General features: G+C 47.6%; 1 protein-coding gene across 1 annotated transcript; it reads left to right on the forward strand.

Moving 5' to 3' along the window:
- Positions 1-2178: 2178 nt before the first annotated feature.
- nphp4 (nephronophthisis 4) lies at positions 2179-54023 on the forward strand. The gene is made up of 17 exons (XM_060060040.1): positions 2179-2187; positions 2303-2446; positions 4604-4805; positions 17741-17878; positions 21003-21214; positions 24046-24272; positions 29472-29661; positions 32243-32326; positions 39444-39603; positions 40330-40406; positions 40598-40683; positions 41241-41412; positions 44856-45038; positions 47283-47426; positions 50275-50497; positions 50532-51287; positions 51335-54023. Exons 1-15 carry the CDS (start codon positions 2179-2181, stop codon positions 50413-50415), a joined length of 2169 nt encoding a protein of 722 aa, XP_059916023.1. The 3' UTR covers positions 50416-50497; positions 50532-51287; positions 51335-54023.
- The last annotated feature ends 18066 nt before the right edge of the window (positions 54024-72089 follow it).

Here is a 72089-nt window from a genome sequence, read left to right on the forward strand (position 1 = left end):
AAATAGCAGAGCAATTTTTGTTAACTGCGGTGAGAGAAATGTTCACAGGAGAGAGCGCTGCATAACCAAATGAAAACGTTGCAGATTTTTCTCATCACGGTGAGATATTAATTGTGTCTGTATCGACCAAAGGACTTAATAACATTTATTAAGATTGCATCTCAAAGGAGGGGGCTCACAAGGGAAATGATACAGCAAAGATGCATTTCTGAATTGTATTTGTAACGCTTTATATTACAGTTCAGTCAGATGATCGATACATGCTCACTCTACCAGCCTATCCGTTGGGCCGTACTGCGGTTAGGCTGATCCATCCATCCTACCTCTGGGTGGGCGCTCGCTTGTGATGGCACTAGAGGGACGATTTTGACATTACTTGTAACGGCTAATGTCTTGTAAAGGCTGATGACTAACAGCTGGTGGTAGAAAAGGGTTCCTTTAACATAGCACTTAGTAATCATCTACCAATATATATTCATCTTTTGTTATTTAGTGGAACATTAATGAAAGGCTTTTAAATAAATGTTCAGTTAATGATGCTGAATGCTTATAAATGAATACTAAGTTAATGATTAATTCATAATTAACTAAAGGCTTATAAATGAATGTTTAGTTATTGATTAATTCATCATGAACTAAGGCTGAATAAATGAATGTTTAGTTCTGCATTGGTCCGTCATTATCTAAAGCTTTATAAGTGCCTTATGACTGAATGTGAATGAAGTGTACCTAAGCCTTTTATTTTGGATTGAGCCAGTCAGCTAGGAGGAGACTGTTATATGACTGGAGCCAGAGGGGAGGGTCAGGTATGGGGTGGGGGGGCTTGTGTCTGCTACCTCGGGTCCTTTTCTTCCGAAACACAATCCACATGTGAGAACGCATCAAGGAGACGCCGCCGGAGTGTGTCTCTCTGTGGGTGTCTCTCTGTGTGTGTCTGTGTGCGTGTCAGTGTGCGTGTATCTGTGTGTGTCTCTCTGTGTGTGATGGAGAGAGTCAAAGGGAGAGCGGTGAACAAAAGAATGATAAAGTTTGACTGTACTTCTGTGTGTGTGTGTGTGTGTGTGCGTGTGAAAGAGACACTCCACCAGGCGTATGTGTGAACATGCAGGCTCCTCTCCTTGGCCTCAGTGGTCTCTTTAACACAGCGGGGACGTCGCAGACAGTCCCCATTAGTCCACTTCTATCTGTCTGCCTCCACGCACGCACACGCACATTCACACTCACACACCCTTCTGGGAACAAAAATCCCTTTGTGGGGACTTTGATGATATGAGAGCCGAGTGGAAGCACCACACACACACATACTCACGCACACACACACACGGAAAATGAATATGTTTGTGCATGTGCATGTGCACGTACAGTGATAGCGACGGCTGTAGAAGCTGTAGACAGACATACACAGACACACGCACAGAGACACATACACACACACACACATACACACACACACACACACACACACTTTGGCTCAGAGCTGCCGGATAGGGTCAATTATATTGAACTTGTTCAAGACTGAGTGTGAGTTACGATTGAGTCAGTTCCTGTACAAAGCCCCCATCAGAGGATCTCCAAGCCTCGCTTTGCATTCTCAAATTGAATCTCGGCTCTGGCTTAACAATGACTTCATAGGAATTTAATTTACCTTGTGTTACGCGTGCTTGCAACAGTGTGTCTCTGGGTGTGCACGTTTGAGTGCATGTGTGTATTTAGCGTACGTGGGCACGTTTGACGTCTTCCTGTTTGTTGCCATTAGTCTACAGTTGACACATAAAACAAATTTAAAATGGGTATTTTGACTCTAAACATGTTGCCTGTGACATCAACTACAGTTAAGTGCCAGGAAAAGCTTGATCATCATTTGAATAAATCAATGAATATGAATTCCGCATTTTTGATATGTTTTACCCTGATGCAGTCTTTTATTTATATAATAATACTATAGGGATTTTAGGGATGGTACATCTCAGCAAAGTGCATTCTTAATTCAGCAGTAGTAGTGCATGTCAGCAAAGTGCATTCTAAATTCAGCAGCAGTACATCCCAGCAAAGTCCATTCTAAATTCAGCAGTAGTAGTGTACATCCCAGCAAAGTGCATTCTTAATTCAACACTTGAAGTGTATTTCCCCAACAAAGTCCAACACCAGAGCTCTGAGCCAAACGACAGACAGACCGAGATGCCGTCTGTGAGACGTCGTGTATGTAATATCGTGTCAAGATGACGCTGTATCCAGATCAGAACCCATCCTATGTGATCCATAAGGTCCTGCCCCCGCCCATCCAGACGGTCCTGGGCTGCAGGTCCAGTTCCGGGTGGATGATGGCTTCCTGAAGGCTGGGGAGCGGCGCTGGTTCCTGGGCTACCTGGCCCAGCAGACCCTGCAGGTGGACGTCTGGGACAGCGCCTCCCTGCTGCTGGTGGGGTCCTGCTGTGTCCCGCTAAAGGTGCGTGCTAGTCTTGGTTTCAACCGTTTATAAATCCCATGGCATGCCACCAGGTGTGGTGTGATTAGCCGCTACAAGCCGTTTTGGAAATCTGCCCCTTATGACATCACAGGTGGGCGTGTCCACCTAGATGTGTGCTGGATAGATCAGTCTACCAGCCTACCCAGTGGACTGTAGCAAACGTTGCTCATCTATCCATCACACATCTAGGTGGACACGCCCACCTGTGATGTCATAAGGGGCAGCTAATCACAGCACACCATTAAAAGGTGTTTCGTTTTAAAGCACATTCATTAAAACTGGATTGGCAAAAGTTTTAAAGGTATTCCTTGAGCTGTCTTCCACAACAACCACACAATCAATCCACCACTTTAAAACTTTAAAATCAAACATTGTTAATGACCTAACTTGCATGCAAGTTTTGAAAACATTTTGACCCGGGATTGACTTTAGATCTTTGGTATGCACATATGTAAAGTGATTCTGATTCTTTGGAGTGAATTGATTGCAGGATAGAAATGTAAAAGGAAAAGATTCCCACAGGCTATGTTGCGACTGAGACTGAAACTGAGAAACTTTTCTGTTTATGCAGGTGTTATAGGGCATAAAAGGTTAGCAAAGGCTAAGTTGCACCATCTATCTTTGAACAGGGAAATTGTTGACACTACTGTACGAGCAAATGTCACCGCTGAGGTTTATTTTTGGTTTATAAATCAAATTTTCCCCTGCCACACAAATATTTGACGTCCACCTCTTGAACCTCAACCTTTTAGTCCGAGGTTCAAAGGTCACTCAAGTCCGATGTATTGCCTGTTCAAATGAGACGAAGGAAACAGGCACTTTGTTGTTTGCACTTGTTTTCGGATCAATGTTTGAACTCAGCCGTACGTCCCTCCGTGCTACGTCGGCCCACTGCGGTGCTTTGTCTCGTTGCCTTGGGGGACGCCAACCCCCACAGCCCAATGGATCTTTGTAATTACTATTGGAAAAAGATTCCTTGTCTCAAATTGATCTCACCGGGCTTCGTCAAAGCTACAGGGGATTTCTCTGGAAAAGGTCAACCGGGCCCTTCTCCCGCTCCTATCTCCAGGCAAACTCGTGCCATTCCTCTCTGAAGTTAAGAGGAATTTAATTAGTCTAATCGGAGAACCGTGCAAGCATCACATTTGTCTGAGGGAAATTAATCCATCACTGAGAGACGGGGACAAGTGGCATTTATTTTTCAAATGAAGAAACCCGGCAGTGGGCCTGCGATTTACCTGACATTACCAGATTTGATCGCATGGTTTGGTTGTCCATTCAATCTTTAACGATTCTGTTCGCTGTTCTTAGCGAACTAAGTTTCCACGCATAATTTTGTTACAAGTCTGAAGCTGTATTTAATTTGATGCTTTCAAAAAACTTACTGCCACCACAGTGGAGACGACGACCTTTCGATTGGTACTGTTTTCTCATCTATTCTTCATAATTATCTCCTGAATTCATGCATTAAGGGCCCGCGTCCGCATGACGCCTTGTCCTCAGCTCCCTTACCCTTTTTAAAATAGTTTCCACTAAGGACAGAGTTAGTGGATGATATGCTCTCGAGCAGTGGTTATCAACTGGCGGGCGTTGCGACCTGCAATTCTTTTTCCATTTAAAATAAACTAGATATTTCTTTTTCCTTACTACTACTTTTTAATTTTCTACTTCTTCTTTTTTTATTGCTAGAGTAATGTGCTTTGAAGGCAGGGCTTTAAAAATGTGTTTATTCATGTTAAAAAAACAAAAGGGGGCACCCTATTTTTTAACAATAAATTAGCTTGGTTTGAATTGTATAAAAAGTGGGTCGCAACTTAATTACCAGGGGAAACAGTGTGTTGGGGTTAAGCTAGGGTTAGGGCGCTCGCTTGTCTGGTTGCCATGGAAACCGTCAACAAAGTATGGAGATACGCTGCAGGTTTAAAGAAAAAAAGCACAGCACAGCACGCAAGCGCCTCTTCCCAGCACCATGCCAGCGCTCACCATTTTCCGCCCAGTGTACCCTCTGGGGTCAGGGTTCACAGCAGGGTACCGTAACGGAGCCTTCCACCATCTTTGGACCCCGGTCATGTTAACCATCAGAAATACATTCACTACATGCACCTCCTCCTCCCCCCCCCCCCTCCCCCTCCCCAGCACATGCTTCGCCAGGGTCGGTCGGCAGTGCAGGCCCTCCATGAGCTGGAGGTCCTGGCGACGGAGTACGCCAGCGAGGAGACCCCCCTCCACCTCGGGGGAGAGGGGGGTCCGAACCGGGGCAGCGGGGGCCACCACCAGAGCCTGGTCAACATCAACACGGTGCTCAGGGGTCGCCTGTACGTGCGCACGGGGAACATCGGTAAGACAACTCCGACTATGCTTTTTTTTTTACTGTTTTTTTACTGTTTACTCATTAGACGTTTTTGTCGAAAGTGACTTACAGCGAAATTCAAATGCATGACACTTGTTGTTACGTAGCAGATTAGGTGTTGGGGCATCTTGCTCAAGGATGCCTGCAGGTAGTGGTGTTGATGTTGAGGAATCGAACCCAGGACCTTCTGGCTTGGAGAAGGAACTTCCTTGTCACTTCACTGTCGTCCTATCTTGCTCTGCTCTGCAGTGTTCATGACATTTATTCATTTGCCGGCGGGTTGGTGATGTGCAGTACGTTTTGAAGCAGAGAAGGTTGGATAACACTCCATTAGTCCACATTAGGGATGTGGCTCACACTTCTTTACTCGGTACTAAAAGCCTCTAATCCAATCTGAAGATGGAGCCTTCGCTCAGATCAGCTCTTTGAAAATCAGACAAAGACATTTTCGTAATCACATTATTTCGGACAAATCGACCCATTTCGACTTGACGATATGATCGGGTTCCCCCGGCCGTCTGCCGAGTGCATGCTCTCATGGATACCTTGTATGGAGTACATTGCTCTTATGGATAACAAAGATCCTCCGTATTGATGATCTCTCACCACTCCTGGTTGTCTGAACTAAACAGATGCGTGATCAATGCCCTTCGAGAACTATGATGAAAAGGAAAATAATCCCATTAATTACCTCTTTATCAAGCAGGACGGACGATGATATAGGGAGTGGTAATGTGAGATAAATGTGACTATAATATGTATAATATTATAGAACTGTGATTGAGTAGAATCACATGGCAAATGAAAAATCGAATCAAAGGTGCATGAGAAAAAAACGCACATGGGTGCCGATGTAACGATGATATGAGCTTCATCACAACGGCAAGGGACGTCCATTACAGGCGGAAGCAGGGGCAGGGAAGGAGCTCTCCATTAGCACTAGGTAGTTTCTAGGGCTGTAACGATACGCGTATCAAACCGAAAATCGCGATACTCAAAGCCACAAACCTGTCTCGCGGTGTGAGAAGGCAGAAGCGCGATATGCCCTTTTACTCTTCGGTCAAATTGTCCGATTGAAATTTGCTAATAATTTGTCTAAATAATAGTCTGCTGACAGCGCCCCCTCCTATCGATGCCGTAAATATGTGACGAGATGCCCTCTCTGTGATCACAGCTCTCCGTGGCTACGGAGGATTGCATTTCTCCATAGCCGTCGAAGTCCTCATATGCGATATGAACGACATTTATCCAGAGTGGGCCAAGCGCGAAATTTTTTTCCTGTGTGATCCTGTCTCTATTGTTTTGTGTGATTTGACTGGCAGTTTGTCTGCTTATAGGTCGGAATGAAGCGGCCACCGATTATTGACAGGATGGGTACTTTATTCTACCGGACTCGTTCGCTTCTTCACTAGACACACGCGCTACCGCTCGCTCTCCTCGCTCGTCCACTCACTCGCTGACGTCACTCACACACGCATACGCACACTGCCATTCTCCCGCACACACATGCTACTCGTAACACTATGCCTCGTTATTGCGACGTTCATGTTTTTCCTCATCTATTGAAAGTTAGGCTATTAAACATGTTGCATTCTATACGGCCTGATTATGTCATTATTTAAGCTACATAGCCTAATAAGAAGCGCTAATAAGGATATTTGAATAAACCAACCAAACAGTTAAAGGGGCCCTATTATGCCTACCAGCAAAAAGCATCCTCCAACTGCAATCTTTGGTTATTTCTTTATTAATTTAGCTATACTTTAATAGTATTCTTTCGGTTCAAATCTGTTCAGTGTTCCAAATTATTTGTTATTAAATGTTACATTAAGATAATTGGTATTTAAGTGTTGTTTAAATAAAATGCTTTTTAAATTTAAAAGAATCGTGGGATGTATCGAACCGTGGGTCAAAAATCGTGATACAAACCGAATCGTGAATTTGTGTATCGTTACAGCCCTAGTTTCTAGAGCAGTGGTTCTCAAACTGTGATGCGGTATTTAGTCGTACCACTAAATTTGACGTCTGCGTGTTTGTTGACATTTATCATGTTAAACAGTTGACACATAAAACACATTTAAAACGGGTATTTTGATTATAAACAGGTTGTGTGAGACATCAACTGCAGTTAGGTGCCAGGAAAAGCTTAGATCGTCATTTGAATAAAATCAATGAATTATGAATTCCACATTTTAGATAACCGACCTAGCTTCTTTATAACCAAGACCCTCTTCTTTCTTTTTTCTTTCTTTTTTTTGAACACAAGTTTGAGATCTACTGTTCGAGAGCAATGTGTCCGAGTGCCAGCCCTTAATGCAGCAGTCCCAGTGAACATCCGCCCCTGCTACCATTGTTACAGTGTTCAGACCCCCCGTCCTGGGCTTTACCGGTCACATGTCCCTCCACAGTCTGTACAACGGCTGTCTCTGGCCTATATCTTACCCTAGAAACCTCACCTTAAGTGCCATTCCTTACTTTTACCTTTCTTTCTTTTCTTATTTTTGTGGTGGGTCCTTTGTGATATCTGGGCCACTTTGTCCTCTGTGTCCATCTCTTTTGGACGACTGGCTCAAACTGGTTCTCGCCTTCTCCGACCCCCCCCCCCCCCCCATGCTGTACACTCCTCAAAGCAAAGGGTCCAAACGGCTTCCTGAAACCTGCCAGCCGGCTCCACATTAAACAAGCAGCACAGATGAATGCAGAGAGAAGAAGGGCCCGATAATGGAGAGGAATGACAGAACGGGCGTAATTAATGTGGTGCAGGGCAATGCAAGCAATGTAATGAGATGTTTGCCATGGGTGGATAATTTCCTCTGTGTCTTGTACTGTAATGGGTGTTGGTAAAATGGCCCGTTAATATTAATTATTCCTAATGATAATATGTCCCTCTCCGAGTGATGAATGAGCACAATCGCCAAAACATGTAAGGAGTCACTTAAGAGGAGTTGGGAGAATGGATGCCGTCTGCCTCTATTCATTCCTTTGTTGTAAAAGCCGTGGTTTGTGAGGGCAGGGGTTGTGTGGAGGACATGGTTAGTTTGAGTCATTCGGTTCTAGCCTACCAGTATAGCCGAAACATGAGCTTTTGCTAACACCATTCCTGCGTTAACTTCCAATAAAGTTATACGAACCCTTTGTTTGAATGCTAAATCATCTCTCTCTCTCTCTCTCTCTCTCACTCTCTCTCTCACTCTCACACTCACTCACTCTCACTCTCTCTCTCTAATATCTTGGATTCATGACATCCTTTTGTGGCCAAGTTTATATCGGAAATGAAATGTTTAATAACAACAGTGATGCAGATGCGAAATGAGCAACCACGGCAATTAAGAATAACGCATAAGTTGATGTGGAGAGTGCCAGGAGGCACAACACATTGAGAAAACATTTCACAAGTTTTGGGGAAGCCCACTCGAGGCGCCCACCAAATCATCAACTGTCAAACTGCCAAATCAATCCCTCGCTCATCTCGCTCTCTCCTCTTCCTCTCCTTCTCCGTCTCTCTCCCTCCCTGTGGTTCCCCATCCCCTTTAATGTCTTTGTCCCCAGACTCTCTTTTTATAGCCAATTAATACTATCTTCCACTTACTTGCAGTGTTGTCACTTAATTTGCCTCTCCCTTTCTCCCCGCTCTCTCACCTGTACGTCTGTCTGAAACTGTCTGTCTGTGTGTCTGAATCTCTGTCTGTGTGTGTCACTCTCTCACCTGTCAGCCTCAACTATATTGTCTGTTAGTCTTTCCGTCTGTCTATCTTTGTCTCTCTCTCTCTCTGTCTGTCCGTCCTCCCACTAGGTCTGTCTGTCTGTGTCTCTCTCTCTCCCACTCTCCTCACTCTCTGTGTGTCTGTCTGTCAGTGTGCTGTCTTCATAGGTCTCTCGCCCTCTTCTCATCAAGCAGTGGGGGCTGTACTGTAATGTTAGCTGGGTGTGCAGTGATGTGTGTGGGGTGGCTATGGGCTCTGTGCAGGGTGTGCTACAGGGGGGCAGGCAGGTCATTAGTGTTTACTAAAGGAGCACTGCCAGAAGATGACATTGACTCCAGATGGATGGATAACAGACAGCACGCGTATGCAAATGCAGGCCGGCAAGCAGACACACACACACACACACACACACACACACACACACACACACACACACACACACACACACACACACACACACACACACACACACACAGACAGGCGCACACACACACACAGACAGGCGCGCACAGACAGACAGACAGACAGACAGACAGACAGACAGACAGACAGACAGACAGACAGACAGACAGACAGGCGCACACAACAACACACTCACACAGACACAAACTCACAGGCACTAGCATACTCTTATGCCGCTTTTCCACCGCACATGTAGCTCGACTCGACACGACTCGACACGACACGACTCGACACGGTAGCAGCACGGGTGCTTTTCCACCGCAAATAGTACCTCCTGGACGTGGGCGGGGTCGGCTGCGCGAAAGGGCCGTGACGTATTTGTGTACGCGACGCAAACAACACCTACGTAACCCACACATGGACAGAACCCACATAACAACAATGGAGGACATCGATCGCATTACTATTATTAGCTGGCATGTTGAAGAAGTTGGAGAAGTGGAACATGTTGGCTGCGGCGCTGCTATGGATGTTACCAGCATGGTTGCCATGTCGCTCTCGTGACTTCGTCACACTCTCTGGCCAATCAGTCGCCGGCCGTCTGCCGACGTCACCTTTTAGCATCGGCTCAGCTCGCTTGGAACCTAGAGCGAGTAGGTACTAGAAAAAGCAGCCACTTCAGGTACCAGATACCATGGTACCGCGGTGGAAACGCAAAAAATGCGAGCTGAGTCGAGTCGTGTCGAGTCGTGTCGAGCTGGTACCATGCAGTGGAAAAGCGGCATTAGTGTGCCAGCATGGGTATGCAAAGCCCACTTGCACACACACACACCCCCACACACACACACACACACACAAATACACACAGATATCCCAGAGACTGGCACACTCCTATCTGCCAGTCACACACGCCTGCTCTTTCATGCGCACACTTTCATGCACGCCATTAGAGAGGGACAGACAGCCGGCCAGACAGGTGTAGCTGAGCGTGGACAGGGATTGTGTTGACAGGCAGCCGAGAGGAGCAGAGACGGGGACGACGAGATGAGAGAGAGCAGGAGGATGGAGGCGGAGGCGTCGAATGCACCCCGGTGGAGAGGAGAGCAGAGGGGGGAGAGAGAGAGGGAGGAAGTAAACAGAGACAAGAACCGAAGTGTGAGGAGAATGACAGAGGAGGGAGAGGGACTGGGGACCGACAGGGTGAGAGCATGCCTAGCAGACACACTAACCCATGTGCTGGAGGGCATGCTACACCTCATGATATTCTAATATCAATCGAGCCTGTTGTGAGGCCAGGAAGCCGCTGGGAAGTGGGGGAGGGAGACATATGTTGCAGAGCTTGGGTCGCGCCACGTGCTCCTGGATGAGAGTGAACAGAGTGCAACGCTCTGATTTGATTTGACTCCATTTGCCCTTTTGATTTGTTCCTCTCCAAAAACACGACCCCCCCCCCCCCCCTCGCTCTGTCACACACACTCACACAAAAAACAGACACATACGCACACAGACAGACAGACTCATTAGCTCTAAAACACACAATCACCAGCTCGCTAGCGCTCAAACATACACACAGACACACACACACCCACAGACACACACACAAACACACTCACTAGCTCTCAAACACACACACAAACACACATGGCCACATACCCTACCCTCAACACAACCACACATACAAACAACCTCAAACACGCACATCCTCAAACACAACCCCAAACTGAGACACACCTAATAAACACATCGGTGAATGCTCGTCCACGGGTAACTTGACCGTCCACATGAAGCAACTCCACCACACAACTGAACCGGGCCTTCATGTCACATTGTACGGCCTTATCTCGCTGGAAAGCCATCAGCTTTCATCTGGAGCATTGACTCGCAGTCTGTCGTCCCACCTGTATGAAGAAAGAGGAGCCAAACGGCACGTGAAATACAATTTCATCATTGCAAAGGGGGCTTGACAAGTAATTAATTAAGTGGTAATGATATATATACTGTCAAGCCTGTTCAATCACGTCGCAAAGCCGCCGTTATTATTCACAGCACCAAAGGGCTTCGGAAGAATGAGCCGCTTCATTAGAATAACAATAAAAATAGTTGTAGTCATGTGTCACATTGTGCTTGAAACGATGGCAGTGGTGACTGTCTGCGCGGGATTCCTCTGTGGTTTAAGAGGATGAAAACAGCCTGGTTATTAAATTCCCCCACCACTCCGAAACCTCATAAAACTGCGGGAGCGTGTTTGGCGCAGCGTTTGACAAGCGCTAACGTCCACTAGCTGTAAAACGCAGCGAGCAGTAGTGGGAGGGGGTGAGGAGGCTCCAGGTCACAGCCGCTGTGCTGTTTTAGAGCTGCTCCTCAAATGGCTTCCTCCATGGAGCAGCGTTGTGTGACGACAAAGAGACACATTCACAAGCCTTGAAACATGTTTGTTGAAGAAAACATAGTTTGCGCCCGGTAGTAAAGAGCATGTATTTAGTAGTTGGTCAGTCGTCTTGTTGGTTGGTGAATACTTTGTGGCCTTTATAGTCAAGAAGGGTATTTGGGGAGTTTGAATCCCTTGAAAAGTTCTCTGTTCCAACCCCACTGGACTTACTGTGGCTGAAGTCCTTCAGCACTGACTTTGAGACACTTTTTCTTGTGCCAGGAACTGTACGGCAACCCTTTAGCTGCTTTGCATAATACTGGGCAGCAGGTTTGAGTGACAAGTGCAAGCTAATTTAAGTTAATTAACAGGGATGGATCGACTGTTTGGATGGGGTGTGTCACAATGTTGTGACTCCTAAAACGGTGGGAAATGGTCTTAACACAAATTTGTCTAGATTAACGTTTACAGTGAGGAAATGTACATTTTAAAAGGGTGCTGATTTCCATATAGCACATTTCTAAATGAGATATAAGTAATTATTTATCGATGAAACGCGAAATAAATATTACCTCATCGACAAGTTGGTATGTTGTGTCAAATTATCAAAATGCACGTTCAATTTATTGAAATGAATAATTCAGCTCTCAGCTCTGAGATCAGTGGGCAGGATAATGAATGACAGGAGGAATATGATAACAAGTTAATTTGCATGTCAAATATAATTTCATTTAACGAAGGCTTAACGTGCGAGATGATGATGTTGGTGTGTGTGTGTGTGTGTGTGTGTTCTAAGCATTAAGTGGAGCAGGTTTTAATGAGAGGTCCGTCCAGCGAGGGCTGCCCTGACAGCGCTAAAGCAGGGATGTCTTTTTTCGCACAAGATATGTCCGTTGCAGTTAAATATTTGTTTTTTGCAGCTGAATCCAGACACAACATCATTACGCAGGGATAAGTTATATTTACAGATTGCTTTTTCCGACTTTGTTTTGTTTATTTTATTTTCTATACCTGATTCCGGCGTTTTAGCATTCATTTAGACTTAATTTAGGGTGTTTTGTTTGAGAATTATTTCCAATCCCCTTCCTGTAGCTTGTTTTATCCCTTGAAAATAAGCAGCTTTGAACCAATTATGTAGAGCAACGAGAAAGGGGACTAATTAGTTTGTTGTGACACAGTTAATAATCCCTACATAGTTACACATAGAAGTTATATATCTACTTAGAATAATATATCAACTCAACTAAATGCTTACCAAATGCTCAAATGAAGCAGCGCCTCTTTAAGGGCTCTAAGATCGACCGGTCGACTCTGAGATCTAATCTCACTGGGTAATGCGACCAGACTCGCTGGGTTTTTTGCTTTTTAAATCAGGGATCCATTCAGCTGGGCTGTCACCATTTGTTGGAGAGCTTCCCTACCAGCTAAATGGTGGCGTGTTGGAGGGGAGAGGAGGAAGTGGACCAACATGGCCCCGTAGGGAGCTGATGGGCTTCAGGCCCTTGTTCTCTAAAAGACGTCCCCCGGTGCTGTGAATGGCGAGACCTGCCCTTGGATGGCTAAATCATCAGTATCCCCGAACCTCCTTTTTGTTGTATTTATCCAGGCTTTAATAATGATGTTTTATGTAGGACAGTGTGACCTAGGGCAGTGTCTGCTAGAATTCTACCAAGAGCCATCGTGATCGACTTAAGCATCACATTCAATGTGCTGTTTGTTGTGGGTGGTTATTTGTGTTTTACTCCACCACTTTTCTTTTACTATTTTAACAACTTTACGATCATACATTTGGTGCGCTTTATTCTTAAGGTCAAGCTGTAGTTAAACACAGGACATATTAACGAACAGGTACGGTTGAGGTGCATTTGGGATCGAACCCAGAACTATTGGGTTGGGAGATTCATTGCATTCATAGCCACTACTACTACCACACTATCCTGCCCCTGTTAGATCCTATTGTGGAATTGTTTGACGAAAACAACCGATGGCCTCTCTTTTCATTCCTGCTACATGGCTCAGAGGCTTTCAACGGATTTGAGCGTGCGTCATAATGCCTACTGTCCCACAGCCAGTGATCTAAACCTAAATGGGGGTGAAGTCTGGTGGAGCCGGTCTCCAGCCACATCCCCCCCGAGGGGAAAAGTCCCCCGGTTCAATTGTAAAACCAACCAAATTGAAGTGAGCATCTGGAGCCTAGTCTACTTGTTGTTGTTGCAGCCCCCCCCCCCCCCGACCTCACCACCAAGGAAAGGACTGAAAACGGGCCCTAATACCACGACCTGATATTCACCCACTCATTTATAGAGCGAGACAAAGAATAGCTGGTGGTTTAGCCAAAATCTGGGCCAGGGATTGGCTGAGCCCCACCTCCCCCCAAGAGACCCGTCCTCCATCAGGCCGGGCACGGCTCTCGTGAGCAAACGCATGTTTTATTTGGTAGAGCAGCGTGGGGAAGGAGTAAATAATTGCAGTTTCTCTGCTGATTGACTGTGAACTCAGTGAAATAGGCTGTAATGCACGGAGATGTATGTTCTGTACGTGCTGGTTTTGACTTGAACAATGCCATAGATTTGTAATCATATTGGCCGACCGTATATTGATGCATTCAGTGTTATGAAAAACATTGTTGAACTCCATTATAAGTTAATAGAGAAATTCCAATGATTGAATTTGTGTGAAAAGGGTGTCTGAATTTGTTTGCGTGTTTGTGTGAATTAGCCAGTTTTGCAAATGGTTAGAAAGAGTTTGGTTTCTATAGTGTTTTCAGACAGAAGACTATTAAGACTAATGCAGTAGTTTTGATCTAAATCATTAAAGGGCAGTTATACTGTATGTATAATATAAACAGCATTAAAGTCACATTGTGTCACATTTAAACATGGCTTAAGATGACCTGGACATAACTGTAGTCAATGCTAATCGATAAAGATTTCAATAATGTTATCAATAAAATCCCCTCATCTTTTCATTCGATAACTTTAACATATATACTACTATTTGTTCGAATTAGCATCACACAGTTGCACAGCCAGCGAAAGTGGAAACAACACTCTTAATGGGTGAATCTGAGAGTCTCCTGCCTACTAACTAGGAGGGACTCTTTCTTACACATTGCACCCTTAATTGGCCAATTACGTCCTTGAATCCCACGCACAACATCCTGCCACGACGGACACACGCGCAGACAGGGATCACAACCGCACACGCATTCATTACGTCAACAGAGGGCACGCGTCTTCGGCCCTCCTTGAGTCGAGAATACAGCTTAGGGATCACTCCTGGCTTCACTTACGTCCTCATCTGCCGGGGCCTGATAAGACCCCCTTCAGAATCCTCCCTGTTCCAGGAGAAGAAGATGAAGTGCAGGAAGATGAAGAGCAGGAGGAAGAGGGTCCGGCCCAAAGCCTGAAGCATAGCCACCGGACCTGTGAAACGCTGCCAGATGATTAAGTTTCGCTGGAGCGAATGAAGATTTATTTTTGTTGCGCTGTTGCCTAATGGTGTGCACCCCCCCCACCCTCCCCTTCTCCCCCCTCCCCCCTGACACAAGTAAACACACAATATGGCCGGCTTAATACAATCCACCTGGATAGCGCCAGCCAGCCCCCGCCTGAGATTCCCAGCGGTGGCCTTTCAGTGTTTGCGCGAGGCTGCTCATTCCAGAAAAGGTCGGCTTCCCCAGAGAGAGAGAGAGAGAGAGAGAGAGAGGAGGACGAGGAGGAGGTGGTGGAGGGAGAGACAGTAAACGGTGAAAGGCTATTTTGGGAAGATAAAAAGCTCAAACCCTGCGCAACCCCTCTTAGGACCTTGGCCCTATGAAGGGCAGGAGATGAGGTTTTTAATTTTCCTTTGAAAGGGGGCTGCTTAACCTGACGAGCATGCAGAGCAGAGACACCTGCCCTCAGATGCCTCTCCCGTGTGTGCGCGTGCGTAGGGGTGTGTGTGTGTTCTAATAAAATGGCGCCCTATTAGATACATCTCACTGAGTGCACATCCCTTCCAACACTTCCCTCACAATTAGCATCCTGCTCGGCCCAGAGTCCCGCCACTGCGATTAGCCTCAGCAGTTGTTTCAATCTCACTTGAAGGGGGTGAGTGTACAGTGGGGGGGGGGGGGTTACCTTCCATAGTCTCACCTCAGTGTTGGGGAGGGGGGGGGGGGGGGGGGTGTCATGAACGATGATTGACGCGGTAGGAGGGGAGCCAGCCCTCTGAGCCGGGCATGATCCGACGCCGCCCGGCGATAAGCCCACAGCCGGCAGATTAATTAACGTGATCCGACGATAGAGCGAACCTCCCGCGGGCAGGGTCCCGGGCTGGTCCGCGGGCCCGGCCGGTAGGATGACGACGAGGAGGAGGCTGGGAGCCTGGTCTTTATCAGCGCCTAGCAGGCTTATTGCAGCAATCCATCCATCATCAGAGTATTTATCTGCATGAGAGAGAGCGAGGGAGGGTGGGCCTTAATGAAGCGGCCGGGAATGAGATCCATCCTCCCGCACAGCTTCGTTATCGATCGAGCAATGTTTTTATTGCGAGCGAAAGTAATGTCTTTCACGCGCGGTAATGTTTGGGGACGGGGGGGGGCGGGGCGGCGGGGAAGGAGGAGGGCGGTATAAGTCAAATGAACGCGACGTTTATATTTTGGGTGTGTTTGGATTGGACGAGCGCCGGTGGCTGATCGATGATGAGAGTTACGCGGCGGGAGAAGGCAGGCGCCTCGTCCATTAATCTGCCGCGAGTGCCTGTCGCTCCGCCCGGCGGCTTGCATGGCAACGGTGGCTCATTAGTCACCGTGCGCCCCGCCCGCCCGCCGCCACCGCCGCCGCCCATTATCAGCGCGGTGATGAAGGAAGCTGTCGGGAGAACATTCGGTCGGGGTCTACTTTTGCCTCAACCCCTGCCGTATGATAAACCGCAACTCTTTCCGGGAGGTCGTTACATTTGGAAAGGCTTAAGTGCCAGCCCTCGCTCACTCACAAACAAATGTATTCGCATAAACTTCAAACTTAAATCGTCGATTTGTCACGGCGGTTTGGAAGTCGGTTATATTGCGATGGCTTAATGGTCTAATAAGCAATACCAGGAAGGAGCTACAGGTTATAATTGTGACGTTCGTTTCAGTGAATTCTTCGGTCATTAATCTGTTTTAATTATACATGTTCTAGTCTAATAATACCGTCAGAGAAAAAAAAATGATAATCGTTCCACGAAAGCTATCCTAATCAAAGAAAGAACAGTTTTTCTTTGTCACTTGGATTTATAAGTGCATCTAGACTCCACACACAGGTGCCGGCATCCTTCTGGTCGGGTGAGTCTGCAGCCCCTGTGCTATCACACACTGATTAATGTGGTCAGTGTCACGGGATAAACCCTGCCCAGAACAGAATTAGAATAGTGTTCAATGAATTACTGTTTTCCTCGTGTGGCAAGCAAACCTGGCTAACACCTATCTTTCACAGGGTTAGCCAAGTCTGGCATATGTTCTCACCTTGGTGTGTTTTTCTCTCACCTTCATAAGTGTGAAAAGACCAAAGTAGGGGAAATATGTTTAAATCATCCTTGATACGAATTTAAAGACTGATATGGGTAAATGAAGCAGGAGAGTCGCAAGCCCAGGAATATGTTTTCTATGCATAGCTTCAACAGAGTGAACAGTATATCTACATTAGCAGTCACAAGACCTGGCTGTGGGGATTGATCGCAAACAAAATCACATTTTACAGCTTAATTATCTACAAGGAGAGCCCTTCAGCGGTGCGGCTGCCTATGAAGATAGCACACTGACACACACACACACACAGCTAATCCCATCAGCGTAATCATCGCCTTCGCTCTCAATAAGACCTTGTCTGGCCTTTCCACAATGAGGCGGACTCCAACCGCTCCATCAGTGTTGTTTTGTTGCGCTCGCAACCCGGCAGGTGGTGCACACATCTTCAGGAGCCGCACCGGGCACCACGGCTGAGACCAACCAAACCCTGGGACTGCGCTTCCAGCTGTCCGTTGTCCAGGTCCCTCTGGCAGCGGCGGGGCCGTAATGAACTGCCCCGGGCAAGCCTCCGTACCTTGATCCAGGGAGAAGCCCCCCCAGCCAGGGGCTAACCTGGCCGCGGCTTAGTTTGGCCCACCGCTCTTGGTCTTTGGAAGGCCTTTAATGGCTGGCTTCAGAGAGCGTGGTTCTTGGTTTCGATTTGTTTTGTTTGTGTGTCGTCGTGTTATCTGAGAGTTTCGAAATATTCGGTCTGGATTGAGAGTTCAAATGGGAAATTTTTTTGTTCTGAAGAGATGAATCGTTCATTTTAAGCGACAAAATAATGATTCTTAAGATGCATGTTTGAGTTGTTTTGCATTGGCTTGTTCCTGCAACCTAAACAATACGGTTGTGAAGATCTACACACTTTTCGGACTGAAAACAGTTAAAAGAGGATTGGTTTGGTGTTTGTTTCCAGGATGTCTCGTGGATCCTGATTGGAGGAGGCCAGGCGAGGTACCGCCTCCTTGTTCCTATGTCATCACGCAGCGGGAAAGTGGTGCAGGCGGCTTCAAAGGAGGAAAACTCTCCACTGGAAACATCCTCAGACTTAATGGTAAACAGACTTTACACATACACACTAACGCACACACATATATAGACACACAAACACACTACACACACACACACACACACACATACCAACGTACACACACTAACGTACACACACAAACGCACACACACAAGCACAGACAGATACACACACGTACACTCCAATGCAATGATGATGCAACTGGATACCATGCAGTACAGCATGATCCCATTCTGATTATTATTTCTCATCGCCCATTCCAAATGGTCCACTCTGGATATTATTTTAATTGTGTTCATACGGAGTAAGCAAAAAACGCGTGGACAAAAAAATAAATATGGTCTGGAGTCTGGTCTGTTACAGTATTAAAGCAATAAGAAATAAACATTACCCTCGCTTCATAACTAAAATACAAAGAAGGCTTTGAGGGAATTCAAAGCCCCTGGGAGTCTAACTGAATCGCTTGCAAAATAGTGGATTCCTTGTTTACCAAGTATATTTGCTACACGCTACCAGACACCCCCTAGGTGACTTTGCTGGGCTTCTCCAAATACAGACACAAGACGATGGAGATCCATGATGCCATGCGTGAGAGTGCGCTGATGGCTAGATGAACCTGTTGCACATTGATTGCTCAATGTGCAACAGGTGTTCAGCCTCAATGCGTCTCAAAGCAGCCACCATCCACACACAATCCAGCACGCCTTGTTTTGTAAATCCGTCAAAAAGTTCAGGGTTTTACTAAAGCTTGAATCGGCGTCATCTCCGATGACTCGCAGGCGCTTAGCCCATCATCAGATGACGTGTAACGTGGTGCGTCGTGGCCCCAAGGAACATTCTTCTATTTTAGCTATTTTGACACGGTTTCAGGCCAGCATTGGGCGGTACATGTTAGTATTTGGGTTGTGGGCTAAGATTGGGTAAAAATATGCTGCTTATACCCCTATGGAGCGGCTTATTTGTTCTATTTAGAAACACACAACCCCATTTTACCGCTCCTGCGGCTTATAGAAAATGCGGCTTTATTTAAAAACAAAAATCGGCATACATTAAAGAAGAATGCAAAAAAATCCATTCGGTAAAATCTTAAGATCTTTCTCACCGGTGCATTTCTTCTCCCATAAGAAAAAGAAGGGTCCCTTTCATATGGGAAACATTTCAATAGTAATGTCCCTCTTAAGGGGATGTTTGGGCGAGCAAAAAGGGCAGAGATAAACGGCTAAAGGCCAACAAAATGCAAAACACCTTGGGCAGGGAATAGAATAAAAGATGAATTGCCATCGCTCGTCCACATCTGATACGTCCGCTCCTTGGTTCCTGTCACTCAAAAGGTACCAACCGGACAATGGTTCCTACCGGACAATGGTTCCTAGAGGGTTGAAAGCTTGGGGCGGACCACTAGAGTCCAAGTGTCCATCTTCTCTGAACAATGAGTGTTCCTGTGGGGGGGGGGGGGGGGGGGGGGGTCCGTGTGTGTGTGTGTGTGTGTGTGTGTGTGTGTGTGTGTGTGTGTGTCTCAACCATATCTGTTTCTGAGTTATGTCTGTTTCACTGTAAGTATTTTGGTTGAATTCCCATTTTTGAAACACACACTAAAAAAGACTCACAAACATCTATCTGTTTTGTCCTCAACTAATAATGCGTGGTATGATTAACACCTTTATCTGTGGTCTCACCTGTCAAATAAATAAGAGTCATAACAGTAGCTAACAAATCCTCACCGATAGTGACCTTTTTTACAGGAACCTAATTAATCAAAGATATAGTTATACCAAGTTAACAGTTGTTTTTAGCAAAAGGCAAACGGACAAACAAGTATGCATGCCCGTACACGCGCACATACACCCACACACATACGGATAAATACACACCCACACACACACCATGTTTCTGCCGTGCAAACAATGGTACACGGCCTGCTGGCCTGCCTCCCTGGCCCTCTGTTTGAACACACAATGTCTCTGATTACATTCACTGGCCCACTCTGACCTTCACCAGCACACTGGGACACACTCTGCATGTGAGGCTGTGTGAGTGTGTTTGTATGTATCCAACTGCTATTTAAGTGTATGTTTGTGTAAGTGTTTACACGCCAGAGTAGTGGTGATGATGACGTCGCAATGCAGCCAGCTCTGCAAAGGGGTGATTACTTCATGACTCAAACAATGAACTTGTACACCATAGTGTTGGGAAAGACTAAATGAGGACAACTTCGATGGTCTAAAAGTAGTGGTAAGTGTTGGTGATTTTCACACAATGCAGAACAACTTCTGCAACTCTCATGCGAGAGCAGTGATGATGAGTTCATCACAGATAATTCAGATACACCAAAGTAGTTATCCGGGTGTGTTATAACATTGGATTGGCGTCTTTCTTTCAACTCTCTTCTCTCTTTGTACAGCCCTCCTGTTCAGCCAACATTTCTTATTTAAAAAGTGATGGTCGTGGATGCCGAATTTGAATGAATAATTGAGCTTACATCGTCACACATTGAGCAGGCAGCGCTTCAACACACTCAAGTGTGTCTTCTTGGGTTTCCGCTATTTTCTTGGGTTGAAGAACCACTTATATTGAGAAATAACCAAGTGTGACGGCTCCCCTTTAAACGCCTGGTTCATCACGATGACAGGGGATGACTCAAAACACACATCTCCATACACAACGTTTTCCAACATGATGGGAAGACCTAACCTTGTTGGTAAAAAAATAATAATGAAATATGCGCCACATTTTTTCATCAAAGCCCCAAATGTTATTGTGATTCCCCGGCGTAATCCCAAACAGATCCAGATTACAGGATGAGTCAGTCGATGAGTCAGCCGCCTTTATCAGGTTAGCACATGGCAGACGCAAGACTATGGGGGGGGGAACGAATACGTGATGTGCTGTTGTGTGTTGGATGCGTCGTCGTCAGGGCTTAACCCCCGCTGCTCAAGTGCCAGTTGGCCGGGAGGGGGGGGAGGGGGGGGGGGGGGGGATTCTGTGGGTCTGTGTGGCTACAAGCTGTTGTCTGAGCGTCGCTATCTGTCGGCGCCATCTCTCCAACATCGAGAGTCATTTCTCTGGAGCATTTGGTCAAAAGTGGCGAATCATATTCATGACCCTGTTGTTGTTTGAATCTTTTTGTTGTTATTTGCTTTTTCCCAAGAGAGGAACGCATCACTGGCTCAGCAGGCGGCGACCGCGGCGGCGGCGGACATTACGGGCGGCGGGCCAGAGGTGATAACGGACGGCGTCGGCCCGCCCGCGCCGGGCGAGTCGGTGGAGGACCGCCGACGCAAGCTGAGCTGCTTGGCCGCCGTGCTGCAGCGGGAGGCCAGGGAGCACCCGGAGAGCCAGGTCAAAACGGCCAGGGTCATGGTGAGGTCCCAACCCCACTACACACACACACACACACACACACACACACACACACACACACACACACAGTCACACACACACAGTCACACACACACGTCTTTAGCCAATAGGAACCCTTAGAAAAGGATCCATTCGCCGAAACAAACATCCGTTTCTATCTCACTCTGTTGGTTGAATGTAATTGAACCAACTAAATAATTTAGTTTGCGTTATATTATTCGCACACTAACATTTCTGCTTCTCTGGTTGTTTAGATGTTGTATCTTTACTTTACTTTTTTGGGAGGTTTTAGTGCCTCTTTTTAAATCGACCACTTTCCTGTACTTTCTGCTTTGAAATCCAAACATCCTGTCCGGGATTATAAAGCACTATCTTATTCTATCTTAATGTGGGTCAAGTAGTTCACAGGAAAGTTGAGAAGCAGAAGAAAACAGGGTAGCTAAAGGGCTTCTTTGGTCCCCTGCCCCTATCCTCATCTCTGGGTGAAGACTGAGTAGATGCTGGTGGGGGAAGCAAACCACAAAAACACTCGAGAAGAAGCGATTCCCCTGTTTTTATCGCCGCAGCAACTCGGTAAACAACAACACCCCTATCTAATTGAGGTATAATGAGAAACGTTGCAGGGTGCTTTGGTCTCATATTGCGCCCCAATGTCCACTGGGTTGTATTAGAGAGTTTTGTAACCCACTTATATGATATGAGTTTTGTATGTGTTTTTTCAGGGTGTATTTCATCTCATTAATCCAAAACGATAAATGTGCAATAATCCACATACGTTATGATTCAGGGAGCCTCTGAGGGGTGATGACGTATGATATTACATTACCAGGACCATCTCCATAAACGTATCCATTGCCGCGGCGGGCTAAAAGCCCCTAGCTCTCTCAGGCCTCACAAAGGCCTCTTAATTGTCCCTCCCCAGCAGGGAGCCTGTATCAGGCTCTGGTACCCACGGGTGCCAGTGCTAAATGTGCTCCAGACTGGCCGTCGAGCTGCAGAGCTCTCTCTGCATGTCACACTCGCTCTGCCGGGAGTACTGATGTCACTGAAGCGCACGCAGGCGCGCGCGCACACACGCACTCACGCGCAGACGTGCACGCCGCGCACACTCGCAGACGTGCACACCCACTCACGCACGCGCATTTGTAAGTGGACACGCACACACCCACGCGCATACACGTACGTAAATGCTCACATTTGCACACACACATACACACACACACACAGACACACAAAGACACACACACAGACACACACACAGACACACAGACACACACACACAAATGAACGCACTTACACGCTGACATGAACACGCACACACACATACACACACACACACACACACACAGACACACACACACAGACACACAGACACACACACACAAATGAATGCACTCACGCGCTGACATGAACACGCACACACACATACACTCACACACGTACACAAAGACACACACACACAAATGAACGCACTTACACACTGACATGAGCACACACACACACACACAGTCTGGAAGACTGAACGGAGGCTTCAGAGGGCTTCAGCCCTGGCTGCTGCTGCTCCAGGGGGACCTGCAAAGTTGCCACGCGTGTAAATTTGAATTTCTGCTACTTAAAATCAGTTATGTTTAGACAAAATTAGGGCTCCCACACTGGATGCGAGAGATGACTGCCTCACTGCCAAATGACTCTTTTGTGTGACTTTGTCTTCTCATGGCGTCCCAGACGTGAGGAAAGCGCTTAAGAAACAACACCCTGTTAAGTCGATGCAGCGACAACCGCACGTCTAATTTTGTTAAGACAAGGTACATCTGTCTGCACCTACACGTGCAGGTGTCATGGATCCGTTTGGTTCAGGGGACACAGCCAGAGTTCTGATGGTACCCTTGTGTTTTGTTAGTTCGTTGTGGTATTAGATGGACACGTCATTTCAGGGAGAGGGTCTTTTTCACCCATACCAACGATGCCTCTGTAAAGAGCCCGCAGTTGTTTTCACCTCTAGTTTGACCATTAAATCTTTATGGGTCATTTAAATTCACCCTTTTACTATTCGTCCTAAGTGTTTTGCCTGGACCTGCTCTATAAATGGCATTCTTTCAAACAGCCATTATGCTGGTGATCTGCAGTCTTTAGTACTCTGCATGTCTGCAAAATGTCTTCGCTAATGTCCAGCTTGCCCTCTTCTTCGTCTGCACCCTCCTCTTCACCATCCTCCTATTTTTCTCTCCTCTTCATCACTCCACTTTATCCTCCTCTTCATCATTCTCCCCTTGTCCTCGAGCTCTCCATCATCATCTTCATCCCCCTCGTCGTCATTATCCTCTTCACATCCTCGTCACCATCCTCATCTTCCTCATCCTCCATTTCATCTCTCATTATCCGCTCTGTCTCTCCTCTTCATCCTCATCCTTAACTCTGTCCAAGTCTTCCTCATCATCTTCATCATTCTCCTTTTCATCCCTCCTCCTCTTCATCATCCTCCTTATGCCCCTAATTTTCATCATCCTTCTCTTCATTATCCTCTTCTTCCTCCCTCCTCCTCCCCCTCCTTCTACCCGTCCCTCCTCCTCCTCTTCTTCTACCTCCTCTTCCTCCTCCTCCTTCTCCATGTCCCTCCTCCTCCTCCTATTCCTCCACCTCCTCCTCTTCCTCTACATCCTCTTCCTCCTCCTCCTCTTCCTCCCCGTCCCTCCTCCCCTTCCTCTACCTCCTCTTCCTCCTCCTTCTCCTAATCCCCGTCCCTCTACCTCCTCTTCCTCCTCCTTCTCCTTCTCCCCGTCCCTCCTCCTCCTCCTCCTCCTCTTCCTCCACCTCCTCCTCTTCGTTCTCAGAGCCGGAGGGAGGAGCGTGTGCAGCTGGCCCGGGACCTGGATCAGATCCGTGCCCTGCAGGACCGCAGCAAGGCGGAGGCCATCTCCAGCATGCTGAGCCAGGCCATCACCACCCGCCACGCCCTCTACGCCAGCCTGGGCACCGCCGAGTACCTGGAGTTCATCCTGAGGAACCCCTTCAGCGCCCCGCACACCGTCAGCATCCACAGCGCCGACCCTGACCTCAGGTGAGAGAGAGAGAGAGAGAGAGAGAGAGAGAGAGAGAGAGAGAGAGAGAGAGAGAGAGAGAGAGAGAGAGAGAGAGAGAGAGAGAGAGAGAGAGAGAGAGAGAGAGGAGCCCCTGGTTATTCTATGGGCATTATTGAACACGCATGCACACAAACACCCGAGAGGGAGAGAGAGATAGTGGCAGACATTCAAAACAAAGGGTTTGTATAACCTTACTAAAAGTTAACGCAGGAGTGGTGTTAGCAAAAAAAACATCTTTCGGCTATACTGGTAACTCGAACCGAAGCACTCAAACAAACCATGTCCTCCACACAACCCCTGCCCTCACAAATGACGGCTACACAAGAAAGGAATGAAAGGAGGCAGACGGCATCCATTCTCCCAACTCCAATGAAGTGACTCCTTACGTGTCTTGAAGAGAGATTGGGACTTGCAGGGTTGTGGTGTGGTCCATGGATGCTAGAGGAACTGGATCGCTCCGCCTTATAGTCACGTTTTAGACTGAGGAAGGAGGAATTGGTTATTTTGAATCCTTAGATTCATCTTGAAATGTCTGTAAATGGGGGTTTTAGCTAAGATTGATGATCGGATATTGCCGAGACACAACTGGAGGGGACACTGGTGTGGTGTTAATTCAAATAAAGAATTAGGTCTGCGCTGTTTTTAAATCATTTTGTTTTCCTATTTAAATGATTCTGAAGAGGGGACTTTTGAAACAGCATGGAGGACGCGAGTACTCCATCAAGTTTCAACTTTTGATATTTATATACATGTCATAATTGAATAGTCTAGTTTGACTCCCCAGCCGAATTGGTGCTGGGTTCCGACCCCGATATCCACAAGCCTGGAAGCACCCTTGATCAAGAGGTCATTGTAAGTCACTTTGGATAGAAACATCTCAATAACTAAGTAGTGGTTGTGTTAGAAGTAAACGTAGTCGCAGCAGTAGCAGTATCAGCAGTCATTTGTATGTATCTCTGGAGTCCCTGTATACAGACTCCAACAGAGGCTACAGATCAGCGCCCTGGACTGCACCCTTTCAGGAACCAGCCCATAATCGGGCATCGTGTTGTTATCCGTGTTATAAGCGACATTATCACCAAACGCGGTGGTTAAGTTTTGTGTGCCGCACAACGCTAGATTTGCCTCAACGCACCCGCGCTACACACACACAATTACCGGCTGATCTAGAGTGTTGCGTTCCCGGTGAGCCTGCGAGTTTCCCCACGCTGTTTTCATTATGACAAAAGCCCGGGCCAGTTGACAAAGAGCCAGCCTTAGTGCAACGCAAATCCTCCTTGAACCACATGCATACGTAATGCCGGCGGAACGAGCAAATATATGCGAGTGCGCTCCACTGGCACATATACTCCACTGACATCCACTGAGGAGGAATCATTACGTTATTAGTGATGCCACCGGCGCCCGGCGCGGAGAACGGAGGATGGGGGGGACGACACAGCTGGGAACCCATTGGTGGAACTTTTCTAGCTGGTCACTTTGCTCTTGCTAGCCTCACGGCTTAACCTAACTGATAGAAACCCCGCTGGTCACAACGCTAGCCTCACTGGTAGCTTCATCGCTAACCTCCCCACTTGCCTCACCGCTAGCCTCACTCTAGCCTCACCGTTAGCCTCACCTCTATTCCAACCGCTAGCCTCACCGCGAGCCTCACTGCTAGCCTCACCGCTAGCCTCCCTGATAGCCTCACTGCTAGCCTCACTGATAACCTCACCCCTAGCCTCCCTGCTAGCCTTGCTTTGCAGCTAGCCTCACCGCTAGCCTCCCTGCTAACCTTGCTGCTAGCCTCACTGTTAGTCACAACGCTAGTCACACCGCTATCCTCACCAAAACTCCCACCGATGGCATCACCGCTAGCCTCAACTTGAGACAGGAGACGACACAGCTGGGAACTTTCCAGCGGGTCACTGTGCTTCTGCTAGCCACACCGCAAAGCGTGACTGTTAGTCACACCGTTAGTCGCCCCGCTAGTTTCACCGCTCACCTCACGGCGAGACGCACGGCTTGCTTCACACCAGCCCCACTTGCTCACTGGGGTGTTTTCCGACAAGAGTTGTGTAATTGTATTTCTTACAGAAAAAAGGGTCGGTCGCCTCTCCCAGGAGACCAGGGGGATTGTAAACACCAGATTCTCTCCTGCCCACGGATATCTCTCGCTTGCTCGCTTTATGTCTCTCACTTTCGCTCGTGCGCCCTCCCTCTCTCGCTCTGTCTCTCCCTCTCTTTGTCTCCCTCTTGCTCTCTCTCTCTCTCTCTCTCTCTCTCTCTCTCTCGCTCTCTCTCTCTCTCTCTCTCTCTGTCTCTGCCTCTCTCTCTCTCGCTCTCTCGCTCTCTCTCTCTCTCTCTCTCTCCCCCCCCACTCCCTCTCCCTCTCTTTTCTCTTTGCACTGTCTCCCAGCACACACTCGAGCACGGCTAGTGTTAGCCCCGACAGCAGCTGGGTTGGTGTTCGTGGTCTACCGTTGTCAGTGTCTCTGCCCACAAAGACATAATAAAGCCAGCAGAACTTCTTACAAACTTCTTCTACGCAAACAAAAAATAACTCTACAGAACCGTGACTTCCAAAACATCCCAAAGACAAAAGGTTTGGTCGAGGTTATCTTCTGGCTAACTACTACTGAGAGAATGTTCTAGAGGGTGCTAGCTTTGATGCTAACCCTGTTGGAAAGCGGGGGGAGGGCCTAAGGCTCCTCATCTTGAAGGGGGGGGGAGTCAGCCACCTGTTGGCGTTCATTCTGTATGCCGATGGATGGTCTGAACCCCTCCCCACCAGCCGTTTGAAGCGGAACTCAGTCCCAATCTTCGCCTCGCCTCTCTTTCATCCCGTCACTGTGATCGCGTGCGTCTCACCCTTTCAGAAATATAATCATCCGTTTGCAGTCCAGATGTTTCTGATCAGTCGCTTTCTCTTAAGATGATCTGAAAAACGTAATCTCAATGTCTCCCTTGCTCAGACTCTCTCTCTCTCTCTCTCTCTCTCTCTCTCTCTCTCTCTCTCTCTCTCTCTCTCTCCTCCCCCCCCGCCCCCCCTCTCTCTCTCTGTCTCTGTCTCTCTCTCTGTCTCTCTCTCTCTCTCTCTCTCTCTCTCTCTCTCTCTCTCTCTCTCTCCCGCCCCCCCCCCCCTCTCTCTCTCTCTCTCTCTCTCTCTCTCTCTCTCTCTCCCGCCCCCCTCTCTGTCTCTGTCTCTTCCTCTCTTTCTCCCTCCTACCTGATTCTATTTTCAAACTCTCAATGTGCCTCCTGGTCTCTATCTCATCAGCTGCCTCCTTAGTTTGAGGAGGGCTCAACGTTACCACGCGCACACACAAGCATTGAGTTGTGGTGATTAGCTGCGACTCCTCAAAACCCAGCGTTTGGTTGGGTCGGCCGTGCAGAAGGAGCCATTGAGAGGGGCGAAGGGGGCTCTCCTGACCAATGGCAGACGACCTCCTGCAGCATGAAGGGGGGAACCGTTTGAAGTTTATTCAAGCAGCTCTTCCCTTGATGCCGCTTCACAGAGGCCATGGACTTATCTCCGCTAGGGGAAAAGAGAGGGGGCATTCCTTCTTTTTCATTTTATTATTTTCCATTCATTTGAAAGTAATTGTGAAAATAGTGGAACGCAACGTTGTGCTCGGTGTATCAGTCGCCGACTGAGAAACGATGGCGTGCTTTTGACTCTGCTGCCATTTACTCAATGCCTCAAATTGTTGAGATACCATGTCATTGTTAACATTGAAAAAAAAACGTTACTTAGGTTGGTTAAAAGACCTCCTACTTTTATCTCTATTGTTGTAACCTAGCTTTGATTCTGAGGTTTAAGCGGCCATCTTGTATGCTTTTCCATGAAGGGTTTGTCCTGTCTTGCACCCATCAGGATTGATTGACAGCGATGTGTGTGTCAGTGTGTGGGAGTGGGGTTTTCACAGGTCCTTTTATTACGCTTATTTTACCGCCCCCTTCATCTCACCTCATATCTTTTAAATGACTAACTTTGTCAAAGTCATTTAGCAAAACAGAACATAATGTGAAGTACAGGAAAGTCACGCACACTTTTTATCATATGTATTTATGCATTACATTTAGATGTGCAGTTTCTTGCTAATGGGATTTGTGTTTAGTAAATAAACAAAAATACCCTTTCACGAAAAATCGTTTTTCCCAACACACTCAACCGATGTTTAATATAGTGCGTTAGTTGCTGAGGACAGCAGATCTCCCATTCGGATGTGCAACTATTATAAGACCCATAGGTAGGCAAGTCTTCCAATTTAATTCATTTACCATTCATTCAATCCCAAGCACAGTACACTGTACATTAGTTTTGACTTTTGCCAACTTTTTACCTTCTCAAAAATCACTATCTTTGCTCAACTCGACTAATCGTTAAAAAGTAACCCTTAACCAATACATATAACACCTCATATCTAGAGGGTATTCTTTAAAACATTTTAATATTACTGAAAACTCACTATTTAATCTTTTTTTATACAAACATAACCCGTATCGACCTTGAAGGAAATAAAAACAATATTTTGCAGTTATTCTTTATTAGTATGGCTGCTGCATTAAAAACGGTGGCATTTTAAATGTATTTTCATGGACCCCTGGAACTAAGTGGACAAAATGCTGCGCAAGATAAACCAATATAGTCATTATAGAACATCCTTAAATTACAATCCCTCAGAGAGAGAGAGAGAGGATTTTCATCTTAGTTTTTTAGTTTTTCCTATCATATAGGTGGGTGTTTGTTACTCCCAGCCTAAAGCTACTGGGTTCGATTCCCACCTCCATCAGTAGGCATCCTTGAGCAAGATGTCTAGCCCCTACCTGCTCCCTAACGACATCATGCATCCTTGCAAGAGGCTTGGGATAAGGGCAGCTGCTTAATGCTTAAAACAGTAATAGCTCAACTAAAATAGTGTATAATAATAATAATAATGCATTTTATTTACGGGCGCCTTTCTTGACACTAAAGGTCACCTTACAAAATCAAAAACAACAAAATCAATCAATAAATCAATCAAACAGTCATAAGAGCAAGCAAAAGAGCTGACTTGAAGGGAGCAGGCTTGTCGGAATCGATAGGTTTTCAGGTTACATCTGAAAGTGGTAATGGAAGTGGAGTTTCGGATGTGATGAGGCAGAAAAACGTAACGTGTACATTGTCCTCCCCCCCCCCCCCCCCCTCCCTCCAGTGTGATCTCCAGCGTGGAAGAGTGGAGCCACTTCAGGGCCCTGACGCGGAGCCCCACCCCTGTGGAGGAGAACCTGTTCCAGGTGGAGGAGGGCTCTCCACACCCCCGGGTCTACCTGCGGCCCCGCGAGAGTGTCCACATCCCCCTAAAGTACCAGAGCTTTGTCTGTGACCACAGCCCCCCACTGCAGGTACCTCCCCACACTGAATATACTGCTCCATATCCACTTAGCTACATGGCAGCACAAAGGGGTACGTTAATAAACCATTTATTAACATTAGTAATGTAAGGGATAATGTATAGAACGCCGGTCATTATCGGGAAAATAAGCCTAGACAGGGCGAACAGGACACGACGCACAGCGGAGGTGTCTTACTTCGCCCTGAAGGGGCTTATTTTCGATAATGACCGGCGACCTTCTATACATTATCCCGCTTATTACACGGCTACTTGCCAAAACGAAAAAATAACTTCACACGGTGTCTTTTTACAATTTATTCGTTACCAGCATTCGTAGTGTTGGTCAGCAGAGAAATAGTCCGCCAAAGACGCTGACTTCGCTAAGCAACCGAAGACGCTGGGGTTGACAAGTTACCGGACTACTTGCGGAGTGATACCAAAGACGTCATTATGGTCAATTATACTTAACAACGGTGAATTATCAAATATAATTCACCGCCGGAAGCTGTGAAGGGCCCATGCAAGTGAACGGGGCATTCCACGGCATTGAGAAGACCCGTGTAATAATGAGTAATAAGCATTATTACATAGCATTAGCCTGGGGGTTTGGGTTTGATTAAGTTACATAATGTATGAATGAATACCTTAGTTAACATGAACACTGTTGATTGATTACTAGACTATTACTTAACTGTCGATTAAATGTTAGCTATTGGTAGTTAATGCTTATTACTGCATTAACTGATGTTAATTCATGCTTCATTAATGTACCCTTATTGCATAGTGTAACCAGCTATATTAAACGATGAAGTATATTAAAAGAAGGTGCTTTATTTATCCTAGGCGCTAGATCTGTAAATGATGTATTATATTTGAAGGAGTAGTGTAGGGTAAGCAGAGTAGTGTCGAGGGTTCAAACCCCCAGAGGATTCTGGGTTCAAACCCCCAATATCTTCAGCCTGACCGGTAGGCATCCCTGAGCAAGACGGGCTCTTCAACCCAATCCCCCCTCCATAATGACATGCACCTGGGCCCTCTCTGGAGGGGCTTCATAGCAGTCGGCGGTGTCCCTCACACAGCCTCTGAACGTGTTGCTGTTTATCCTCTCAGCTCTGTCTGAGCCCTGCCACGCGCGACCGCGGACTCACCGCTCGCTCACTCATAAACCATGACACCTCCCCCCCCCCCCCCCCCCCCCTCTCCGCGGATCGCATTTAATGGTGGGCTGGCGTGATTCCGACGACGACAGCGTCGAGCGACTCCCTGCGTCTCTGCTCAGTGACCCCACACGAGTCACGCTAGTAAACAGACCTCGGGGCGACCGCACTCCCGGGTGGACGCCGTAAACCCGGCTCACTTGAAGTACATGGAAATCATCAAGCCGCCCGCACAACATGGGTCCACAGCCCGGCTGGGACGATCGTCGCTGTGATAGCCATATCCTCCTCCCTCATCCGCCCGAGATCGGAGGGGTTCTCTAGGATAGTCCTGCCGGGCAAACCCTTGTCTGTAAGATGATGTTACTTTCTAGGTCGTTAGGTTTGCCCCCCCCCGCCAGCTGCTCCTGCTGCCCTCCTCAGGATCAGCTGACCTTTGACCTCACCGAAGGAGACACCCAAGGAGTGTATTTCAGTTTCACTTCGTCCCAATTAGTTTTTCTCTGAGGCCCGTGGATTCAAAATGTGAGGTTGATTCTCTAGTCGAGGTGAATGGGAGTAGCCTTGAAGTTGCTCTAATAAGCCAAGTGATCCACTTGCTGAAAACAAAGATAGATGTATGATCTGATCTCCTGACCATTGTACAACCCGCTAAAGCCCTATCAAGAAGCTTATCCAATTCTACAGCCTCCTTTTTACAGCCACTTGCAGCAATACAATTTCAATGGATATTGAGTCATTGATATTATTGCGAGATAATATATTGTTTTGACCAAATCCACTGATGGACAATGTTCGCCATCCTTTTCGTCTGCTGAATACTATCGAAATCAGTCGAATGTAATGGGACAGATATGTAATATTACAGTGTAATCTAATAGTGTGTGGTCGAGTCTGGTCTGGGCCACAGTCTAGGAGGGTACAGTGCTCTGCGAAGGCGCGGGTCAGCGTGCTTTTGTTCAGATCCAGTGACGGTGACGTGGTTATAATTCGGTGGAGCGCCGCGTTACATAACCCACCGCTAGGTTTGTTTGCTCGCTGAACATCTATTGCTCCGAGGGAAGAAGTCATGCCGACGCGAAGACCTCGGCTGGCTCAAGGGCTCCTTTTGAAGTGAGGAGTCGCTCTCGAGATAAACAGCGTTTACATAAGCTCACGGCGGTATCTCCCTCCGCCTGATGAGCCGTCCCTACTTTAAATGATTATTTATTGTTTTATTTACCTCGACACGTCGGCCCAACAGCTCCCAGATCCGTATGCATCTGTTATTTTTCTGATTCTGGAGCCTGATACGTATTGCAGATTAACATGAGCAGCCCTTATCGTACACAGTCAACCCCCACCCCCCCGGTAATGGATTTGGCGCGTATTTGTGTGTGTGTGTGTGTGTGTTGATTAGAGACCCATGCTGTGCTCTTATCTTAACCTTCTCAGGGCCCGGGGTTCCCTTCCTCGGGTCGACAGGAAGACGTGGCCCGGAAGCACACGTCCAACATCGTGCGCGCCAAGTCCATCAAGGTGAGGGAAACGCCGCCCGCGACACTCTTGCTTTGTAGTCTCTGTTCTTTGGGGTTATATTTTTCATTTCATTTAATCTCTTTTTGTCCTCGTTTTTTTCTCTCTGTACGCCGCATTCCCCATTGCTGCTCCACGAATCCGATCTGGGTCTGACTCCGGGCGGGAATTAAAGGGAGAGAGAACCATGGGTTTAGTGTTGCAATGATGATATGCCTTTTCTCCCACAGCTAGAACCACCTACCAGAAGTACAAAATGTTCTTTATAATTATTTCCATATCTATTTGTGTGTGTGTGTGTGTTTGTGTTGGTGTATGTGTGTGTGTGAGTCTTTGCTTTTGTGCTTGTTTGTGTGTGTGTGTGTGTGTGTGTTGGTGTATGTGTGTGTGTGAGTCTTTGCTTGTGTGTGTGTGTTGGTGTATGTGTGTGTGAGTCTTTGCTTGTTTGTGTTGGTGTGTGTGTGAGTCTTTGCTTTTGTGCTTGTTTGTGTGTGTGTGTCTGTGTGTGTGTGTGTGTTGGTGTATGTGTGTGTGTGAGTCTTTGCTTGTGTGTGTGTGTGTTGGTATATGTGTGTGTGTGAGTCTTTGCCTGTGTGTTGGTGTGTGTGTGTGTGTGTGTGGGTGCGGGTGTGTCTGTGTTGGTTCTATCTTCCGGGCTTTGAACTGAATTATCTAACCAGCCTTTTTCCTGTTTAATGACGTGAGGAGAAACATTTTAATGGAGCGAGTGGCATCCGAATGAGATATGCTGAATGCATAATCGAGGACAGAGTACAATAGTATCTCTACAGACCCCCACCTCCTGGCTTACTCCAACACTATTGTCACGCGAATATCTCTGTTGATAGAAACGTCTTGAAGCGCTGAGCAGAAATGAATAACCATTATGGACGCTAAACGGTTATCTTCTCTGGGTTACATTGATTGATTATTTTTAGATGCCGGTCTCTAGATGTTGCGCCTACCTTCTGTTTTAACATGGTTGAACACCAGGCAAAGCCTTGCACACTCTCTCACACGCGCACACACACACACAGACTTTCTGCTCTCTTGATCACACACTCCACACGCAACCCTACGCACACACAAATACATGCATTCCTGCTCTTATACAACCCCACACACACACACACTCTGGTTACCACATGCACTTTCTCCCTTACGCACACAAATGCACATGCCCTCTCCCTTTTTCTCACACACACACACACACACACACACACACACACACACACACACACACACACACACACACACACACATGCAGCCTCTTCCCTTGCACTTGCTCCCTCCTACGCCAGCTGACTTGGCCTGCGAGGGAGACATCTTTGTTGTGTCAACTGTTTCTAAAAAGAAGTTGCCTTTGCCAGACAAGTTTGTCAAGAGAAATTATCCGCGGGATAAATCACTTTTTTCCAAACATTGTTTGTCTTTTTCTTTTTTCCGGCCCGTCTAGTAAATGTCAGGCCATCTCTCCGGCGGAACGTGTCCAGACGCAGTGATCCGTACCCGCATCCATCTACAGTTCATTTTGTTATCTTATTGTTATTTAACACTCTTCATCGTCATGGAATCGGTCATTTGTTCAGAAATTTTGGAGAGAGAGAGAGAGAGAGGGAGAGGGAGAGAGATGCTGACCCTTTCAACAGCTGCCATTTCCATGAAGAGCCCCTGGTTATTCTATGGCCATTATTGAACACATACACACACACATCCGTGCGTGTCTCCTCCAATCAAACCGAGCTACAGCCTTGCCTCTGTGCTACCCTGTGCTTCTTACGTCTGCTACTACTATAGCCCACCCCCTTTCCCACCCGCCCCCTCCCCCCCCCCCACCCACCCGCCAGCCCCCCACTAGCCCTCCCATCACCCTGCCCCCCCCCCCCCTCCCCCCCGAGGCGCTCCAGCGTTGCGTGGAATGATGAAATGTTTGCCAATAAGTTCCTGGCGGGAGCCGTCTGTCTGAGACATGCCCGGCTGTTACCCCGCGTCACCCCTCTCTCCCCACACACAACACACCCCCATCTCACACACAACCCCATCCCACACACACACACACACACACACCCCCCCCCCCGACGGGAGGTCAGAGCCCCGACCCCACCCCTCTGCGTCTGACTACCATTGATAATAGAAACCAAGTCCGATCCTCCAGGTAAAGTGTCTGTCCGGGGCGGTGAAAACGCCGTCTGTCAGCAGGATTCAGTCCCGCTCAGCACTATTATTCACAGATGGTGAATCTTGCATAGGAGCGCGTTGAGTTGAAACCGAAAATGACTTTGAGCCAATATGGATGTTATGGTCTTTTTTCGATTAGTGTTTGTTCATTGAGCAGATGTTCAGAAAGCGATTGACAGTGGTTACAGATGCATGTTGTTAAGGAGCATGTAGGGCTTTGACAGTGAATTCAGATACACATCTTTAAGGATCAGGTAGGGGTTCGATAGTGAATTCAGATACATGTTGTTAAGGAGCAGGAACGGATACAGTTCAATCAGGTTCATGTAGGAGTTATGTGCTATGGACATCGGGTGATCAAACCCAGTACCTATTGACTGGGAGTGGAACATCACTGGGCTATCCCCCTTGATGCAATATAAAAAACTACAATTAGCTCGTAGCTTAAAAAAAACGGACATATCTCTGGTCAATATCTCAGTAAATTGATAGTGATTTAAATAATGTATCAATAAAATTGCTATCGACACTCCATTATTCCCACTTACGGCACCAAGCCAGCCGAGCTACACTTCACACAGTTTCACAGTCAATTATAGTGGACAGAACGCTGTTATTCTGAAAGTCTCCCGCTTACCGTATTTTTCTCAAATACAGATGCATTTTCTATAAGTCGTGGGAGCGGTAAAATGTGGTTGTATGTTTCAAAATTTCACATCCTCCAGTTCCTTGTGCATGTAGGCCTATACCGAGACATCCTCCTAGAATAGCTTTGGCTTTGCATAACAGTTAAAGAATGATCCACACAAAAAGAGCACATTTACACATGCAATAACAATACCGAACAACTTTGTATTCCGAAAAAATTGTTTGCAAAACAAATGTTTAACCACATGGTTATTTCGGCATTTAACATGAAGGGGAAAAACTATTTTGCGCTTTTTGTTTGCAAAAAATTTACTTTGAAAATACGTATGACATTTGGCTAAACTTTTGAACGTGAAAATACTAGTTTCTACTTTCAAACAACTTGATAAAAGTCTCTGACCCTAGCTGACGTCTTTGGAATCGCAGTTGCTCAAATTGAATCCTTCAAAGTCAATATCTTCTGAATCTGAATGAAACAGATCCAGAATAGCTTTGGGAAGAGTACCGGTGGTGGATGCATCCTCACTGTCTGAGTCTGCGTCTGTGTCTACGTTTTCCGAGGCTTGAGTGGCTGGCGCCAAGTTAATACCCACTCTCTGGAAACTGTTTGTAATGGATGCCGGTTTTACCTTTGCCCATGCATCGATCACCCACGTGCAGACTTCGGAAAAGGTCGCCCTTTGGATTTCTCCAGATGGAGTGAATTGGTGTAGGCCTGCAGTCATCCATTTCACCCATTCCTCCCGAATGTACATCCTGAAAGCGCGGTTAACTCCCACATCTAACGGCTGCAGCTCACAACTCAGCCCTCCTGGAATAATGGCCAGCTGGGGCCGGTGGTCACGTACAGCTGGCTCGGTTCCGTCTGTTCTGTGAGCAGCCGTGGAGTCCATTATGCGCAGGCCTTCGGGGTTCAACAATGAGCCTGGCCGCTTTCGCCAGCATTTCTCCAGCCATAACTTCATCACTTCCTCGTTCATCCACCCCTCTCTGTTGCAATGGACGACGCATCCCCCAGGTAGCTTTTCCCTCGGAAGAGTTACTCGCTTGAAAATGAGCATCGGTGGCAGTTTGGTGCCGTCCGCCATGCAACCCAGCATGACGGTAAAGCGAGTGCGGTCATGGCCCGTTGTTGTACTGCCCTTAACCGGCTCCTCTCCAACCTCATTTGCTGTCCGAGTTTGGGGCACGTCAAAAGACATCGCAACTTTGTCCATATTTCCGACTTTTGACGCAGGGAAGTTGTTCTCCTGAATGACCCTGTGCACATAGCCGTCGAACTCCTGGACTGTTTCCTCCCAGCCGTCGGGAAGCTTCTGTCCCGCCGCTGTCCGGGCTCTGGCGGATAATCCGTTCCTACGCATAAAGCGCGTGCACCACGAAGGGCTGGCCTTAAAATCAGTGAGTCCCATGTCGTGGGCAACGACACCCGACGTTAACCTGATGCCCACGGTGCTCACAGCTCTGCCCGCGACCCGTTGAGCACGCGCCCGCTCGGCGACCCGCTGCTCCAGCTCGGGCCACCTGCACTTCTGACCCCGGCCCGCGGCCCGGGCGGTGCCCTTCTGTCTGCCGAGGGTCTCCTCGCCGGCCCTCCACCGGCGAACTTGACTCTCGTCGACGCCAAACTCCCGGGCCGCGGCTCTGTTGCTGCTGCCTTTAGCCGCCGCGACGACTCTCAGCTTGAAGGCGTTGGTGTACGAGCGCCGTTGAGGAGAGGCACGCTGAGCTGGGCCGGGAGACTTGTCAGATTTGTTTGATTTTGAGGAATCCATGTTCTGGGTGAGGCGCCTGTACCGAATGCAAGCAGCACGCCCCGAGCTCCCAAGGAAAGTGAGGACAACTAGTGACTGAAACACTGCTTTTATAGCACATTGTGGCAAACGGGCGTCCTCTTTTTTTTTTTTATGAAGTGATGCCAATGTTTGCTTCTTTACCCGGCTATCTTTTACCCCACAAACCTCTAATGTAAATGAGCTTATGGGCTTTTCATCATGACGGCATTAGAAACGTCATGGTTTATCACCGGAATGCAAATCACCGAAAACGGCACAGATTTTTTTTCTTTGAAGACATTGTGTTTGCAAAATCTTCATATAAGCCGCTGCGAAAAATAAGCCGCAGCGACAGTTTTGCTTCGGAACATCGGAATACAAGCCCTGGCTTTATTTTCCCCAAAATTGTGGTTCTCACTGAGAGGGGCTCAATCTTACGCACTGCGACTTTGAACGACTAACACTTTTGTATCAAGGAACGATTTCTTCAACATCAGTAGGAATCCTGCATTCATTTTCTTTCTTGTACAGTTCCATCCAGTGGCTGAGTCTCAATCCACTGTTTCGCTTCCTGCCCCCTGCGTCCCACATAGGCAGCCGCCTCCTTAGCCAGCTCACTCAGTGCTGGAACCCAGCCGGTGTCACCTCCCACTGTCATCCAGGGTTGCTTGTCCTGTCTACAGGCTCTGTTCTCGCTCATACGCGGAGCCCGACATTAGCCTAAGCCTGCCTGCGGAGCGCGGGTCATGCGCCCCAGTGTTCTCCGTGCACGCTGTCATGTGTGCATGCTTGTACACGGGACGGCTCTTGTCAGCATGTAATTGCTGCATGCGTATGAATACAATTTGTGTTCCTGTCTGCACGGATCCCAGGGGCAGCCTTAAATGCAGTGGACTTCAAAGTGCCATGCTGGGAGGGGTGTGTGTGTGTGTGTGTGTGTGTGTGTGTGTGTGTGTGTGTGTGTGTGTGTGTGTGTGTGTGTGTGTGTGTGTGTGTGTGTGTGTGTGTGTGTGTGTGTGTGTGTGCGTATTTGTGTCTGTGTGATGGTGTATGCTGCTGTCTTTGTGAGTGTGTGTGCAGGTGTGTGTGTTGCCGTATGCTTTTCTCTGTGTGTGTGCAGGTGTGTGTGTGTGTGTGTGTGTGTGTGTGTGTGTGTGTGTGTGCACGTCAGAGGGAGAGGAGGAAGGGAGGGGTAGGAGGGATGCAGGCGACCGTCATAAGCAGCTGATTGAGCTGCTGGTGCTCAGTGGTCCTTCAGTGTGACTCAGCAGTATTTAGGACTGGTTCCTCCCCCCTTGGGCAATGTAATGAAACTGCCTGAGACAGGCCGACCAATAGTGGAAAACAAAACAGACAAATGATGTGCATACAAATAATTACTTTCCCATGAATCATTCATTCAGGAGTGCAGGCGGTTGTGGTATACATATTATATTCGAGGGGTCATTGTCTTATAAATGAGTGACTGGAGCTCCAATTGAGGGGGAAAAAAATCAATGCATAAATCCATACTACCTTACTAGTACATCTTCAGAAGTACTACCTCAATATAGCCGCCAAGTGTGAACACTTCCTCTGCTTGGCTGTGAAATGTGCCTTGTTTTGTGTGTATGATTTTGTGTTTGGCTGAGGTATAAATGGCAAGGTGGCTCTGAGGAGTGGACAGAAAGGTACATTGGACAGTTTCCTTGATAGCAAGTCCCCACACCCTTATTGCAGACAACAAAGCGTCCTCGGAGGAAATGGATTACTGTCTGGCCTTTGTTGCCTTATTCATCCAAACGGGGCGTTGTGGATTTATACCGACAACAACCCAGCTTAGCGACCATTCACTCCTTTGTCTCTCTGCCCTCCCTCTCTCCATCATAACTCTCCCACTCTCTCCCCCTCTCTTTCTCGCTTTCCATCGTACAGCTCCCACTCTCTCTCCCTCTCTTCCTTCTCTCTCCATCCTGCCTTTCCTACTCTCTCTCCCTCTCTTTCTCGCTCTCTCTTTTTCCCCTCTCATATCTCTCACACTCTCCCGCTTTCTATCTCTCCCGCTCTCTCATATCTCTTGCTCTCTCTCCCTCTTTCTCTTTCTTGCTCTCTGTCTTATCTCTTCCACCCGCTCTCTCTTTTCTGTCTCTCTCTATCCTCTCTCGTCAGACTCTTTTCTCGTTCGCTGTCAATTCCCTCTCTCTCTCTCGCTCTCGCTCTCTCTCTCTCTCTCTCTCTCTCGCTCTCGCTCTCGCTCTCGCTCTCTCTCTCTCCCTCTCTCGTGGAACCAAGGGCTCTAAAAATACATTCCAGATAAAATGTTGTTAGTAAGGGAGAGGAGTTGGATGCAGTGATAAAAAAAAGAAAAAGTGTTTTATTCTTAATAGAGTTTTTTACTAGCTTTACAATTCTGAACAAAAACAACGAATATATTTCACTGTGAGCCAACGTGTGTGATTTAAGGATCCAGCTTATAGGATATCAATAAGTCCTCCCCCTCCGTCTCCCCCTCCGTCTCCCCCTCCGTCTCCCCCCTCCAGGTGACGTTCCGGGCGGAGGACGGCCAGCCCCTGGCGGTGCTGCAGGTGGATGTGGAGCCCACGCCCCACCTGGTGGCCCACACCTTCCGTCTCTACCACCCCCAGCTCTGCCTCCTGAAGAAGGCCCTGCGCATCCCCCCCGGGCTGGCCTCTGCCCCCGGTCAGCTCCCCCCCGCCCACACACACACACCCATGCTGGGAGCACACGGGGGGTTTGTGTGTGTGTGTGTGTGTGTGTGTGTGTGTGTGTGTGTGTGTGTGTGTGTGTGTGTGTGTGTGTGTGTGTGTGTGTGTGTGTGTGTGTGTGTGTGTGTGTGTGTGTGTGTGTGTGTGATCATAATACATTGAAATTGGCACATACATGTGCCAGTGTGAAAACTGTTGTTTCACAGTGTGTCTGATTGGGGGGGGGGGGGGGGGGGGGGGGGGTGGGGGGGTTATGTCCCTAGTGTATGAATGCTTCCTTCCTGTGTGGGCGCGTGTGTGTTCGTTCCTATTGTGTATGTCTTACCTGTGTGTGTGGTTGTGTGTTTGTGTACATCTGTGTGCCTCCGCGTGCATATGTCAGTTCACATGCTTGTGATTAAATAGTACACCAACGGATCGTGTCCCTGTTGAGGTTGACCAATGTGTGTGTACCGACTCAACGGAAACAACAGAAACAAGCCTCCAGCCGTACAACACAGAAAAAAAAATCAATAAAATACACTTCTTACTGGACTTGTTGAAAAATAAATGATGTGTGCAGAAAAATCCACTGATGCATGCCTTCTCAATCCTTGCTCGTCTCTGATCGACTCTTCCTCTGTATCTCCATCTCTTCCTCTTCTTTCTGTCTCTGTCTCTCTCTTCCCCCCTCCCCCCTCCCTCCCTCCCTCACTGGTAGGCAGCGCAGATGGCGCTGAAGAGGAGATACTGGTACGTTGCAGTGACCCCGGCGTCGTCTGCCAGACCAAGATGCTGGTGAGTGAAACGCTGTACCGATGTTTAGATAGCAATTCCATTAATATTGCTTATTTGAAGCCAACATCACTGGGGTTCTCTTCCCGGGGCCAAACCTTCTCAGAAGTGTGTTTAGCAATGCATCGGGAGCCGAAGTACTTTAACGTGTTTAGTGGCCAGTCATGGTCATGTGAAAGCGTATTTCTGCTCAGGCGCCAGGGGAGCCCCAGGACGTGTATATGAAGGTACCCGGGAACCCCAGCCCTGACGTGAAGATGTTCTACATAATGCTGTTCACGTACGTATCACTACCGGAGCCCAGACGGACCCAGCCCTGTATAAACAGCCCCAAGCCCTGGCACATCTCCCAAGTCCACCCTATACCCACCCCCCCCTTTTTCTGTCTCAAAATCGAATGCCTTAAAGCAAATAAAGTGTCACGAAGATTAACTGCACTGTAGACCTTTGAACAGCCTCTTGAATATGTTTTCTTATTTTTGGGGGTTTTCCATCCACTCAAAAATATTCGCATTTCCCCAACACGCATTCGCAGTTCACCCGCACACTTTCATATCTCACCTGTTCCCATCATAGTCCCAACCACACAAACATACACATGGCCACGCCTTCGACCAACAACCTGGACCCTAAAGGGTCTCACCGTCCACGAGAAACTGCTGCACAATCAGGATGTCAACGAAAATCTGAATGTAAAAACAAACGCGGCGAGTCGGACGATCCAAACCCGTCGCCGACCGACCCGGTCCCTACCAGGTTACCACGGTGATGCGCATCACCTCAACGCTAGCCGTCACTGTGATCCTCCTCCTCCTCCTCCTCCCTCCCTCTCCGTAGGGACCGCTGGCTGGCGCGTCCGGCCTCCATCTGGAGGGTGTACGTGCACTTCCTGGAGCGGGTGGAGCTGAGCTGCGTGGCGGGCCAGCGGACCGTGCAGTCCCTGGTGCTCAGAGGGTCCCGGGCCCCCCGCAAGGTCCGCTGCTACTGCTCCCACCCCCGGCAGCTGGAGGTACGGCCCACGCCTGGGAGACGCGCACGCATTGATGGACACACGCATGCATACACATACCCATGAAGGCACAGACACGGTCGCAGACGGCACAATGACGTACAGAACACACGCGTACATGTATACACACGCACGAGAGCACGCACACACTCGCATATGGCACAATGACGTACTGAACACACGCGTGCGTACACACGCACACACGTATGAACATGCACATATATTCACAGCCATGAGAGCACACACACACACTCGCGTACAACACAATCACATACAGAACACACACACAAACATATACTGTATACCCATGCATGAGAGCACACGCTCACTCGCTTACGGCACCATCACGTACAGAACGCAAACGTGCATCTACACGCACACACGCGCACTCGCATGGACACACACATGGATACACACCAGTGGCGGCTGGTGGTTTTTAAAGTGAGGGAGGAAGGACTGCGCGCTTGGTTGCCATTGGCCTGCTTGCACTGTTGGTGTATGGTGGCATAAGAATGTGAGACTCAAGTTGTTTCAGGGTGTTTTGGTGAACTACAAAATAGCAGGGAGGGAGTTATGTGAACAAAATGTATACAAAGCCACCAGTGGCATCACTGTAATTTGAGAAGGAAAGGATGCAAAGCATATTAGTCAAATCAGGCCTACTATTGATTTGTAAAAGTAAATAAAAAAATCTGGGCCTATTATTGGGCCTATTTTTGCCCTCACTGACTGAAGTTATGTTATGTTTATTTTCAGTTACAATTGCTTGTAATGCTACCAGTAAGTCATGCGTACCTAGCAAACCATGTAGCACTCACAACACTGACGTTGCCATTACTTCTGATGACCTTGATTTTGGGAAGTGGTCTACCTCTTTCTGAATGAATGGAATGGTTTTTGTAATAAGACGTTAACAATGTCCTCCGTTTCCAATGTTTCCATTGTGCATTTAGGATCTCGCTATCGCAGATTTCACTTGCTCTGCGTCTCTCAGACTGAGCACCGCGGCAATGCAGACCGGGTTTGTTATCGACAGCGTTGCCAGATTGGGCAGATTTCCCGCCCAATGATAATTTTTCCAGCCTAACATGGTTAAAAGTAGCCCAATTGGGTGGGAAATCGGACCAATCTGGCAACACTGCTCAACATCCAGGGATCCTGCTTATTGGTTCATAGCGCAGACGGATAGATTTTTGCCCGAATCAGACCCCTTAAGGTCCCACCCACTCAGAGGAGGATTTTCCTCCTCTCTCCCATTGAAACCCATGTTATCCACCGGCCGCCAGTACTTTCGGGAAAATGAATGGGAGTCAACGGCGGCGGAGGGAGGACGTTCCTCCCTGAAGTAATTGTCAATAGGCGATAGGGGGTGCTAATGTCCCTTTACCCAGGGAAACGAACATTATATATTCAAAGGCAATAAAGTAGTCATATTTAAGGGCATTAATTCATTACAATAGTCGGGGCAATCAAATTTTTTTATTCTCAACAATGTTAGGGAGGATCTTCCTCCCTCTCCTCAATGGAGAAGCCTCCACTGATACACACCCATGAGGGCACACACACACTCGCATACGGCTAAATGATGTACAGAACACAGACGGGCGTATACATGCATGCATGAACAAACACGTGCACACACACACGCACACACACACACACACACACACACACACACACACACACACACACACACACACACACACACACACACATTGAGACAGGAATTTATGCCATAGTCACTACCTGTGATACATTTTTTGAGAAAAATAAATGGAAACGAGAGAATGATCCAAACCGACAACAAAGGCGATTGATGGTTTCTCATCTCCGCACAAGGAGTGAAGGAGCTGCTCAGGCTGGGGAACATCTGTCTCCACAAGGCTTTGTGTCCTCTGACCTTAATGAGGAAGTGGAGGACACGGAGAGACGGCCGTCCGGGAAGAATGTCTTGACAGATGTTTTTTTATAAAAGGTTTCACTCTGTGCTTTGATGGACTCTTTGATCTAGTCCACCTCCCCAGGTTAGTTCACTGTCGTACGGATTCATAGGAGACGCCTCGAAGAGAGAGACGGAGAGAGAGACACAGAGAGGGAGAGAGACACAGAGAGGGAGAGAGACAGAGAGGGAGAGAGACACAGAGAGACACAGAGAGGGAGATAGACAGAGAGGGAGAGAGACACAGAGAGACATAGAGAGGGAGAGAGACACAGAGAGACACAGAGAGACACAGAGAGGGAGAGAGACACAGAGAGACATAGAGAGGGAGAGAGACACAGAGAGGGAGAGAGAGAGGGAGATAGACACAGAGAGGGAGAGAGACACAGAGAGGGAGAGAGACACAGAGAGGGAGAGACACAGAGAGGGAGAGAGAGAGAGAGAGAGAGAGACAGAGAGGGAGAGAGACACAGAGAGGGAGAGAGACACAGAGAGGGAGAGAGACAGACAGAGAGGGGAGTTTGACAGAGCAAGGGTGAGTGAAAAACAAAGATGGATAGACACAGGGTATGATGGAGAGTGAGGGAGGGATGGAGAGACAGACTCAGACAGACAGAGCAAGAAAGAGAGAGACAGACTGACAGAGAGACATAGAGATACAGAGAGAGATGGACAGACTGACATACAGAGAGAGAGACGAAAGGAATGACGCCCAGCCAATGATTAGCTCCCCTTCCCTCAACAACTCTGATAATAACAAAAATAAATAAGAAAAGCAGAACCCATACAGTAATCCTGTTGTGTCCTTCTTTCCGTCTCCCTGGTAACCTCTCCTCCCGCCGTCTCCATCGTCGTCCTTCAATCCTCTCGTTGTTTCCCCTCCTTCTCTTCTTTGTGCCATGTATTGACCAAGGGCTCTGGGTGGTTGTTTTTTCAACCCCAATTCCCCCGCTCCCTGGCCCAGCCCTCCTCCCTTCTGTGGTGAAGTGCACCACACCACCCCTCCAACACACTCCACCTCGGTCCTCAGGACTGGTTCCTCTGTCCTCTCCTTCACGCAAGCGCTTTGGTTTTCCCCTCTCAAAAGGGACCCATTTCCCAGCAGATGTTGTTCATTGTTTGTCTCTCCCACTCTATTCCGTATGACGGCCGGAGGGATTGATGATGGTTGATTGGATTATAGAATATGAATGGTTGAATCAACGTATATGGAAGTGCATAATCAATATTTGCCAAAAAAGTAATTAGCAATTATAGCTTACCTCATTAAAGTAAAGGTAATTAATAAAGCTGTAATTTACAAGCTCAGTAATTAGCTATCAATGATTACAAATATTGAATTAAAATATGACAATAATGTTAACATAACTCAATCATCGATCAACACCGCTGAACCGCGTCCATGCAAGCACGTTGTTTAGACCACGTCCATGCCCGTCTTTAGTTCCAACCCGCTCTCCCTCTTAACCTCCGACCTCTTCCCCTTCCCACCCTGCCCTGGCAGGTGGACCCGGCGGGGCTGTTTGTGCTGCCCCCTGCAGGCGCGGTGCAGGAGCTGCAGGTGCGGGTGCAGCCCTGGCGCTCCGGCTCCCGCCTGGCGTTCGTCAGCGCGGTGGACGTGGAGCGCTGTCAGCTCCTCGCCGCCTGGATGGTCTGCCTCAACGCCCACCGGCCCGTCCTGTCCAAGGTCAGCCCCAACCCCCCCCACGCCCCAACCCGGGCAGTGTGAACGTCACGTTTGCAACCGGTTATTCGTCATTGAATATGTATTTATTGTACCTGTGGTGAATTATGACAGTATTTTGTTTTTTTGTATTGGGTTGTTCATTTGCTGGAACTGCCTTGTGTATATATAATAGGTTTGAATCAGGGTTTGGTACCTTTATGAATGAACCTGTGCCTCATCTCTCTGTTGTAGCCCACGACAACAAAAGTAGCTAACATGGTAGCACCTGCCTGAGAAAGTGTGTGATTTGGTGCTACTTACTGTAGTTCTCTCTCTAGAAGTGCACGGGCAGACCCTAAATTGACCATAATCAACGTTACTATACACATACACACACGGAGGTACATTGACATCTACACAAACACACAACACACAAAAATCCAACTCAATACAGACTAATGTGTGCCATTTGTCACATGGGGCAGAGCCTGTAAAGAGCAAGTGAAGTTAAAGGCCAGAGAGTGACATTAAAGGGAGAGAGAGACCGCCAGTGAATGGAAGAAAGTGATGGAGAGAGAGGGTTGAATAGAAGGCTCGAGATTAGATGTGAATGAGAAGGAAGGAGGACAAAGAGATAGTGATTAAGGTGAGAGAGAGAGGGAGGGAGGGAGGGAGAGAGGGAGGGAGGGAGGGAGAGAGAGAGAGAGAGAGAGAGAGAGAGAGAGAGAGAGAGAGAGAGAGAGAGAGAGAGAGAGAGAGAGAGAGAGAGAGAGAGAGGAGAAACGTGCAGAGGTGACTTAAAGACATGCCCTTTAAACTGGACAGCAGTCCTTATGGCTGTAGTAGTGGTCGGCTGTCCTTCAGGTGTGTGTGTGTGTGTGTGTGTGTGTGTGTGTGTGTGTGTGTGTGTGTGTGTGTGTGTGTGTGTGTGTGTGTGTGTGTGTTGGAGGTGATGGTACGTGACCATCCTTCCTCCACCAACATATGGCCTCCTCCGTGCACACTGAACCTGAATGCAGCCGCTTGTGCACATCGGTGTCACCATCACGTGTCCCGTGTCAAGGTGCTCCAATGACGCCCATCGTTCATCTGACAGCCCCCGTTTGACAGCCACCCCCCCCTTCCCCTAAGGAGCAGCCAATGAGGAGACTGTGAGGAGCAGCCTCCTCATTTCCTCCTTCTCCACCATATTTGGTCGATGCATGCACGTTATGTTTTAGGGCTAAAATGTGTGGTCTCTCCAAATTGCCCCCCCCTACCTTTAATGTGAGGGGCAGGACGTTCCTATTATAGTACCCCCTCATTCCCCCATCTCTACACAGCGGTACCTCTGTAGAGGTTGAATTGAACACAGCAGCCACTCGCACACACAGTAGAGAGGCGGGAGAAAGGACGCAATGCCAAGAAGTCCATCCCTACATGTAGCATCCCGTGTAGCACTCACTTCTGTATTAAAAATGTATTTCATGCCATATGTGTTCCCGGCATGTTTACCACGCAGTCGTGCTGCATATGTGCTCATGAATGAGCGATGAGGGGACAAGTGAGTGCCGTGGGTACAGTGTATGCTCCACGGACCAGCAGAACACCGATATGAAATAACGATATTCAGAAATAGCAGACGCCACACAGAAGAACCAAAGGCATTAGATGTGAACCTTCAATGTGCTGCCGGTAAGATTCGAGAGTTGTAAAGGCAGAGAGAGCAGAAATGTGCAGAAGAGAGCAAAATTTTGACAACCCCCAAAAAAATTCCACTCCCCCTCTGCCGTGTGATTGACGGGCAAGATGGATTCCCCGCGCCAATTAGGGAAGAGATGCCCTGATTGCGTCTAAAATCGAAAATTGTCTCCTACAGAGGCAGTCTCAGTCAAACTCGAGACAAAGGTATTCTCTCTGCACATTTCTGCCTACGGACGGCTATGGCATTTCTAAAGAAGCACTCAATAATAATTGCTCTGTAATCAGACCTACATTACCTTTATGGAGCCAGATAGGAGGTGAAGGGCATCCAGCTCAAAGTCCACCCCCCCCCTCCCCCCCACGCACACACACACAGGTAAACTGTAATTGCAAAAAAATAACTCAAAAAAAAATCCAGCTCAGCCACCACCAGACCGTCCTCGGTCACCTCCGCTCGGATCTAGGGGGACACGCCCACTTGTGATGTCGGAAGAGGCCGATTTTCAAAAACGGCTTGTAACGACTGATCACACTGACCCTTGGTGGTATCACATGTCACCTTTGAACCGCTTGTTCCTTCAGGCGTTTGAGCTCTCCGTACCGGTGGCTGGGGGGCGGGGCAGCACCCGTAGGATCACCTACACCAACCCGTACCCGGACACCCGCACCTTCCTGCTGCACTCGGACCGGCCGGACCTGCTGCAGTTCAAGGAGGACCGCTTCCAGGTGTGTGTGTGTGTGTGTGTGTGTGTGTGTGTGTGTGTGTGTGTGTGTGTGTGTGTGTGTGTGTGTGTGTGTGTGTGTGTGTGTGTGTGTGTGTGTGTGTGTGTGTGTGTGTGTGTGTGGAAGAGACTGTTTGTGGGTGTTTGTTTGAGTGAGACTGTGTGTGGTGTGGGTGTGTGTGTCTTTGAGAGTGCGTGTGTGGGTGCGGGTGTGAGTGTGCATGTGTGTTTGTGTGTTTGACTTTAGATGTGTGTGTATGTGTGTGACTTTGGATGTGTGTGTGTATGTATGAAGGAGGGTGTGTGGTTGTGTGTGTGTGTGTGTGAGACTGCGTGGGTGTCTGGGTCTCATTTGTCAGCAGTTTAGTTATCGTCTCAGCTTAAGTTGTTTTTTACTCCCCTTGATTTGTTCTTCTAGAAGACTGTTGTAGCGAAGGGGTCGTTGACAATAATGTCATTATTTATTCACAGCTCAGTTCAAACAGTGATTCATGCTGCTGAAGTTATCTACTAATATAAATAAATAAATATATCATATAATTTACAGTATGTTCCAACAAACACGTCCCAATTAATTGTCTTCTAAACAGCATTGAGTTTCTGTCCAACTAAACTGTCTTACTAGTGCCTCATTATAATATACTTTTAACATGTCTGCAGCGTGTTGTATCATTCATGAACTTTTCTCTTTTACCATCTTTTAGTGTTTGTTTTGCCCCTTGTTTTTAATGTCTTCTCACCGCTGATGAAATCCCGCTGAACTGCCGTCGCCTCTCGAAACTCACGACTCCAATAAATCCTGGGCTTCCTCCCCAGCTGACTCAATCAGCTGAGGGTGACGTCTCTTCCCCTTCCCCCTGCGTCGGCTTATTCCCGGATCGTTCCCCCGCGTCGCTTACCGCCATTTCAGTGACACGCAATCACGTCGGCGAACACCCGACATGGAGGAACCCATCACGTGCGTCACCGTCATCATCAGCACGCTCCGCATTTAGACAGGTGTGATCTGACTCTGGATGACAAACTGACGGGAGGGAAACTATCTTGAAATAACCACGGAGGTGGTGTTGCTGTCACCCACAGGGACAGCCAGGGTGCTACCACTCAACAAGGGCAGCGTAGTCTGGTCGTTAGTGTGTTCCTGCAGATGATTGTTTGTTGGCTCAATCCCACAATTTCCAGGGGTTCATCCGTGGTTATTCTGAGAAAGATGCCTCACACACACAACTGTTTGCTCCAGTAGGATTTGTCTCAAGTCACTTAAAATTACTCTGAGATAGGCGCCTGCTGAATGGCTAAATAGTGAAAAAAAATCGGTGTGTTTTGGTTTTAGCCATCCGGGAGAGAATGAAAGACATCGAGAGAGGAAGAGTGGAGAGATGGACGGAAAGGCAAATGGACGGAACAATCCCCACCACTTTTTATTTTCCCGTGCATTAGAATTTCTCGATGTCCCAAAGATTGCCAGGGGCTGAAAGTGTGAAGGGGGAAACACAGCACTGCTGGTTTGAAATATCTGCCCAGGAATGATTTAAAAAAGGAAAGAAATCACAACATAAAGCAGGCTCTGGGAAGCGACGGGCCGATCGATACGCTGCTGCATTTGGGAAAGATTAAGGCATAAATCCCCAGAATTGACCCATTTATCTCCCGCCGCCTATTAAAGGAAACGCCGCTGGAGAAGCGGCCCTTGATTTGATACGGGGGTCAGAGGGAGATAAATGAAACGCTGGCACTGACAATAAAGACCCTTAGCTCTGGGGGTCACAGCAACACACACAATGTGGGAGAAAGACGGGGCTGAGAGGGGAAGTATCACCAAATACAGCCCCCTCTGGAGATCATTTGAACAACACAAATAAAAACAAATAAAGAAAGTTGGTCAGTGGGTATATTGAAGAGTAACGAAATAAGGATGAGTTTTGGAGGGACATTGTGTTCTAATGTTTCTGGGTATTTTACCAAGTTTCAGAGTTTCAGTTCTTCCTACCCCTTTGTTGAGTTCTTCTTTGTACTTATATTACACAAAATGTCGCTGCTGGTTTGAGAACCTGTGCCTCACTATGGGTATTAGGGCTCGGGATTTGTTTAAGCTAGGCTATCGTCTCCACAATGAAAAATGGATTCTCCTAACCTTATATGATGCTCTGACTCCTACAGCTATTCTGCACGCTATCCAGCTGTGCTGTTTTTTAGCACTTGGATTTTTCGACCCCAAATATTGATCTTATTCTTTCATAGTTGTCAGCCTGACTTGAAAGTCACTTTGGATAAAAGCATCAAATAAATTACTCTATGCTAATTGTAACTATGTAAATTCGAACAGATGCACTTGTGGTCATCAAACGTTGGATCTACTTGATAATCATACCTTTATTAAACCAGGAGAGCGCCTCATTGAGATTCAACATGTCTTTCACAAGAGTGTCCTGGCTCAAGATAAGCAGCAGCACACTTAACACAGACGGACAACATATAACACAGGCGCAGCAAAGGTCCATGCCATAAAGGTCCTTGCACCTAGGTGCCTGCCGCAGTCCAACTAGGTGTTTTGTTTTGGGCTCCTTCAGACCGAGGACACAAGGGTGTTAGAAATCGTGTTTATTGCAAAGGTTTGGCCATGGCGCCCCACTACCATCCAGGAGTTCTCCCGAGTGCGCGTGGAGATGGCTGGTTAACCTGTTGCACACTGACTGCTCACTGTGCAACAGGTGTGCAGCCTCGCCCAGCGCCAGGGTCCAATCACACTTGGCCAGGTGGGGCCGCTCAAACCAGCACAACAACGGAGAAGTGACCCCCCATACTAACAGCGGCGTTAACAGTGTTCCCAACGGCTGGCGGTGTCTCCTCAGGTGGGGGGTGGAGAGGTGTACACCGTCGGGCTGCGCTTCGCCCCGAGCCAGAGCGGCGGCAGCACGGAGGTCTCCATCTACATCAACAACCTGGACGAGAAGACGGAGGAGGCCTTCTGCCTGAAGGTCAACTACTCCTGACCTCCGACCCCTGACCCCGGCAGGCTCCCAGGTCAGCCTCCAAAGGTCGCACGGTCCACCTGACGGAGGCCTTCCATGCTGGGTGTACTACCGTCGAATGTACGACATGGAATAAGATTGTTTTCAAGACAATTTTGTGTGTGGAGTTGTTGCTTTTCATGTTTAGGATTGTTAGGTCAATGCAGGACAACACAAAATGTAATTTCAGTGTTTGTTTTCCAACCAGAATCGCGTGAATCAGAACTAGAGTGGCGGATATCTCTGTTCTTTTGATGGGATTGGATTCCTGCACCGCTGTCTGAGCTGAGCTCGCAGTCCAATCATACAACTGATCCAAACGCCGTGTTTAATGTCCTTTTTAAGAAAACAAAACAAACACCAGCGTTGGTTTTTCGATGCGACCAAAAGAAAACAGTGCTCACTTCACTCCGTTTCCCCCGTTTCCTCAAATTGAGTTCAGAACGGTACAGGTACCGGATATTTTCAAACCAAAAGAGACTCTCTACAGACGGCCACGGAACGTCACTATCAGCCGGCACACAGCTTGTCTGCTGCCCGTTCTTCCGTATCGGTGACGCCTGAACGGGCATGCATTCTCTCGCACAGGATGCAAAAATGATTACCTTCGTGCGAGTGATGAATAAACACAGTTAACTTTTTGAATATATGGTTTCATATGCCACATCGCATCCGTTGTTTGTTTTTTCTCACAAATGAAATATTTCCAGCGTCATGGCGACAAGGGGGGGACTCTCTTTTCTTTCCGAACTCAACCGGTGGAATGCATTTAGGGACTCTGAACACACCGAAACCGCCACGGAAAACGACCAAATCGACTTATTGTGCATCATTTTGACAGTGGGTTTGTGTGCGTCTCAAAGCCTAAACAAAAGCGCCGTCCTGGGCACTTCGTACAAAGGTCCCGACTGGGATCTTTGTACGAGGCGCCCGACAGTTGGGGGGGGGGGGGGTCCAAGCAACAAAATTGTAACGAGCGCTAACACACCGTAACAACTCCCTGACGCTACTCAACGCTAACGTTTTGAATCAGCAGCCAGACAAGTGTTTCTTCCCACCTGCCGTTTGCCAAACCGCTGACCTCGGCCCTCACTGGCGACGTTGGCTACGGCGCCGTAATGACAGTTCTTGTTCCCTCCTTTATGTTCTGTCTCTGCCGGTGTACCGTCACGTCTCCTTTTCAGATCGTCCTCGTTAACAGGCCCCCTTTCAGGACCTCCGCCTGCTCCTTCCTGCACTCATCTCCCAATCAGACACACAGATAGAGAGCGAGAGAGAGAGTGGGAGAGAGACGAAGGCCAAGGCACACTCTGACGGTCGCCACAATCACAGTCTTATGTAACATAAGAGTCACACAACTCCCACGCCGTCCACCTCCGCCACCACACCTCAGTCTCTGTCTCTGTATATCCTTCTCTATCTTCTTACTCCTCTCTCTCTCGCTCTCTCTCTCACTCTTTTCATGTCTTGTCAGTCCGTTTTTTCTCTTTTCCCTCTTTCTTTGCTCTGATGTCTCTCTCTCACACACACACACACACACACACACACACACACACACACACACACACACACACACACACACACACACACAGCCTGCGTTTGCACCCAGGCCAAAAACACAGAAGTTCGGTATATATATTCAATAGACGCTATGAAATTAGTTTATTATTTTTTATATTGACATTTTAACCAACATCAACAACACCCCAGTCCAAAGTCGAGTGGAGTTTAATGCATTAATTTAAGATTTTTTTATATAATACATTTGTATATAATATGATAGAGGAAGCATTGATAGACATGAAAAGTTCCATCCCAGTGTGTGTTGCGATTCCTTTGAGCTCTCTCTCTCTCTCTCTCTCTCTCTCTCTCTCTCTCTCTCTCTCTCTCTCTCTCTCTCTCTCTCTCTCTCTTCCCCCCCCCCCCCCCCCCCCACAATGTCCCGTGTGTGGCTAGTGTATCTGTGTGTGTTCCCATGAGTATGCGAATGCACATGTGTTTGTGTTCATGTGTGTGTGGGCCATCACACCCTCACCTTTTAACCTGCGTCTGCCCACATTTCCATGCTCCACAACACACGCACACACCCCATCAGTTTGGATGGAGCCCTGCCTGGCTCTGTGACAGCTGCAGCCGTCTCCTTAGCCGGTGGGCGGAGCCTAGGCTGACACCTTGTAAGCCGAGCCAACCTGGTTCACTGATTCCCCCTGACGGCGCCTAGTGTGGTGCGGCTGCCGTACGCTAACCTTGTTAGCGAACGAGGGCTAAAGGAGCTAACTCAAGCGTGTGGTGGGCTGAAAACAGAGAGGCAACCTCCATATCTTCCTGTTGTTACGGTTGTTATTCGCCCAGAACCCTGGAATAGTTCCATACGTTGAGCTTGTCATGCTAATTGTCTGAGCTTTCATAACAGTTTTATCCGTGAGTGTATGCTCACTAGTGTGCAGAAAGAGATTCAATATCATATGCATATAATATTCAACTCCTGGCTAGAACACCAGACATTCCCATCAGATTGTGTTAACCTAGCATATCAACATTTAGAGGATATTTCCTGAACTGTTTGTGCGAGAGGTCAGCATCATGCGGCGGTTAAATTATATCTTTTGAGGTTCAAAAGGTATAATTTGAGATTAATTTAGAATGCCACAGCCACCGGTGGCTGCCTCAGCTATGATTGAGTGAAATGCTCTGTGAGAATATCTGTCCTGGTTGACTGCCCTTGCTTTATGAGAGGGCATCTCTTCCCTGATTGGTTAGGGGGATCAGTCTTGCCTGTCAATCACAGGCGTGTGTTTGCAACCCTTCTCGGGAGATATGTATTGAGGGGGAGGGAGGGACTTTCATGTGGGTTGCGTAATTGCAAAGTCTTGCTCTTTTGGGCTCTTTTCTGCTCGGTTCCCCTTCCAAGTTTCGAATCTTTCCGACGGCACCTTTAAGGTACTGTGTGTGTGGCTGACTCATAGTAGATCCAAATTGGAGAGGGGGGAGAAATCACATCGCTCCGCAGAGAGATGGAGGCAGTGGGGGTAGGGGGTAAGTGATTCTGTTGTGGTGGACCACAGAGCATTGATAGCCGCAGCTTGGCAGCGCTTCGTAAACCGGGCCTCATTTACCATGTTGCGTGTCGAAAGCGATGCCCGGCCGTGACTACACAGACAGGATGTTAGCAATGTGTTGGCTAAGTCTGAGAGGACATCCGTCAGTCCCCCCCGCCCCCCTCTCCTCTACAAACCATCTTGCAGTCCATTCTCTGCTCCGACTTCTTGGGTTGCGTGTTTAACTTGAGGCTGTGTCTGTGTGTGTCTGTTTGCTTCGTCAAAACTTTTGGTCGATCCTCTCTAACTTTTTTGTCAATTCACCCTTTGTTGTTTGATCGTTTTTATTGTTTAGGCTTGACCATCAAATGTGACAGATGTCATAAATAGATTATGTATAGTTTATGTATGGTATGGAAATGACTGTGGACCAGAAATTCAGGACTTTGAGTTATATTTTGTATTTATTTTGTATTTTATTGATATTGAAAGGCTTTATGTAGTGTATTTTTACAACTTTGCACCTAAATAAAATATTTACAACACTAACAACACTGTGTTTTGGAATGATAACATAATGAATGCTTATGGTCGTATGCACAAACACACATGCACACAGTAAAATATGATTACATTACTAATAGTGCCAATAAAAATGTAAGATTTACAAGGTTAAGTGCTGCAATGCTTCAGAAATGGAGACAGGGAAGATGGATGCCTCACGTTTACTTCCAGCAAATTTCTGAAAGTGCTGGTGTTTCTGGAAATCTCAAAACTCAACCAATCGATGAAGAGTACTTACAGCATAACTGCCTGGGGTCCGTGGGGAACAAGCCAAGCCACACACACCATAATTCACCCCTATCCCCCAACGGCTAATGATCAACATTAGTTCCTCCTAAACATCGCCCTCTTTCTATAAGTCACCTTAACTTTTATCCAATTGTGTGGCTCGCCTCGGGCCGACCGTCAAATCATTTTAGCGATGCCCCCATGAGCTTTTATTACCTTACAAGCACCGCCTGAACACCAAGCCACCCCAACAGCTCAATCCACCGTGGAGGTATAATGAGTCTGACGTGCGGTGTCACCGCAATCCACCTCCCTGAAGACCTCACATCTACGTTTTGTAATAGCTTGCAATAGCATTGCAAACAGGTACTGCGTTGGAGTACCTGTCTTCATTATATTCGGCATCAAACCGTTTCAGAATGGCAAGATGGTGATTTTCCCTGTGAATTGGTCCTACAGTATACAGTACAAAGGGTGTGTTGGGGTGTGTTGTGTGGTTGCTACATCTGTGCGTTGTGATTCACACTGACAGTGATGTGAAGGGAGGCGGGCTAGGGTGTAGTCCACTGCCAGCCTTAAGGTTCTCGGTTCGTCGGCACATCTAACCCATACCTGTTCTTCGATTACACCTCTCTGTATTCAACGCAGGCCGCTTTGGATAAGGAGGTCTTCTATAGGACTACATTGTTGTAAATAGCAGACCTAAAGCCAAAGCCATGTTTCATCTCTGATAAGTTGACTGAGCCGGCGACGAACACCCACAGGAGAAAAAATATATGGAGTTCCTGGCAAGTTCAAGTCGAAGTCACATTAAGTATTCTACCCGCACACAGGAAAACACCCTTTTTTGACGGATGCCTTTCGCTGCATCCTTTCATCAAAGTAAGTTTGTTGTAGCGAGGAGAGGCGGCGTGTGTTTTTTGCATAAAATCTCAATTTGCTATTCCGGTGTCGTTCTCTTCCAACGTAACGCGCTCAAGTCGCGGTAACATTCATCTTAAAACCGGTGCAGACACAGTGTGCAAATCACCATGGCACTCGTTAAGAAAAAGATATAAATTATATTAGACGTAATACTAACTTCTGCTCCAATGATTTCTCCCCCCGTCAGAAGTGGATGAGATGTTTGACAAAGACGTGTGAACGGCAACAATGGCGCGCGATTATTAGCCAGAAAGCGGCATCAATATGCACAACGGCAAGTCCCAACTCGCCTGCTCGGAACGCGTGGGTCAAGTGATGAGAGTTCCCGAGCCAAAATACACACGCATGGGCCAACAGTTTGATTGGCAGACCATTAAAAGACAAAGTGCCCGCTATAGACCTCCATGAATCAGACAGCAGAAAATTAAATGAGAATAAATCCAATTTAAGGCAAATTTTATTTGATGTGTTTCACATATGAAGTCCAAAAAATTGACGGCAGGGATTTCAATTACTTAAGTGATATCCTGTCATGAATTTTAAACAGGGAACAATGTCCTATTTCCAGAATGTAATCAGGTGTCTGGAAGAGGAGAAGTTGGCAGAGGCCTTTGGCTTTAATTTACTGGGCATTAAAGCGAAACCGTAGGGAGAAATAAGGATGGGAATGGCTTACTCTATATTGGATATAGAAAGGGTATCTGAACCAGCAGATGGCAAGTGCTGTGGGTGTCGTGTTGTTCAAGCATTGCATCTCCTTGTCATCTTCATGTTTGGCAGGACTTAGATCTACCATGGTAGATCTAAGTTCTAAGTTAGCTCTAAGTTCCAAACAGGGTTCTAAACCTGCATTTTGGGGTTTTAGATGTGCATTCAACCTCAATCATGAAACAATCTTGAAAAGAGTATTTTTCAAGAAATAAACCGCTCTAACTCAACCTTTAAAGTGCTGACATTTTCTCTGCAGTTGCTTCTCAAATGTAAAGAGCCACTAAAGGCTCGGTTTCCAGCCAGCCCTCCAGACACAACAGAAACAACGACGTTAAACCTTTCTAGCAGTTGACGATCCCTAAAGTAACTGACCCAAAACAGTCCCAAACGGTGAGGCTGAGGCAGACAGCCCAGGACAATCATTCTATGAACGCTACATTTGTGAACAACCGCTTGGCAAAAGCAAGGAATCCCCTTGGGTTCTACCCCATTGGGATGGTATCCGTTGATATTCTCAACACGCCCACAGTAATCAGAGGAAAATGACCTGATTTTGGACGGTAAATGCCAGCCCTCGGCTGGTCTGATGCTCCAAAGCTGAAAAAGATGACATGGGAATAGCAATTACAACGCGTTTGTAGCAACTTATTAACCTAGCGCAGCAGTGTTGATTAAAGAGAAGGGGTTGAATCCGACCCTGTGAACATAAATTATAAATATTGAAGAATTAGCCTGTGATGATCTGTGGGGGTTAATTTGTGGCCTGCGATGCTCTGAAGGAGAGAGGTCAGAGTGAAGGTCTTTCCCTCAGGGCAGATCCTCTGAGGAAACGCCAATCACAAAACCAATACGAAGCCGGCAGAATGTCAAGCCGTTTCTGCCTAAAACACCTCATTTACTATTCTACCGGGAACACAGCACGGGGAGGAAACAATGGCTTTCAGTTTGTTTTTTTTTACTTTTTGCGCATTATGTCGCTGAGGAAGAACATCGCATGCCCTGCTAGGCAGAGGAAGATTATGCACGGCTTGCTGAGTTTCGTGGCGGATCAGAAAAGGCACTCGGAAGACTGCCTGGTTCGGCGGCAGGGTCGTGTTTATGGCTGCGTTTTAACGGCTCGCTCGTTGCCGCCTGCTTAACAATTAAACGTGTTACAAGCTTGCTGAGGCCCCGGTTCCTGTTTGTAACGTAGTACACAATAACACAATCAAGTACTATAATATTCAGTTGTATCGAGTGGGGAGATGCCAGACTCTATTGAAGTGGGTTTTATTAGCGGTGAGCAGATTTAGCCTTATTGGTCTCTAAATGTTTAAACACAGGAAATGGATCAAAAGCTGGGGAAAGGCACTCTTTTACTTTTGAAACCTGTACCAATGCAACAAGGTGAACTAATCAGGCTTTATTAGCATTCCACAAAAGTTATCTGTTTATGGCTTCACAAACAACCTGTCACACTTTTGTTGGTACTGTGTTTTGAAAACTACAAACAATTGTTAATGGTTTTGATGTTCATGTTAGTGTAAAGTTCTATGTTGTCAAGATCTGTCTCGTTCCATTGGCACCATGTGTATTATGCCACTAGGAGGAAAGCAAGCATCTCCCCTTTTTGCCCTCCCATCCCAAAGAAACTAACACCAGTACACACACTATAAGCAGTGTGACAGGCTTTAACCAACTGTGCCCTGTTGTTTTGGCCCGACCAGATCAACCTAGGCCATGGGGGACTGGTTGCCCTCCTGGAGGGCCCCGTACAAGGGCCACAGCTTCTGGTTCCCCTTCCAGACCTTCTCAGGGTCAGTGGAGGGCCATCTCCCCTACAGACAGACTGTGATGAGATGCGGCTGGACACGCTGGTGGTCCATGACCCAGCGTGCCTGTAGACAGTAACTCATTATAAGATGAGCACAGGCTGATGTCTGGGGATGCCCTTTTACTGGCAGTAACATCTGGTCCTGGTTTCATGAAAAGTAACAGACTAAGCTAACATACTATGTCAAATTAAAAGAGGATCTGGATGGTGATGCCTAAGTGGCTAGGATGTTCAACTCCCAGCTGAAAGCAACTGGGTTCGATCCACTGCAACATACCTTCACTAGACTTCACTGAGCAAGATGTCTCCAACTTGCTATCTGGACATGCAGCTAAAGGCAGGACAGTAGCCAGGGGGTTCGTCTCCACTGTTAGAGCTGATGGTTTCCATCCTCAATGTCCGCGACGTTCTAAAGAGGCATAAACCCCCCCTGCTCCTTATTGAAAGATGCATCTGAGATTCCTGCGATCCAAGTCACTTTGGATAAAAGCATTAGTAAATAAAAACCGAAAACACACAAAAAACCAAAAGCACAGAATAATGAATAACATCCCACAACCCTTCCTGTCTATCAAGGCGTACGTCTTCTCCAGCCTGTGACCGCTCCCGTGCACAGCTCACTGCACAGGGTCCTGCGTGCATGACCTCCGGCGTGAGAGCACAACGACTCAGCAATTACGTTGTAAGAAAATGTGTTAACTATTGTGAACGCCCCAGACCAGCCACTCTCCTCCGTCCTCCCACCACTGCGGCCTCTGTTGTGGTTAGGGTTCCCCCCCCCTGAGAGACGAGCCCAGGTTAAAAAGAAACCGCACGTATTCTCTGGCTGAGATAATAATAGCTTAGTGGGTAAATAAGTGCCGGAGCCGGTATTTCTACTGTCGGGGAACGGCAGGTCATTTTGAGGTGCTGTGTTCTTGACGGTACGCAGGGGCGAGGGTAACTTAATCCCGTTTGACAGCGGGTTTATTTACCCTTATTTATTAGTTTTTTCCAACCGACATTGTCTTTGATGCCGATGTACGTGGGATAATAATTGGATTTCTGATTCTCGTTCCCTCTCAAGGCCTTTTCCCCTCGGACGTAAAATTTGTTTTTTTATTTTATGCTTGGTGCTTGCCCCTAATACGAAGCTATTTAAAGGCTTAATGTGTGCTATAAATAACCCCTGGGGTGGGTGGGGGACGAGGGGGGCATGCCAACACACGTCTCGGTAACGACCTGTGTCAGAAGTCGTTAAAAATGTTTGTGTAAATGAACGCTGAACATATGTTCAGCGTTCATTTACACAAACGATCATCGTACACCTGCTACCTGGGACCCGGGGTTGGGGAACGCCAGCGGCTTGGGTTTGGCTAACACCGGGAAAAATACAAGATACACACGCGTTAGCTGATTGGGAGAGTGGAGATGGGGGTTTTGGTAAGTCGGTTGGCATTTTCACATGTGAAAAAACGGAACAAAATGTAATCACATTTCCAAAAATATTTCAGCTTATAATAAGAACGGCATCCTTTTTAACACACACACATTTACAATTCATTTTTGAATGCACATTGTAGTGGTTCATGAATGGCATCTGAATGGCCTTTGTGTTCGAATGGTGCGACACAAATTGGCCTTGCTATATATATATATAAATGAATACATATATTTATATATATATATAACAATAATAATGATAATTTATTGAATTTATACAGCGCTTTTCTAGCCACTCAAAGACACTTTACAGTGAAGGGAGGAGCTCACTCACCACCACCAGTGTGTAGCACCTTCATGGGTGATGCACGGCAGCCAATCTGCACCAGAACGCTCACCACACACAAGCTTGAGGTGGAGAGTGAGGGAATTAATGAGTCAGCCAATTACACAGGAGGATGATTAGGGGGCCAGATTGAATGAGCCTGGTTGGGAAGTTTTAGCCAGGACCCCGGGAATACCCCTACTCTGCCCTGGGATTTTTTATGACCTCAGTGAGTCAGGAACTCGGATTTACGTCTCCTCCGAAGGACGGAATATATATAATTTTTTTATAGATACAGTTTATATATATATATAGAGAGAGATATACATACAGTTAATACAGTGAGCGAGCTGCCCTGGGCTGCGGCATGGCTTCCATTGGTTATGTGAGAGCAGAATAAATGCATTTCCTCGACCGCAGACGTAAATCTCAACTCCTGACATCCACACTCAGCAAGGCGCTGGTCAAAATTGGCTTTCATGGCATCTCAAACGCTTGGTAAAACGGTCGCTCGGAGAACTGGGGCGCTCCCATTTCTTCTCCACGCTTTATATGAGTGTGTGTGTGTGTGTGTGTGTGTATGTCTGTGTAGTTGTGTGATTGTGTGTGTGTGAATGCATGTGTGTATCCATGCGTATGTATCTGTGTGTGTGTATGTGTCTCGGTGTGTGTGTGTGTGTGTGTGTGTATGTATGTGTGTGTGAATACCGGCAGACTTTTATGTACCACGCACAGTTGCTCACGGCGGCTGATGTGCTCAGACCCACCGCTGGGTTCAAATGTTTGTGGGGGATTGCTTTGGGGCCTCGTGTTGCGCTGTAACAGCTAATAATGAATTCTGATAGCCCCGTAATGGAGTCCTGCCATATGTGGACGTAACGGAGGCCTCCCAGGGAGGGGGAGCCTGTATGATCACAGCCTGTATGCCCAGGTCCATCCCTCAATCCCAGGGTCCACTTAGTCCGGCACGGAGACGGGACGTGAGTGTGGAATAGAAAGGCATCTACAGATGGTAGAAGAGTTCATATAACTCAACCATGCATGGTTGACACCGCCATCGGTGTGCGAATGTTTGCATGAATGGGTGAATGCTAGGTTTGTTTTGTATTCTGCACGACGTGAGTTTGGGCAGTGGTGCCCTGAAGCGTTTGTGAGCAAGAACGATTGCTCAATAGGTTTCTAACTAATCTTCTGCGCGTAATTGATGCAACTCAGAGCATAGGTAGTGTTATTCGGGCTCGTTTTGCATTTCTTGATTGAGGAAAGCCGAAGGTATTTACCTGTTATTCCTAACACAGTGCTTGCATTACATACATGAGTGTGAACTCTGCCATCATACTTATTCTCAAGTAGCATGAAATCCCAACACAATCCTCTTTGATGCCTTCGTGGCGGTACACTTTTCACGACTGGTATTTATGATTGTACTTCAGCGCGGGACACGTGCATTCCTTCACCCGCACTGCACAACGCTGCTTTATAACGGGCCATTCTCAGGAGAGCTTTTGGAAGGCACGCCAAGGCCTGCTGCCCTAGTCCCTAACCACAACTCACCAGAAGCCTCCATATACGTTTTATCTCCCTTCTTTTTTTTTCTCTCTCTCTCTCTCTCTCTCTCTCTCTCTCTCTCTCTCTCTCTCTCTCTCTCTCTCTCTCTCTCTCTCTCTCTTCCTCCCTCTCCCTATCTGTTTATCTCTCTTCCTCCCTATCTCTCCCTATATATATGTCCCTCTCTCTCTTTCTCTCTCTCCCTCTCTCTCTCTCTCTCTCTCTCTCTCTCTCTCTTTCGCTCTATCCCTCCCTTTCCCTCCCTCTCCCTATCTGTTTATCTCTCTTCCTCCTTATCTCTCACTATATATATATTTCCCTTTCTTCCTCTCTCTCTCTCTCTCCCTTCCTCCCTCCTCACCAAGGAGCCTCACGGGCTCTCCCCCTGCTAGCATATTCATGTACGTTTCCCCGGGACCCAGCAGCTTCAACGGTGGCTCAGAAAACTCAAAGAGACCTCAATTGGTTCCTCCAGTCCTGCACGGTAATCTAGGGAGACGACACAAAGATCCTACTTTGCAACATAAAAAGCACCACCTCAGCCCCACTCTCTGGTGGCTCTGCTCCACCAGGGGGCCAGCGCGAGACTCATGTTTTCCACAACAAACGCTGGAGCGTTCTGCCGCCGTTAGCTTTCTTGTGGTGGGCCTGAGAGCAGCGGGAGAGGAGAGGAGAGTCCCCTCCATGCGGCAGTGAGGATGGGACCTGGCGTGTTTTGAAGCGTTTACAAGGTGCGGGAGTGGTAGGTGGGGAGACGAGGATCACAGTCGCCGACGGCCCTGTGGAACTGAAACCATTACCTCGCACGTTGAAAGGGAGTGTCCTCCCGGAGTCAATACCACTGAGGGACAGGCCCCGACTTTGAAATCTGTTTTTGAAATCTTTTCTAACGAGGTAGACGTCCAAAAGTTGTGAGCGGTGCCATATCATCTGCGTCACGGCTCCGTCGACGATCGTGTGTAATCGGTGTGTGTAAGAAGTATATCAGGTGTCTCGCTTTTTGCTTTTGTTCACCGAAATGTTTTTTGGAAATGTTTTATCTGAATCTCCCCTTTAAAGGCATCTCATCCGCTTTAAGTAAAATGAATAAGCAGCGTGTTGTTTGCGACTTTGATCATTTTAATGAGCAGTTGGCAGGTGTTTAGGTGTAAGTGTTCGGCTAATGTTTCTTTATGAGCTTTAACGAGCTGCTTCGTGGGGGGGGGTAATTAAAATGTTAGGTGGCTATAATGAAGCCAGAGATATCGTGAGCTGAACCACACACACCCGTTTTTTTGCGTCATTTACCCAAAAGAAAACCTTTGAGACCATGCAGCAAAAATATACGGGCAACACCTCTTTTAATAACCTCCCCAGACACACACGCAATACACCATGCACTCATCAGCGCGCACAATCAACCATACACTCACAAATGTACACACAATCATTCGTACGCAGATTGACACGCACACGCACATACACACGCATGCAAAACTGCACTCAGAAATGCACGCACAGTCCCACACATGGACACACACTATCCCACACACACAAAATCACAAACATACACACACACTCAATCCACAATGGACAACCCTGAATCCCCCTAGACGCACACAAACACACTCATCTCCCTGGACACACACACAGACACACACTCAGTCACAACAGGTAGGCTGAACCAGCAGTGGCATCTCATTTAGCTGAACCCGATAACACGATAGATAAAGCTCGCTTGCTGGTGCGTGTTGGGCTATTCTTTCACCGCGCAACTGTTTCCTCGCCGCATGGTTGATAGACTGACACTCACCTCCGAGTGCCTGGAAACCATCCAACTATTATGGGGTGTGATTGCCACGGAGACTGGCATGCATCCAAGACACCTCATCTCTGACAGTGTCTTAATGAGCCCATCCCTGCCACCCTTCACCCCCTCCCCCCGAACTCCACTAGAATAAACGGAGAAGTTATTGATTTGTTTTCTGCTTCTTCTCTAACGTATACCTGTTCCCATGGCGGTGTGTGTGTGTGTGTGGGGGGGGGTGTATGTCTATGTGTGTGGGTGTTGGATTGGGTGTGTGCATTTTTTTTCTGTGACATGCTTAAATGTGTGTATGTGTGTGCGGGAACACGCGCTTGAGCCAAACGGAGACAGCGAGAACGGCCACCTCGTTAATATTCACCTCGCACCTTTTTGTTTTTTAATGAGCTGGCGGAGGCTAATGTCACGGCGACGGGGCGGGAAGAGCAGAATCAATCCCACCTGCAGCTGCGAAGCCCGACGGCGATAACACAGACATGAGGACGAGCTGTTTCCCTGTATGTACGAGCTGAGCACAGACAGCCAAACACCCCCCCCCCCCAGGGAGCCGGCCCGCCAGCCCGGCTCGGGCAGAACCACATAGAACCCCGCTACGTGGGGAACCAGAGCTGGGAGAGGGGAATATCTCCAGCAGTCCTGACACAAGTGGATGTTTTCTTTGCTGAGATTCGTATTTGAAGAAAAAAAACTCCCTTCCAGAACAAACGACTTCCCTCTGTTCTGATTCCTGCGATTCCACGAGCTGCAGACGGCACCCAGATTAAAGACCTCATTCCACTCGCCATCTAACGCTATCTTTCAGTCGATGGAGTTCGAAAAATCATGTATTTCATTCTCTGTAAACAGCACCTGAGTCAGAGCCCGGAGAACAGGTGTGTGTGTGTGTGTGTGTGTGTGGCCCACAGGGGGTCGTCGGCAGCCCACGGGCTGCATCGGGTACCGCTGCCACAGTGCCACAGAGCAAGGCACCGCTCATCTTCAGTTGGCCTCTCCGACGGGGTTGCGTTTGGTTCCGGGCCATCAGAGATTTAGAAACGTCCTTTCAGAGCCAGCTGTTCATATAAAAAAGTCCTCTTCTGAAAATGCTGTGTATTCTTGGGTTGGATTCGTTGTATGCCAAACACACACTTTGACATGAAGCCAGGCAGTATGAGTTACTGAAACAGCGTACTTTTACTTCCTTACTTTACTTAATACTTTATAGTTTCCTTTTACAAAAAGTGCACAAATTTTGGATTTTCTATGACAAATGTGTTACTAGTATAACACCACCTTTGTGATACTGGATTTAGGTTCAACAACATGTTTTAGCGAAAGATTAGGGATTTGGGTGACATTCAAGTAATCTGAATCGAGGTCTTTGGGTGACAGATGTGTAACTACGGTCTGAAGTCGGCGTTATCTAAACAAAACAAAACAAGCAATCGAAACAGCCCCACTGTAATAAAGTTAAGAGTTTTGGCTGCACAGGCGCCAAGTTCTCTCAATTCATATTAGGTGGATGCGGCTTTATTCATGCCCTGACACCACCCTTACCCGTTGAGTTACTCCTCTCGGGCGATGCAGAGCCAGAACGGTCTTGATACAGAGAGTGGTCCTGCCGGCGGAGCAAAGCATAGAACCTCCACCACCTCCTCTTCCTCCTCCTCCTGCTCCTCTTGGCTCGGGTCTTCACCGATTGGCTCGGGTAGAACGAGAAAGAGGAAGCTGATGAGTCACCTAAGGCCCATAAAGCTTTACGAGGCGGAAAACGCTCTTTTATTTTCTCCGTCAAACTTTAAACCGTCGGAGTTGGGGAGCAGGGCTTTTGACACAAAAAGAAATAATACCAGAAGAAGAGAGGGAGAGAGCTATCAAAATATTTGATGTCAAAGAAGATGCGATAAAGCTTAATGGACAACTGAGAGGGGTGCGGAGCTACAACCTCATTGCTGTTTGACAATCAGAAACAACAGCACGGCTGTTTTCATCAGCCATTCTCTCAAAACATCACAAACATGGCATTGTTCTGTTTTCAGAGGTCTTTTGAGAATGGCTTGGCTTTCTAGCTCGTTCTCCTCTCCTCTCTGCTTCTCCTTCCCACACTGGCCTATATTGTGTGTGTGTGTATGTCTGTGTGTGTGTGTGTGTGTGTGTGTGTGTGTGTGTGTGTGTGTGTGTGTGTGTGTGTGTGTGTGTTATGTAACACTTGCACATCACCTCAGGGTAACGGCACTTGGAGCCACACAGGAAAGCTCATGAACACATCACCGTTCCGTTCCATTTGGCAGAGAGGAGAAAAAAACAAGCTTTATATTTCATAGATAAAGTTTTTTGTTTGCCTTTTATTAACTTCTGTTTTTGAAGTATTTTTTTCATCATGTTCAGAAGCTGACTGAATGGAAACGGTGGAATACCGTTTCTAATCACTTCCAGCTCGAATGAAAACGACCACAAATGGAAACTCGAAACCGGCGCATTAGTTGAATAGCTTCTTTTTTTTTTTCAAATCGTTATACAATTTCCTCCCCCTCCTCTATAACGTCCCCGTATTTCTGTCTGGAGTTGGTTCTGAGTGGCTTGTCTTGCGCCCTCTTAAAAGGCACATTAAGTGTTACAAATTCAAGAGCGCCTCTTCGCAATCGCCCCTCGCCCTCGCCGCGCTGTTAAACCAACGCCAGCCAGCCGTGGTGTCCTTCTGATTGCAATCATTAGCTTCTGATTGGACGAGTGGATTTTGTTTTAATGGCGTCGCGAACACGGGGGAGAGAGATGTGGGATGGGAATTAGCATTCGGGGGGCTCTTGACGCAAGATCACAGGGCCGCTGATGAATGTGTAACTCACCGCCGGTCGGCTGTTAAATGTTAGATCGGACCACCACAACAACAACAACGACGACGACGACGACGACGACAGCTGCAGCAGTAGCCGTGGCAACGTTAGAGCAATTAAGCCAAGACAAGTCACGGCAGGGGGGCATTAGCGATGCATTAACGCATTAAAACTCCCGCTCAACATTCGACCACAGCGCATGAGCGTGACCGAGATGTGATGTGGATGTTTAGGATGAGTTTGCTGCTGTGTGCGCGCACGCTTGGCAATCGGGTTGTTTTTCTGTGATGTGTTAAATGGGGGGGGGGGGGGATTGATGTTCGATGCCCACCCGGTTCACCTCTACTCAGACTCAGAATCCACCCTTTACACCCGCATGCAACAATAACCATTTAGTACTTTTGTGAGTGGGAGAGAGAGAGAGTTAAATGGAATAGAGAAAGAACCTATTAGAGAACAGTCACCCTCCTCAGTGCTCCCAGACACAGCTGGAGCAGAAGATATGAGGGACTTCCTTCAGATTGAATGGCGGGAAGATTGTGCACTTCTTTGTGTGTGTGTGTGTGTGTGTGTGTGTGTGTGTGTGTGTGTGTGTGTGTGTGTGTGTGTGTGTGTGTGTGTGTGTGTGTGTGTCAGCATGTGAGTGTGTGTGTATGAGACTGTGTGTGTGTGATGAAACAGAGTCTGAGGTTAGTGAAGAAATGAGTGATGCATGTGACGACATGAATCAGATGGGGGGAGTTTGACTTGATGGTGGTGGTGGAGGTTGAGGTGGCGGTGGTTGTGGCGGTAGTCGTGGTGGTGGAGGTGGCGGTGGTTGTTAAGGTGGTCTTTGAGGTGGAGGTGGCGGTGGTTGTGGTGACGATGGCGGAGGTGGTGGACGTTGAGTTGGTGGCGGTGGAGGTGGTGGTGGTGACGGTGGTGGACGTTGAGGTGGTTGTGGCGGTGATGGTTGCGGTTGAGGTTGTTGGTGGTGGGGGAGACCGAGGTGGGGTTGGTGGCGGTGGCAATGGTTGTTGCGGGGTCGTGGGGGTGGTTGTTGCGGCGTGTGTGGCTGCTCGTCGCCAACGTCACCGCCCTATCAATCACGGAGCACGAACTCGGCAGCGTATCGACTCGGCGACAAACAAACAATATCAGGGATGAGGTCTAAGTGCTGGCCCAGCGCAGCGGCACGTCGTAGATCACTATGTGGCAGGCAGTCCCGGGGACTGGGGAGTGCACTGAATTAACCAGATTGAGCCGGGGGGTGCTTTATTTGGCTGGGGCGGTTTGGAGAAGCTCAACAGGCGTCCTCGTGCATGCCCGGTGTCTCTCCGGGGTTAAAGCGTCAGAGGTTCCCCTAATGAAGAGAGCGTGGCAGGGGGGATGACTGAGCCTGTAGGAGAGGCTTCTGCTGTTGTCACAGAGCGACTGAAATGTGGCTCCGAGCTGCCACGATGGAGGATTGTTTGTGACTGAGAGCAGACACACACACACACACACACACACACACACACACACACACACACACACACACACACACACACACACACACACACACACACACACACACACACACACAGCCTGCGTTTGCACCCAGGCCAAAAACACAGAAGTTCGGTATATATATTCAATAGACGATATGAAATTAGTTTATTATTTTTTATATTGACATTTTAACCAACATCAACAACACCCCAGTCCAAAGTCGAGTGGAGTTTAATGCATTAATTTAAGATTTTTTTATATGATACATTTGTAAATAATATGATAGAGGAAGCATTGCTAGACATGAAAAGTTCCATCCCAGTGTGTGTTGCGATTCCTTTGATCTCTCTCTCTCTCTCTCTCTCTCTCTCTCTCTCTCTCTCTCTCATTTATGTATATCTCACTCTCTTTCCCACGCTGGGGCACACACACACACACACACACACACACACAATGCAAACACACTCCAAGAACCCACTCGGGGGTCCACTCGAGCGGGAACTTGTCATCGTGGTGTGAGGCACCATGTGGTGGGTCTCAAACAACCTGTTTTCCGTTTGGATGTCGTCTGAACCACGGAGCATCGTGCTCGTACCTTTTTCTGAACATGCCCGATTCAGTAGGTTTGGCACTTCAAACCCTTTTTGGGGGGGGCATTGCCCCCCCAGAGGGCCCCTGTGGGCATGCCCCTGCAGAGAACCCTCCTCCTAAAACTCGGACTCAGCGGATACCCCCAATCCTCATCCAACTGTTCCTGTTCCAACCCTTCCTGTCTGATGTGCCTGGTTTTGATTGACACCCTGCGCTATATGTCTGTGGGCTTTACTGATTGTGTTTTGACACGTCGCATTGATTTATGAGTGTTTGGGAAACCCCTGGCATTGCTTCAACACAATATCACTGCGAAACTGAAGGCTGGAGATTATAAGTACTAAACCTTCACATTGTGTCTTTTTACTGTTGGCTAACAAAACCACAACGATTATGTTTTATGAGTAAAGCGAGCAGACGAAACCAACCTGTGGAGGGAATTAATGTATTCATCGTTATTTATCCTCATTAAGGTCACGTATCACTTCACATTGGCATATGCAACACTTGTAGTGAAGCACATGAAACCAAACCAGGACAATGTAGATCTCGCAGAAGGACTCTTTAAATAATTTCTAATTGGTTCATCCAAAAGACGAATAGCCAATGAGCCGCTGTCGGGCCAGCTGCAGCCACTCAGGGCCATCGTATCAAATCGTTGTGATTTTGTCGCCGGGCGTCCAGGTTAATTTGCTCTGTGCTTCGTCCAATCACATGCATTATCTAAGCATGAATTAATTTGTCAGCATTGTGTGGTCCATTACGGCAGCAGCAAGCGACGCCTCAATTAACGAGATGCTAATTGCTGTGATTAGCGGCTTCCTCTTGAGGCGTTGCCAGCGAGGAGGAAGAGGAGGCGAAGCCAAAATGTTTCAATAAGACGCAAAAATAAATTATGAGTTTTTTTGTCATAAAAGTGGAATCTTGAGATGTGTTGTGCGTGGTGCCGAATAACCACAACAACTACCGTTTGTTTGACTGTTTACATCGCCCATCGTCCAGTAAAATAGAGGCAAAGAAACAAACAACGCTGAACGGTATGTTATCGGACTACGAACGGAAACTAATCGTTTTTTATGATTCAATGAGTTTGTTATCAGCTGTTAAGTCCTCAACACGGAAATAAACACAGATCAATACTCACATTCCTACTTCAACCGGAAGAAAAAAAACATAATGCAAAAAATAACAATAAGATGTTACATTTAAATAACAGCTGCTTATTTTATTACCCAAGACGTTGCTATCGTACGACCACGGTTCACGATACTGCGTCTAGGACCCCCCCCAAGCGGGAGCAGGGGTTCGGCGGGGGGAAGGGGTCGGTGGGCCTGCTGTGGCCGATAAGGACGCTGGTCGCCTCGGTAGCACAGTGAGATACGCCCGCCGGAGGACGGTTTACCTTAGATCAACCTTCTCTCTCTCCCTCTGCACGGCCCACTCCCACACACTGATGGGACTCTGGCCTCCGAGAAGCCGAGGTAACAGGAAGCAGGTTTTTTATACCGCGGAATGCTATTATTGTATTTGTGTGTGTGTGTGTGATTGTGTGTGTGTGTGTGTGTGTGTGTGTGTGTGTGGGGGGGGGGGGGGTCGCATATATTTAAGGTAATCTCGATGCTGGTTGCTACTGTGTGTGCGTGTGTGCGTGTGTGTATGAATACCAAGTGAACGTCAGTGAGGATAACGGAGTTCAGAGGTCGGTTGTGTCTGATGGTTCGTTGGAACCAGGGGGCCGCAGGGTCATCTGGCTCCCGGGGGCTTTTTCAATAACAGGAAGTCCATCTATGGACGCACACTTGTGCTGCAGCGCCCTTGGGCAAGGCACCGACTGACTGTTTACAGTAATTCTCCCGAACCAAATAATACGGAGAAGAAGATAGAACATAGTAATATAATGGGAAAAAAAGAAAATATGATTATTAAATATAATAAATAATAATATTGAGAATATGATCAAGATAGAATTCTTAATAACTTAAGAAGATATAACATGCATACATAATAACATAATAATATGGAACATAGAATAAGAAGATATACAATTTAAATAATATGCTTATTACAGCGCTTCCTATTTATTTATTTGTACATCATCATACTTTTCTATCTCCCTCTCTCTCTGTCCGGTAAAGAAACATCCAGATGTAGAAGGAGTTGTCCATCCTAACCCCAACCTAAATCCCCTTCTGGAGCAAACCCAAAAACAAAAATCGGAAATGCCTCCATTAATATTCAGATTCAATGTCATCCAATACACTTTACATGTGCCAGCATGCGTGGGAAACCTTCGATTGATCGCTATCACCCCGGCTTGCTAATATCAGTAATCAATCGCCACACACGGTGATAGAGGTTAACTTATGGCTGCCTGCCAGGCCACACCGTTAGCCTTTATTAAGTGGGTCCATTTCTCTAATTGAATGATGGCCCACTAGCACTCTCCTGAGATGAGCTCTCCATATATGGACGCGAGGTGGGTGGCTGGGAAGTCCGGGTTTCTGGGGAGAGGGTTGGGCAGGTGGAAGGTCATGTTATGTAATTGTTATGGGGCCAACATTTTCAATGATAAAGTGGTGTGTTTCGTATGGAACTCACCCCTCTAAATTACAGCCTGTCTGTAGTCTGTTGGAGGGTGTGTGTGTGTGTGTGTGTGTGTGTGTGTGTGTGTGTGTGTGTGTGGGGGGGGGGGGGGGGGGGTACGAATCCCCAACGCATTGGTCATCTGTTAATTAAGCTGAACGACTAAAAGCAGTGCTCTGACAAGACACCCTCTCTCTCTCTCTCTCTCTCTCTCTCTCTCTCTCTCTCTCTCTCTCTCTCTCTCTCTCTCTCTCTCTCTCTCGCCGTAATTCTCTCTGCCTCCCTTCCTCCCTTCCTCCCTCCATCCTAACCCCTTCATGCCCCCACCACATGTCCCCATACAGGAAGGATTCTATCATCACTGTTTGCTTTTCAATAAGGTAAGAGCGTCATTAACAGGGATGTACTCTCTTCTCTGGTTGAAGCTGTGTTGAAAACAAGTTCAATAACACTTTGCAGCCCCCTGTTTCCGACAGCAGTGTCCTTTCGTGTGAGACTGTTACAGTAAGGTATAGAGCAAAGTCGGCTGACGGTTAGGGTCAGTACTGACATCAGACAGAGGGGGCGGTGTTGAGGGGCTCATTAGCTGTAAACGGCAACAGCTGGGTCTGCAGGTGAGTCTAAGGAAGTGGAACTCTTGGTTGAGAGTCTCTGGAGGTGGCTCTCTGCATGTGAGACTTGTTGGATTAAAGTTTGTTGGATTGAAACGGAGGACGCACGGTTTTGTTGAAGACACTTCCCTGATAGGGTTGTAATACTGTACACTTTGGAAACTGAACAAACGGGAATCAAAGTGTGGGCTGGTCGCCTGGAGACGAGGTGCCGGTGCGGCCTGTCAGGGAGAGAGCGGTTTGCCTACGGTGGCTGTGGACCCGCGGTGAGTACCTCGCACCTAACCCCCTGGATAGGTACGATTGCACTCACCCTCGAGTTCAAATTTAGGAACTTACCTCAAGTTCAACACACCTCTTAGGGACAGACATAAGGTTAGGGGCTGTCAACTCAGATAAATAACGAGTGCGCTATGTCTGGCTCGTAACAGCGACCCCGACCACCACCACCAACTCGACCTCCCCCACCACCACCCCCTCCACCATCTCCCTCACCCCTCATCCCCTGTGCTGTATTTATGTCCATCCTCCTGGGCCCACCTGTAACGTGTTGGCGTGACCTGTTTTCCCAGAGAGTCCAGTGAGCTGTTTATGTTGTTGCTTGGCAGCGATATGAAACCGCCAGCACTACTCTGCTATTAGTCGTGGTATCATGGTGTGGACCATATCTGCAGCAACCCTAAGACACATCACATTTTGGCGTTGTCTGTACATTGTGTTCACCACACGCCACATTGGGGTGTCTCTCTAAGGGCAGGGAGGCAGTTAAAAGTAATTAAAAGGATCTCCTTTTTATCTGTGTGTTTTCTTTTTATATTCCTGGTACAGAGAAAGAGTTGATGTCTTTCTTGGACCGCTTGGCAGATGGTTTACATGCTGAAGCACGACAATAGAGTAATTAATAGCACTGGAGACAATGGTCATCTAGTGTACACGGTCTTAAATACACAGGGGGAGGCAAAGACAAATTGCATTAGCTAGCTTTCTGGCTCAGCGTCTCCCAATGCACCAACGCCAAACCATTCGTCTTCTTGTGCAATCGTTAGTTATATTTATGATGCAATTTTTAACAGCATTGGAAAAACATAACTTTTTATTTTAAACTCGATGCTCTCTATTCTGATTAACACAATCATTCTTTGTTCACGACCAAGGTAGCCACATTTCTCAGAGCTTGTTAACATTTGACACATTCTAAGTGCCTTGCTGTG

This window comes from Gadus macrocephalus, chromosome 1, assembly GCF_031168955.1.
Source record: "Gadus macrocephalus chromosome 1, ASM3116895v1".
NCBI lineage: Eukaryota > Metazoa > Chordata > Actinopteri > Gadiformes > Gadidae > Gadus > Gadus macrocephalus.

Coding starts and splice junctions, on each gene's coding strand:
- nphp4 (XM_060060040.1), top strand. Junction 2,447..4,603: donor CCTGCTGTGTCCCGCTAAAG/GTGCGTGCTAGT, acceptor CCCCCTCCCCAG/CACATGCTTCGCCAGGGTCG. Junction 29,662..32,242: donor ACCACAGCCCCCCACTGCAG/GTACCTCCCCAC, acceptor TAACCTTCTCAG/GGCCCGGGGTTCCCTTCCTC.